Below are 71,434 nucleotides of genomic sequence, written 5' to 3'. Positions count from 1 at the left end.
AGAAGTGAAGGGTAAGCTCTAGAAACGAGGGCATCGTTGAACCTTGGACACTGGAGCCAAGCATTTGACGTCATCATTATCAGCCTTTTGTCTTTGTATCTCTCCTTGGGGCTTTTTTTTTTTTTTTTTAAAGACAGGGTCTCTCTATGTGGACCAGGCTGCCCAGAACTCACAAGGGTCCACCTGTCCCTGACTGCAGAGCGCTGGGATAACGGCTTCTCTAGGTCTTTCTTGTCCCCAGCTCTTTTGTGTCTTGGAGCCTGTGGCCTCCAAGAAAAAGTGGAACATTCCACATCAGGCTTACTTAGGAAAGGGAGGTGGGTGGCTTCAGTTTGAGTGACCCTTTCTCACTACAGTGGACACGACTGCTAGGGAGGCAGGGAACTCTAAATGGACAGCTCTGGAGTTTAGATATTGGGGACAAGTGGTTTTCTCAAAGGGAAGATACGGGGTGTTGTTTTTTTTAAGACTTAGGTATTTATTTTATTTGTATACATACATGCCATGTGTATGTACATGCACCATGTGTGTGCAGTTGTCCCTAGAAGACAGAAAAAAAGTATCAGGTCCCCTAGAACAGGACTCACAGGCAGGTGTGAGTGTGACTCAGGTCCTCTAAAAGAACAAGAAAAGTGCCATCAGCCACTGAAGCCATCACTCCAGATCTGAAAGGAGACATTTGTTTCTCAAAAGCATGGAAGCAGTTGTTGGGTGTACAGACACGGTGGATACCCACTGTCATTTCGTATACACTCTGACGAAGTTATCTAAATGCCTAGCAGGAATAAATAGCATTCAATAGATCCGGGCACTCAGGGAGGCAGAGGCTGATGGATCTCTGTGAGTTGAAGGCCAGCCTGGTCTACAAAGAGAGTCCAGGACAGCCAAGGCTACACAGAGAAACCCTGTCTCGGAAAAAACAAATCAAAAACAAACAAACAAACAAAAGAAAAAAGGCACACACACACACACACACACACACACACACACACACACACACACACACACACACCAAAAAACATTCAATAGGCTTTCTGAAGTACTCATTGGTACCACATAAGTGGGTTTTCCTGAAAAAAAAAAACTAACAATATTTTTGGCCATACAGCGTATCGTACACCATGTAAGGGATGTTACTTTTTTTTTTTCCAGTTTTGGTTATATAATGATTGCTGATGTTGTTTAAATATTATGCAATGGCCCACCTTCACTAATATTTTTCCTTGGTTTCTACTTTAGGATACTGGGGATGAAAACAAGAACCACCTCTTGGCTCCTGATGGCCTTTTCTGTATACTGACACAAGTTACGATGGCGTCCGAAGTTGAAAAGATCCATGCTTTACCACAGTGCTGCAGCACAGAATCTCTCATTTCCAGCCTGGGCCTGGGCATCTTTTGCCTAGTGGCTGACAGACTTCTTCAGTTTTCTGTAATTCAGCAACATGACTGGCTTCGTGCCCTGTCGGATAACACAGTGCATGGCGTGATTGGCATGTGGTCATGGGCAGTCGCCATTGGCATCAAGAAGAAGACCGACTTTGGGGAAGTTCTTTTAGCTGGATTTTTAGCCTCTGTAATTGATATCGACCATTTTTTCCTAGCCAGATCCCTATCTTTAAAGGTAAGGCATGGATGTGGTTAACACTTCTGGCTTTACTGTAGTTAGTTCTGCCATGCTGATCTTTTTAGCTACCATGTTCTAGAGAGAATGCCGAACTTTAAAATACGAGTCCCAATACAGTATTGAGAAGGTCGGCGCTGGCTCATAGAGCAACCTGGCGAAAATGAACAGGTTTCGTTCCTCGTCTTCCTGGGTCAGTGCTCTTCCTGGCCACACTTAATGTTTCTCTTCTCACCCTCTGTTTTCCGGGCAGTGTGTATCTCCTATATGCGCCATTAATTGAACATTTTTATGATTTTTCTCATTCCTGGGGAACGACTTAAGCAGTTTAATTCCTCCAATCTCACTTGAGGTCGAAAATATGCATTTCAATAGACGGGCTACAGTGGTCTCTGGTGGAGAAACCGAAAATCAGATTGAGGCATTCAGGCGTTCAGTTTTGGGGTGCCAAGCCTTGCGAATTTAAATCAAACATAAAATACTACTTCAGTTAATAGTTCCTAAATATTATATTCTCTAAGGTATCAAAAGATTTGCTTGCCTTTTATTTGTATATGATTTACAGACATTTCAGAGAAGGAGGCTCTTGCCTTGTTAGCCACTGGCTGGGACATTACCTGGTCCAGCTGGCCCGTGTTCCGTAAATCCCTGCTGATTGGTGGAGAAAGTGTTACTTCTTCCTTTTGTCAGATACAAAAGCTATATCAGGGTTTTTTGAGAAATAATTGATGATTCAAGACAAACTTTAGGGGTTTTTTTTCCCTCTTTAAGTGAAGGTTAAGATCCTATCCCCTCAGCTTTGGCAAGGGCAATAAAAATTTAAATAACAACAAACTAATCTTTCAAATTCTGAAATAGTAAATGCTGAAACGTTTCGTGGCCGTTATGAAACGATATTGTTTTGTTTGGGTTTTGTTTTTTTCAAGACAGCGTCTCTCTGTGTAGCCCTGGCTGTCCTGGACTCACTTTGTAGACCAGACTGGCCTCGAACTCACAGCGATCCACCTGCCTGTGCCTCCCGAGTGCTGGGATTATAGGCGTGCGCCACCACGCCCGGCATGAAATGGTTTTAATAAAAAAAAATTCTCCTTTTCCCCTTGCATTAATGAAAGAATATTTTATTGTATGCATGTGTATATACTCTTAGATGTCTCAATAAGTTCTTTTACAAAACACAAGTTATAGCATAGGAAGGGATGGAGCGAGGATGCAGGGGTGAGGCCAAGGATGCAGGGGTGAGGCCGGACAGAAAGAAACACTTTGTACGTCTGTAGCACTGCAGTCGACAACGTCTGTCTCGGAGCAGCTGGTGAAGAGGAGTTGTATTTTCAACACACGAAGAATGTTAACTGTTCAGTGAGGAGCATGCCACTTACTGTAATAAATACGACCATCGCACATTACACACACATAGGGAATGTCACACTGTACTTCTTAGACACGTACAGACACTGTTTGTCAACTAGAAACTTTAAAATAGGGCTGGAGAGATGGCTCAGTGGTTAAGAGCGCTGGCTGCTCCTCCTAGGATGTGGTCCAGTTCCCAGCACCCATGTGGCAGCTCACAACTGCCTGCAACTTTAGCTACAGGCTCAAGGCCAACTGCACACTTGTACACATACCCACACACAAGCACACAGAAAGGAACTTTAAAAGAATCTCAGGAAAAAAAAAAAAAAAAAAAAAAAAGAATCTCAGGAGAAAAATAACTTTAAAACAGGGCTGTTTAAGGTGGCTCAGCAAGTAAAGGTATATAAACATAAATAAATAGAATTTTTAAAAAATTTTAAATATTATTTAAATCTCAATTATACAAATCCCATGCTTAGGGTATAAATTATGTTTGTGGCTTTTAAGGTCCCTAGACCTTCATTTTATTGTTAATGCAAAGGACATGCTGGTCATACTTTCATCATCTTCACTTATTTTTAGAAGTTAAAAACTCATTCTTTTTTTTTTTTTTTTTTTTTTTTTTTTTTTGGTTTTTTTTCCGAGACAGGGTTTCTCTGTGTAGCCTTAACTGTCCTGGACTCACCTTGTAGACCAGGCTGGCCTCGAACCCACAGCGATCCGCCTGCCTCTGCCTCCCAAGTGCTGGGATTAAAGGCGTGCACCACCACGCCCGGCTTAAAAACTCATTCTTACTATAGAGTAGGGAGTGAAAAGAGAAACCACTGGCTTGGAAAACCATGCGTTCAGTGCATCCGCAGTGTTGTGTTTCCTGGCATTTCCAGTCGACACTGGATGTGTTAAAATAAGAGGAAGCAGCTTATGTGATCTCACAAAGAAGGAAATGATGCTAGCTGCTGCTTCTCCCCTCAGGCTGCTCTGACTCTTCCGAGAAGGCCTTTCCTCCACTGTTCCACGGTGGTACCCATCACAGTTCTGTGCGTGAAGCTCATGACACACCTGCTCAAGCTCAGGGACTCCTGGAGCTTTCTTCCGTGGATGTTATTTATTTCCTGGACCTCACACCACATTCGAGATGGGATTCGCCATGGCCTGTGGATATGCCCATTTGGGAAAACGCCACCTTTGCCCCACTGGCTTTACGTAATAAGCACATTATTCTTACCACACGTGTGTTCACTCCTTATGTACTTAACAGGGACCCGACAAATGATGTCTCCAAAATATGGAATGCGTATTGATGTCTGAGATGACTATATATATACATTTGTTGTTGTTGTTTTGGCTTTTTGTTTGTTTGTTTGTGACCCTAGAGTTGTGTGCCTTGTTTTCTGAGGAAATTAGATGACTCAGAACACGATGTTATATCCAGACCAAGCCTCTGGCTGTGTGTAACAGTTCTGGGCACTGTCGGAAAGGTCCGTGATCTTTGGAGAGTGTCTTTCTTATTGTTAAATTAAATAAGCTGCTATCTGCTACGTTACACAGCCTGATCTTGTAGCCTATTGTCTCCCATAGGCCATTGTCAGTTTGGTTGGTGAGATAGTACATAGTGTATAAGGAATAAGTTTACTTAGATTTATTTCTAAACGGCTGATTCAGCCAGGCGAAGGTGATGCACACCTGCCTTTAGTTCTACCGCTCAAGAGGCGGAGGGGGGCGGATCTCCAAGTTCAAGGCCAGGCTGGTGTACAGAGCAAGTTCCAGGACCACCCAAAAACCCTCTCTTGACGGGAGTGGGGAAGTGGGGGAGGGTGGGGTGAAGGTGGGGTGAATCTGGCTTAAATCCATGGAAATAAAGTCTATATCTTACATGACTTTTTAAAGTTGTAAAACCCTTTGTATTTTTTTTCCCTCTGTCTTCATATGAACCATAAGAACATCATTAAAATAGAAGCCTTTTTGGTTTACATAGCAAGCTCTAGGTCAGCCAGGACTATTATAAAGAGACCTTGTCTCAAAACAACAGCAAAAAAAAAAAAAAAAAAGAGAGAGAGAGAGAGAGAGAGAGAGAGAGAGAGAGAGAGAGAGAGAGAGAGAGAGAGAGAGACTTTGTTTAAGAATGTCACCTTGGCACTTTGGGGGTCACCTAACTTTCTTTAGCTAGAATGAAAATGCATGTAGACCATCCCTTCCTTAAATAAAAACCGAAGTTTTGGGCTGGTTTATCATAGTTGTACCCTTTTAACGTCCCTTTAAGTGAGTGTTGTGGCTGTGACCTCTAGTTTGTCATCAACAACCAGCAGCCACCTGCCCTCCAACAGAAGAAGAGTATCAGCGCCACCTTGCATTTGGAGGTTGAGTTGTATCTTGTTGGCCTGTGTGTCTTCTCCATCCTGGTCACATCTTCGCCTTTGCTAGTGTTTCTCTCTTCACTGAGCCATCCTCCCAAGCTGCTCTTAACTGTGCTGGCCACACAGCTTATCCCCACTGGCTTCAGGGGAGCGCAGCCAGTGCACTAGCCACTCAGCCCCTGGTTTCAGAGAAGACCCGGCGCAGACTCTGACCCACAGTACAACTAGAGAAGCGAGCAGGCCATACAGGACACAGAGATGCCCAACTTCAGTGGTCTGTGTTCTCCAAGTCCAAAAGCCTAGGGTGTCTTTATCCAGGCCCACGTACATTTGTGAGAGGATATACTGAACACTCACGCATGGGCACACACACACATCGCAGAGACACGACCCCTATGTAGCCCAGCCCAGACTGGACTAGAATAGCAATTAATCCTACGTTGGCCTCTGAGTGCTGGAATAACAAGCTTGCGAAGTCATGCCTGGCTTGGATATATATTTTTTTTTATAGTGGGAGTTTCAGTTGATGAACTTTGCTCCCTAAAACTATAAAATGATGACTATGGTCATTCAGTCCTGTGCCCTCCCTTCAAATCAGACAAGCCCAGTGCAAGATCACACTTTTACACAAATGTAAAGAACAACATTAGTGCCTTACGCCTTTTATATCCTATTATAAATGAAATGACTTTATTTCCTGTTGTTCACATGTGTATAACCTGAATATACAAGGTCTGGCACCTTGCACAGTTTTATGGCGACTAAGCAAGCACTGTGATGATAGAGTGGGTGACACACAAACCTCTAGGTATGAAGTTCTGTAAAAGCCTTTAGCTATGACTCTGCCCTGCCTTAGTGTGATGGCTTTTAAGTGTGAATGGTGGTATACGTCATGGTGCATAGTACATTCTCTCTCAAAGGCGAATTTGCCAGCCTACCCATATTTAATGTAATTACAGCTATCACAAGGTGATAAGATGCAAAAATTGCTATAAGCGTCTGCCCGAAAATTAGAAATCAACAATGTCTTTCAACTTAGTGGTTGGTGCTGGGGTCTGTGTCACTGATGCCTTAGTGGTTGGTGCTGGGGTCTGTGTCACTGGTGCCTTAGTGGTTGGTGCTGGGGTCTGTGTCACTGATGCCTTAGTGGTTGGTGCTGGGGTCTGTGTCACTGATGCCTTAGTGGTTGGTGCTGGGGTCTGTGTCACTGGTGCCTTAGTGGTTGGTGCTGGGGTCTGTGTCACTGGTGCCTTAGTGGTTGGTGCTGGGGTCTGTGTCACTGGTGCCTTAGTGGTTGGTGCTGGGGTCTGTGTCACTGGTGCCTTAGTGGTTGGTGCTGGGGTCTGTGTCACTGGTGACTTAGTGGTTGGTGCTGGGGTCTGTGTCACTGATGCCTTAGTGGTTGGTGCTGGGGTCTGTGTCACTGGTGCCTTAGTGGTTGGTGCTGGGGTCTGTGTCACTGGTGCCTTAGTGGTTGGTGCTGGGGTCTGTGTCACTGGTGCCTTAGTGGTTGGTGCTGGGGTCTGTGTCACTGGTGCCTTAGTGGTTGGTGCTGGGGTCTGTGTCACTGGTGACTTAGTGGTTGGTGCTGGGGTCTGTGTCACTGATGCCTTAGTGGTTGGTGCTGGGGTCTGTGTCACTGGTGCCTTAGTGGTTGGTGCTGGGGTCTGTGTCACTGGTGACTGGTTTAAAGACCTGGCTGTGGGGTTCAGGTAGCAAACAGTGGAGAACTGTGTGGGGGTTTCTCCCCTGTGGGGGACAGCTCAGTCTCTCAGGAAATGCACAGAACGGAAAGCCACTGTGTGTGCTCCACTGGCAGGTGTGTCCTTTGCTTTGTGTATGTCGTGCCTTTCCTAGAGGTCTGTACATGAATGTAGGGCAGGCAGAAGTTATTAACTCCCCTGTGTGTGATATGTCCCATAATGGAGCACACACTGATCTTAATTCTGATGGAGTCTGCAAACACAGGAAGAGGTAGACGTGAATGTAGCTTTGAATAAATGTAGAAACACTGTGTAGCTGGGATACTTTTTACCTCTCAATTACGCCAAGAAGGGTATTATGTCACGGAAATAATCATTAGAAGGGAAAACCCAAGATGTTCCATATAATTAGTTAAAAATAGAAAAAGTAGGCCAGGCATGGTGGCACACGCCTTTAATCTCATCACTCGGGAGGCAGAGGCAGGAGGATCTCTGTGAGTTTGAGACCAGCCTGGTCTACAAAGTGAGTCCAGGACAGCAAAGGCTACCCAGAGAGACCCTGTCTTGGAAAAACAAGCAAACAAAAAAACAAAAACAAAACAAAATTAAAAGGTAGTTTTTTAATCTTTCCTAGCAGTCTTCTAAGAGATTAGTAATTCTTGCTAAATATGGGAGCTGTAGAAGCCTCCCTTCCATTACCAGAGGGAGCCTGCTACTGTGTTTAAAAGTACAAGCCACTTTACCCAGAAATTCCAATTCTAGGAAGTTATTCTAAGAGCTAAACATGTAAGCACAGAGGAAAAGGGTGGGTGGCAGTTGGTGACCCGAGAAGGCAAAAGCCAAACAGGAACCTACCTACCAGTCTTTGACTAAAGGATCACTGACCTAAATTAGCGGGCAGACCTTGAAATAAAATGCCTAGCTATCTAAATCCAAAAACATCTGTCTTACACATTTAAAAATTAGGACAATCAGCGGGCATGGGACGGACGCCTTTAGTCTCAGCACTCGGGAGGCAGGTGGATCTCTGTGAATTTGAGGCCAACCTGGTCTACAAAGTGAGTCCAGGACAACCAAGGCTAACACAGAGAGACCCTGTCTTGAAAAACAAAAACAAAAAAAACAGTGTGACATCATTTTTGCAGAGCTGGCGCGCATGTGAGTATATGTGTAGGAAGTTATGATTAAACAAATGAAGTGATTGGCAGCGGTGGTCATCTCTGGGTTGGCAGGCCTTGAGGGTCATGAGGAGTGTCTACCTGTATCATGCCTTACAATAAGCAAGTGTGCTTTTACATTCAGTACGGGCATTTCCTTCTCCGCTGCTCCCGCAGACCAACTCCGGGAACAGCGAAGAGGAGAGATGGATCCATCTGCGGTGGGGAGAGTTGAGCAGGCGGTGAACAGCTGGCTAGGGGAACCAGCCTTTGGCTGAACAGCTAGCTAGAGGATGTAGTTGATGAGGAGAGGCTGAAGAACAGAGGAAAAGGAAATACTCAGAGACTCAGGCATATGCGGTACAAGCTGAAGGGTTGTTTGTTTGTTTGTTTGTTTGTTTGTTTGTTTTTCAAGCTGAAGGTCTTAAAGCCCAGGATAGTTTTATTTTCTGTCTGTCTCTGTCTTTCTTGCTGTCTGTCTGACTCCTTGTTCATTGTCACCCATCTATCTTTCTATCTCTCTTCTTGTTCGCTGTTCTCCGTTTCACTCTGGCTCACTCTCTCATGTCTGTTACTTGTTTGCTGGTCTCCTTGGGCCAACCCCAGTATTTTATTCAAATTCAACTTTTTCATTGCATCATTCTTTTTTCTCATCTTTTACCATCAATAGGGCATTCAAGAATCAACAAAGCAAGGAACAGTCTAACAAGGAAATACAAAAAGTTCTGTATAACCTACAATAAAGGATACAGCAAAAATCAAATCAATTTCTAAGCAGTGATCAGCATAACCTGATTATTATTTCTTAAACAATACTCAGGAAAGTTTAGTCATAAATTTCCCTGGGCCAAAGCCATTGTGTTTACATGATTATCATAGGGACATAGCTTGAGCTAAATGTTCTCTAATTTAAAACCAAAACAACAACAGCAGCAATAACAACAACAACAACAACAAAAAACCTTGACCCCAGTCCCAAACCAACAGGTGTGCTATCCAAGCCTAGGCTAACTACCAACGGGTCCTTTATTGTAAAATATCTGTAAAGCATGACATTCCAAGACCACCTTCTAGTGCTTTCAAAGCAGATTCTAAAGAAAAGTTTCTAGCCAGGTACTGTTATGTCAAGGTCTTAACTTTCTTTCATGCAATTTCTTCTTGGGTGCTCACAGTCACAGCAAAAAACTCTCTCACTGTCTCAAGCCTTTGGCCAGATGCCTTGTTTCAACATTCCCTGTGGGAAAAAAGTTTCCCCTGTATGAATTTCCTTAGGGCCGAGAAATAAAGAGAAAAAGACAGTTTTAGGAGAAAAGGCAGATTTATAGACAAAATTACACCTGGACCCCACATAATATTTAAGATCTTTGGCATTTTGTCAAGAAGAGCCTCAACAGCTGTTCTGGATGTCTGGAGATCATGCTGGACAGTCGGAGGTCTCTGGACCTTTGTCAAGCAAAGCCTCTATCACTTAATCTCATGTCTGTGACACATCTCCTACCGTAAGAGCAGATTTGAGACTGTGGATGTTTGGCCTGACACCATCACCTGACTCCGCAAACTCAGACACTAGTGCTGTTTGTCCTGGTGGGCAGATAGCTTTGATCTTGTTGCTCCCCCATCGGGCTCAGTGCCTCAGTTGTACACACACAGCTCTCTCTCCTATTGACATACTATTTAGCCATGGCATGGGCCTTTAATCCCAGAGCTTAGGAGGCAGATGGATCTCTGTGAGTTCAAGGCCAGCGTCATCACATAGTTCAGGGCCAAATTTCAAGATAAAACTTGAAAGACTTTAACCTCTTTCTGTTGGAGGTATTGCTGTTTCTTCACACAAAAGGGAAAACTATGCATGAACTTATTTGAGGCCCTAGCACAGAGTTTAGGCAACAGAACCCTGGCTTGGCAGTTCTAATTGCAAACTTGACACTTGTTTCTAAAATCACCATGGAAACCACTGCAAATCAATAATGAATTATGACAGCGTTCATCCAAAAGAGAGATTCCTTTTGATAACTAACCTTGAATAATTCTAAGGCATTGTCATCAGTATCCCTGATCTCTGCTCCTTCCTTCCTTCCTTCCTTTCGAACTCTTTTCTTTTCTTGGTTTTCATTTTCCTGTTTTGTTTTGGGTTTTTCAAGACAAAGCTTCCCTGTGTAGCCCTGGCTGTCTTGGAACTCCCTCTGTAAACCAGGCTGACCTCGAACTCACAGAGATGCTCCTGCCTCTGCCCAGCCAAGTGCTGGGATTAAAGGTTGTGCCACCACCGTTCACCTTCCCTGGATTGCCTTGACTCTTCGGGAATAATGATAATGATGGAAAGACCGATAAAACATTTTATACTTCACTTCGCAAGACCCTGAGTTATATGCCTCGCAGCACTGTTACGTAACAGGAGGAGGCTGGCAGATGGATCTCAGTGCAGATGTCCAAAAAAAGCCCTCCTCTGAGTCACAAACTTTTATTCATGTTCATTTGACCTGGTCTGAGCCCTGCTTGTGTTCCCAAGTCAGAGTGGGGGGGCAGGGGGGAAGGGGAGGAGAGTTTCAAGCACAAACAGCAGACTTCACTTGGTTAATGTTAAATGAAGCCTAAAGAGCAGGATAGTTGCTGTATAACAAAACGCGCGCACGTGTGTGTGTGTGTGTGTGTGTGTGTGTGTGTGTGTGTGTGTGTGTGTGTTTTGTGTGTGTGTGTGTGTGTGTGTGTGTGTGAGAAGCATACCTCCATGACGTTGGGAGAGTACTTACTCATGAGAGACCGTAAAAGCCCCTTGTGTGTACAGAGGCTCCATTTGTACTGAGTCCTGTGTAAACACTATGGTTCACTCTGCCTGGATTTCACAGCTAATTGCCTGGTTTTTGTGGTTGGGTTTGTTTGTTTGTTTTTTGGGTTTTTTTTCCCCCTACCCACAATAGTCTCAGTGTTGAGCCTGGTTCATCTACAAACAGGGAACTCTGATGTTTCCTTAACTCCTAACCTGACAGGCACAGGCTACTTTTGTGCAATCCAAGCTTCCATAGAAGCTTGGGCTGCAGGCCAACTGTTCAGGAAAGCGTCCTGCCCTGCCTAGGTTGTGACATTCAAAGTGTGTCACTGGGCGAGCTCTCTGCTTCCTTCTTATTGTGGCAGGTCAAGTGAACTCGAGGAGAATTAACCCTGAGATCCTGAAAGGGTAAAAATGGCAGCAGGGCTGAGAAGAAAGCATGTTGAGTTGGCCTGGAGGTTAGAGGCTGTGAGTGTGAATATTACTGCCTATGCTACTTTTCCTCAGCTTCTGTAACAACCACACACAAAGCCATGTATGGGGCATGCCTGTGGTTCCCGTATTCGAGAAACTGAGGCAAGAAGATTTCTACTCTACATAGTGAGTCCAGGACAGCCAAGGCTACACAGAGAAACCCTGTCTTGAAAAAACAAAAACAAAAATGAAGACTTATACAGGTGTGAGGCCAGCATGCACTATATAGACTTTGTCTCATTAATTATTGGCTTGAATGGTGGTTCTCAGGAAGACAATTGTATTATTTTATAGTTCTTTGTTTTGTTGTTGTTGTTTTTGAGACAAGGTTTCTCTGTATAATAGGCTTGGCTGTCCTGGAACTTTCTTTGTAGACCAGGCTGGCCACAACACAGAGATTCTCCTGCCTCTGCCTTCCCAAGTGCTGGGATTATATTTTATAGTTCTGTGTTATAAAAATCCATCCCTAGTCTCACTGGACTAAAATCATCAGGAATAGCCCAGGGGGGAGAGAGAGAGAGAAAGAGAGAGAGAGAGAGAGAGAGAGAGAGAGAGAGAGAGAGAGAGAGAGAGAGAGAGAGCATGAGTGCGTGCTCAAGGGATTACAAGTACCACTATGCTTGACTCAAAAATATTCACAAGCCAAAGCAAGTTGAGGAGAAAAGGCTTTATTTGGCTTACACTTAACTTAAACAGGGCAGGAACCTGGAGGCAGGAGCTGAGGCAGAGGCTGTGCAAGAGCACTGCTTACTGGCTTACTCCCCTGGCTTGCTCAGCCTGATTTCTTTTAGATCCCAGGGCCAACAGCCTAGGCATGGCACCACTCTCAATGGGCTGGGCCTCCCTCATGGATTGCTAACCGAGAAAATGCCTCGCAGGTCCTTTGCAAGAGCAGCAATCACTCTTAACCACTGACCCCATCTTCCCACACCCTTGAGTGGCAAAATGTTTTGTCTCCTCCATATCTTCTGAATCCTGTTCCATGTGAAAAGAATTTCCCTGTTCTACGACTTTTTTCTTTTTAAATCCATACTTTTTAAAATATGTCATACATTAGAATTTAATGCTTCTGCCAGGCACAGTGGCGCACGCCTGTGATCCCAGCACCTGGGAGGCAGAGGCAGGCGGATCACTGTGAGTTTGAGACCAGGCTGGTCTACAAAGCGAGTCCAGGACAGCCAAGGCTACACAGAGAAACCCTGTCTTGAAAAACAAACAAACAAAAAAAGAGAATGTAATGCTTCTACTTTGTCCTTGTGTACACAGGCACCTGCTGTTTCAAAGCCAGTCACTGAAGGGCCAGCCTCCTTCCCTGATGGCAAACACTAATTGCCGTGGATACCAGGCTAGCTGTGTTAAGTTCATACCAGCACTGCCCGTTCCAGACTGTGCATCAGTCCTTTCCTGATTTTAGTTAGAGTCTGCAAGGTATTTTAACAACCGCTCACTCCTCATTTGCTTTTCTTTCTACTAGCTGTTAGTATCCTTGTGCCCTCTGCTTCCAGGCTTGTTGACTGACTCGATGCAAGTCGCTTGACTCCAGTACCCCGGCGTTGTAATAAAATAGAGCATGGTGACATTGGGATGAATTCAGATTATCTGGGGATCTGGAGAACATGAGTGCTAAAAACAGCAACGACATAAAGTATTCCTGCCGGTCAGGCAACCCTAGTGTTAACCAGGAATTCCGGCTCGAGGGAAATTCCCTTCTTACTGCTCTAGGTTCTCAAACTTCGTCCCTGCGATTAGCCCTGAACAGTTCCCTGTTTGCTTTGGCATTTTATAATGCCCGTCCCCTTCACAGACTTTATTGGAGCGTAAACCATGAAACTCAGCTCGAAAGCTGCTCTAGCTGGGGAAGGCCAGGCGCTGTATCTAGACAACACCGTTTTCTGAAATACTGCATGCAGCACCTCACCTTTGCCCCCTGCCCCTGATGACTCAATCTATAAACCCATAATCTCCTTATAATACACACTTTCTCCCTGAGGAGAAATGAATTCTAAAACACTATTACCAGCAAAATGGCAAATGTTCAGAAGAGGCCAAAAGGTAGCGACTGAAACACCATTCAGACCCACTGCTGTGGTTTTCCTCACGCACCCAAGACCTGCTCACTTCAACTACCCAGATTATTATCCGCTCAACAAATGTTATGCACCCATTATTTGCTGAGCACTGACCTAGGCACTGGGTACAGCAAGGGACATGTTAACACACTGCCCTCCCTGAGCTCAGCCTATCAGAGGAGAGAGGTTGCATGTATGTGCGTATGTTCACGTGCACAGTACAGACGTGAATGGAGTCAGAAGACTACCTTGGGTGTTAGCCCTCCACACCTCCCTAGCCCTAGAGAATTCCCCTTTCAAGGAATTTATTTAAGGAAATGTTGAAATGAGCGGACACCTCACTGCTATAACCATAACAAGCTTTACTGGAGCGAAGAGTAGGGTTCAGTGAGTGATAAAGCACTTACCTGGCATGCTCAGTTCTGTGAGTTTAATTTCTAGCAACTATTTGTTTGTTTGTTTTGTTTTTCAAGACAAGGTTTCTCTGTGCAGCTCTGGCTGTTCTGGAACTCTCCCTGCGTAGACCAGGCTGGCCTTGAACTCACAAAGATCTGCATGCCTCTGCCTCTCGAATAATGGCATTAAAGGCATGTGCCATCATGCCCTGCTAAAAATTATTTCAACAATAATACACGCTAGAGAGAGAACACAACCAAGCTATTTGGATATTTAACAGTTAAAATAATAAAAAAATAACACAAAAGTGTGCCTTTTGGTGCAGTATGCTGGTGTCAATCTGTAATCTCAGTACTTTCGAAATGAGCCTGGATGATCAGGAGTTCAAGGACACCCTCAGCTACTTAGCCAGTTCAAGACCAGCCTGGTTTACATGAGAGATGGCTTGGTGATTAAGAGCATGTACTGCTTTTGAAGAAATCTGGAGTTCCATTTCCAGGCACCTGCTACACATGCATACAACACACACACACACACACACACACACAGACACACACACACACACACACACACACAGACATACACACACACACAGACACACACACACAGACACACACACACACACAGACACACACACACACACACACATACACACTAAATAAATCTCTTTTCCATTAATTTATTTAATTACTTTAGAGCTTGATCCCAGACCCCTCCCTTCTCTCCTCCCAGTCCCATCCTCACATCCTCCTTCCCCCATTCCCCTTGTCCTCAGAGAAAAGGAGGCTTGGGTACCAACCCATCCTGGCACATCAAGTCACATCAGGACTAAGTGATATCCTATCCCACTGAGGCCAGACAAAGCAGCCCAGCTAGGGAAAAAGGATCCAAAGGCAGTCAACAGAATCACTGACAACCTCTACTCCCAATTTTAGGGGACCCACATGAAGACCAAGCTGCACATCTGTTACATATGTGTATGGGGCCTAGGTAAATAAGCAAATCTTTAAAGAATGACAACAACAAAAACCTCAAAAAACAACAATCAACAGAGCTATGACAATATTCTAAAACCATTGAAAGGTAAAAATGCTACAAAAAAGGCCTTAGAGAGTTATTCCTGACCTGTTAACAGAAAATAATGATCACAAAACAAAAGGTTCTCTCTTTCTGTATAAACACGCATGCTAATTAAAATGATATATAACCAGACATTGAAGAGGAATTACAACTGATTGGTTTTTGTTTAAATGCAATGGTATTATATAAGTAGTTGTAAGTTGGGTATCTGGTTAGCAAATTCTTGCATATCTTTCTAAAATACAAATGTTGTTGTAAACACATATTTATATGTTACAAAGAATGCGTCTACAAAGTGACTCCAGGACAGCCAAGGCTACACAGAGAGACCCTGCCTCAAAAAAAACAAACGAGCAAACAACAACAACAAGACAAAAAACAAAAAACCCTCCAAGTTTAGTGTTCAGCATTAAGAGCAGGTGGCTCTAAAACACAATAGCTCTGTTTTATTAAATGCTAACACTAGGCAAGCCTTAAGAATCATGCCTCAGAGCCAGCTGGCTCCTGGGCCAGGAGAAATGCCTCTGTCAGGCGTGTCCGAAGCTTCCGGTGGCATCACCACCCAGCTGTGGCTTGTGGAGCTGTCTTCCTTCCTGCTGACAGTGGCCATGCCTCCTTTGCTCCCCATTTCTCTCTGGCCTCCATTGACTCACATAAAGCAGACTCTTCTTTAATATTCATTCCACGAAGACATGGCTAGAATGATTATAAGGATATATGTGCCAACAAGTTGAGGAGGCTTATTTCTAGATATTAGGGTTTTTTGTTTGTTTGTTTTTGTTTTGTCATTGTTGTTTTTTGAGACAGGGTTTCTCTGTGTAGCCTTGGCTGTCCTGGACTTGCTTTGTAGATCAGGCTGGTCTCAAACTCACAGAGATCCACCTGCCTCTGCCTCCGAAGTGCTGGGATTAAAAGTGTGTGCCACCACGCCCAGCTAGATATTTGTTTTTACTGTGTACCTTCTTACATGCTCCAAGCTTTCTACAGTGGGTACAACATAACATAATATGAATATAATAACAAACTTATATTCTGCTAAGTAACTCAGTAGCCTGTCATAAATATTTGAAGCCTAGTTTTTAATGGGGCCCTGCTGTGTTTAAACACATCCATTTCATTGTGTCGGGAACATTCAAATCTTCTCTGCTGGCGTTCTTGAAATGCACAGTTAATTTTTGTCAGTCATAGTTACTGTTTGTGCTACAGCTCATCAATCGTTATTCCTCCCGCCTGCCAGCCCTCCCCCTCCTCCCTCCTGCTCCTGCCAGCCCTCCCCCTCCTCCCTCCTGCTCCTGCCAGTCCTCCTCCTCCCTCCTGCTCCTGCCAGCCCTCCCCCTCCTCCCTCCTGCTCCTGCCAGCCCTCTCCCTCCTCCCTCCTGCTCCTGCCAGCCCTCCCCCTCCCTCCTGCTCCTGCCAGCCCTCCCCCTCCTCCATCCTGCTCCTGCCAGCCCTCCCCTCCTCCCCTCCTGCTCCTGCCAGCCCTCCCCCTCCCCCTCTGCTCCTGCCAGCCCTCCCCCTCCCCCTCCCAGCCTCCCCCCTCCTCCCTCCTGCTCCTGCGCCCTAGCCCTCCCCCTCCTCCCCCTCCTGCTCCTGCCAGCCCTCCCCCCCTCCTGCCCCCAGCCCTCCTCCTGCTCCCAAGCCTCCCTGAAGACTATTTCCCTACTGTGGGTTTCTACGGCCGGCCGACTTTCAAACACAAGGAGAGCTCTTGGCATTTGCCTTCCTGTCCCTGACTTTCTTCCAGTGCTTTATAAAATCTTAGTGGTTTTATGGTGCTGTTGCTTCGTTATCTCATGTTAATAAATTGTGAAACTGAGTTAATGTGGTACATGTGACTCTGCTAACTGCAATGCAAATGTTTATTTTTTAAGTTTAATAAAATGTCATTAAATGTTTAAATAAAGACTCAATAGCTTACTATTTCAACTTCGTTAGACTCAAACTTTTAAAAAAAAAAAGAATCTAATCCCGCTTCCCATCCATCCCTGTCACCTCATTTCCCTTTACACTATTTGGATTTTCCTGGTAAAAGAAATAAAGTCTCTGAAAGTTTACAGGTGAAGCTTTTTAGCCTAAAGGAAGCTTCACAGTGGGAAGCACAAAGCCACACATAATTTTAGGTTTCTATCTCTCTGCCCTCCGGCTGCATCCTAGGCCCTAAAGGCACTCAATTAATTCCCAGTCTTCTCGGTTGCAGTAATGAAAACTGCTTCTGGAGCCACTTGCTATGGGTCTGGCTGGAATCTGAGCATCCTCCCAAGGGCTGTGATTAAAGCCTTGGTCCCCAGGGTGGTGATGTTGGGATGTGATGGAACCTTAGAATGGTACTCTATTGAGGGTGTGCCCTCCCAGAGGATTGTGGGATGCCAGCCTCTTCCTGCCTGGTCTCCTGTTTGGTGCTGCAAGCTCTTAGACACACACAGAGACGGAGGCATCTCTGTTGTGTTTTTGGCACAGCTAAGCTCTAAGATGAGGATAGTGTGCTCTTGAACCTCCCAAAGCTGTGAGCTAAATAAAGAAACCCTTCGTCTTTATAAGCCGACTGTGTTGGGCGTGCACTGTAGTAACACGCCCTACTGATACACGGAATTTCATCGTCTTTCTGAGTTAACACTGGTCCACGTGCAGAGGTGCCTAACCTTTTGGCATTGCAACTTGACATTGTCATCTACAAATGTATTGGGCCTCATGTATAGCTGTCGTGGGCCATACGTGGCCTCCTGGACACAGGCTGGGCTTACTGCATGAGGACTTCATCGCATATAACCCACAGCTAGGCCTTAAACCATATTTTTTCCTTGACAAAGCCCCATGATTTTTTTTCCCTTCACCTTAACACAAACCACACTCTAAACCCAGTTTTTATCTCACCTGTGTCTTGATTCAGAAGGATGTGGGCTTGTCGGTGTGTGTGTGTGTGTGTGTGTGTGTGTGTGTGTCTGTAGATTCCTGCTAATGAACGTCAGGATCGTGCTGTAACAGGAGGATGACAGTGACCTCTGCCCCAGCGTTGTAATTCTCATCACAGTCAGTTCTTCTCAGTTCTACATGCTGTGCAAAGGGTCTTCTAGTGACCCCGGCCAAGCATCATCTCACGCTAGTGCCCTGAGGAAGAAGTGTAAGGGAGAGAGAAAGTGCTACAAAACAAAACAAAACAAAACCTCACAAAACATTCCTGGACTTTGCAGTCCCCAGAACCTGCCTTGGACCTGCTTCCTGACAGAGACACAGTGGCCTTTTCTAGCAGAAGCTACACGCACAATGACAGAGCAAACAAGGTTCCATACGAAGGTCTATAACCCCCAGATCATCAAAATCAGGGTCCCATCAATCCTCTGTAATGTCCGTATAACTTTGGTCCTGTTCAACTGAAAACCACTCATACTGCCCCGTGCTGCCCTTCCCTTCATCTGAGCAGAGCCTTTCCTCACACTGGAAGGCCACCCTCAGGCGGGCATTTTAGGGACCAGGCAGCCTGGTAAACGTTAGTGTGTGCGTGAGTTTGCAAATCTGTCACACTGGAAGGCCACCCTCAGGCGGGCATTTTAGGGACCAGGCAGCCTGGTAAACATTAGTGTGTGCATGAGTTTGCAAATCCGTACACAACAGGTCCTGGCCAATTTCCCTGGCTCCCGTTCTATTATAAATCTAGCTCTTGAAGGTAAAATTACAGGTTGGCAACTGGGGACAATGTGGAGTTCTGAGCCCTCTGTAGCAGCAATATGCTCACTTGATCCATATTACGGCTATGACAGAATATCTAAGGCTGTACAACTTTAAGGAATAGAAACATATTCCATCATAGTTCTGGAGACTGAGAGGCGCCCACTAAGGGTGTTAGCAAGCTAAGTCTCTGTCTCCAAGATAGAGCTCATTTCTGCATCCTTCACACAGCAGAGAAACGGAAGAGACACGGCCCACTTCCGCAGGCCCTCTCAGTTGGGGTGTAGCTAAGCACCTGCCACCAGTCTTCATCTCGCCAACAATGCTGTGCTCAGAGACAGAGTTTCAACATTAACTTGGGAGAGAGTCCTAGGAGGACACCATTGAGGTAATCTAGAAAATAAAAAAGAGGTCAGGTGTGATGGCACACCTGTGATCCCAGCACTTGGGAGGCAGAGGCAGGGGCACTTACAAATTCCAGGGCCTGGCTTGCAGGCTGACTGGCTTGAGACAGGGACTGTCTCAAAACAAACCAAAGAGATGGATGAAAATATTTTTTTAAGACTATATTTTAAATAAGCCATGATATCTAATGAGATTTTAAAGGTTTTTTGTACAATTTGGTGTATATATCTCTATATTACACCTGAGACCACACTGCAGGCATTCAAGGGGCCACCTGGCTAGAGGGAGCAAGGCATGACATTGGATGGCATTGTTATTTTCAGAGAAGTTAGGGACAATGTCTGGTGTCACTCAGAGGGAGAAACAGTTAGAATCCAGCTATGGGGGAGCCAGCCAGGGCCAGGGATGGCACACGCCTTTAATCCCAGCACTTGGGAGGCAGAGGCAGGGGGATCACTGTGAGTCTGAGGCCAGCCTGGTCTACAAAGCGAGTCCAGGACAGCCAAGACTACATAGAGAAACCCTGTCTCAAAAAAACCAGAAGGGAAAAACAAACAAACAACAACAACAAACAAAACAGAATCCAGCCATCGGTTCCTATACAATGGATTTACTCAGGAGGCTGAAGGGCATGGCAGCAAGGTTGGCCTAGAACAGGGCTCCTTACCCTACCCTGAGCCTTCCCGCAGTCACTGCCCTCAGCCTGACTGACCTCTCTCTCAAATAAACCCAAATCTGACTGCACAGCAAGCCTTTGTGAATGTTCTATCTTTCTATGCAGATAATTTTTGTGAGTTATCGCCCTCATCCACAGAAACTCCCTGTTTCAAGCCCTTAAATTTTCTTTTCTTTTAAAGCTGGGCGTTGCGGCACACACGTTTAATCCTAGCACTGGGGAGGCAATGGCCGGCAGAGCTACATGAGTTCGAGGCCAGCCTAGTCTACAAAGAGAGTCCAGGACAGCCAGGGTTACTACACAGAAAAACAAATTAACAAACAAATTCTTTTTTTTAGTAATGACTCTCAAAAGACCTGCCCATCAAAATCATCCACAAAGCTTCTGTGAAATTCAAATGACGCTCCTGCCCTACTACTCTGGTGTACAGATAGAGGTTGGCAAATATACCCGCGTAGACTGCTATTTTGTCTTTTTTTTTTTTTTTTTTTTTTTTTTTTTTTTTTTTTCGAGACAGGATCTCTCCGTGTTAGCCTTGGCTGTCCTGGAACTCACTTTGTAGAGTAGGCTGGCCTTGAACTCACAACGGTCCGCCTGCCTCTGCCTCCCGAGTGCTGGGATTAAAGGCTTGCGCCACCAAGCCCGGGTTAGACTGCCATATTTTTAATGGTTTCCAAATGGTTCTGATGAACACTACCAACTTGTGAAGACCTCAGCAGCAGGCACATGGCCACTGGTGCTCTCCAGTCCCCGGCAATGTGAACACACAGCAGGATGAGGATTAGCTGCCAGGCTGGAACCTGGTGCTAAGAAAGGTAAGAACCTCCCTGGGCGGAGCTACCTGGCCGACTTAATGCAGTTTCTCGGCACCCAAGGACACCTTTAGATTCACTTCCTGCTCCCACAGGCTCACCCCAGTCCTTGGCAGACTCAGTGGGTCAGGCGGGAATGCAGCAAGCAGGACTTACCCTCGTGGCTGTGGCTGTGTGTATGGCTCTTCAAACCTCAGAAGGTGAGTCAGGGATCCCAGTCACCTGGGGCTCTAGTGGAAGGGTGGAGGGATGCGCCTAAGTTGTGGCTGGAAGAAGTGAGCTGGGAGAAATTTCTGTCTTTGGGTGAGACTTTTCCATCGCTCTCTGGTCATGTGGTGAACAGCACAGGTTCAAGATCAGGGGTGTTGGAAGGAACCTATTACCCCTGGAATGCTAGTCTGCTACCTGGGGACGAGCCCTTTATGAAGGTGCAACTTTCTGGTGACAGAATACTAGTTTTTCCCAACTAGAAGCTCGGTTATCTGTTCTCCATCTAAACTCCCCAAACAGCAAACTCCCTTAGTGTGTGTGAGTGTGTGTATGTGTGTGTGTGTGTGTGTGTGTGTACGAATCTGTATGCACATGTGTGTGCAAATCTGTGTCTGCATGTGTGTGTGTCAGTTTGTGTACATTTTTTCCCTAGAGGATAAAAAAGTCCAGCGTTGGCAGACAAGCTGCAGGCTTCATTAGCGGCAGCCTTGTGGTACCAAGCTTCATCCAGCCCTTAGAGAGGGAGGCCTAATCAAAGAGTTTGAGCCATACACGGTGCCAAAGAGAACTTAGCTTGTGCATCTGTAGTGACTATGTGTGCGGAGCTCATGCCTGCATTTGGACTGAAAGCAGCTTGCTCCTGTAGCACTTACTACACTGCACGTAAGAAACCATCCTCTACCGCTAAATTACACAGTCTCCCTCAGCAGCCCTGGATGGCCTAGAACATACCCCCGTCTCCTGGGCTAGCCTCGAACTCATGACAGTCCTTCTGGTTCAGGCCAAGTGCTCAGATGCTAGGCATGAGCCACCACACCCTGCTAGCACTTAACTAATGAACGGAGTATGTAAGTTAGTGAACTATGACACTACCGTTGGCTGTAGAAAGTTTAAGTAGAAAGTCCTCCTGAAGACAGATTATAGACTACTAATTCCCTAAAGGGTAAAAAAGAAAGAAGCCCTCAACATATAGTTATGAATGATACGTGTTTCCAGTCATCTTTTCTTAAGTTGTATCCTAAACGGACTTGAGTCCAAAGAAAAGGTGGAATATAAAGTTGGTCTGGTCTGCTTTTTACAAGGCCGGGCATGGTGGTGCACACCTTTAATCCTAGCACTCGGGAGGCAGAGGCAGGTGGATCGCTGTGAGTTCAAGGCCAGCCTGGTCTACAGAGTGAGTCCAGGACAGCCAAGGCTACACAGAGAAACCCTGTCTCGAAAAACCAAAAAATAAATTAAATAAATAAATACACAAGCCAACATTTCTAAACAAATTTCACAACCACACTTTGGTACACACACACACACACACACACACACACACACACACACACACACACACTGGATTCACAGCTTCTCTTTACAGTGAGAGTTGGAGGCTAAGGGCACACTTAGCTGACCTAGCATGCACGTGACCCTGGGTTCAAGTCCCTGTGCAGAAAAAAACATCAGACCTAGCAATGGTGGCTCTTTATGCTGGCTTCACACAGCTGGCTTCAACTGGTGACAGGAGACACGCTTCTGTCCTTCTCCTCCGGCTGGCTACATCTTATTGACTGTGTGCTTCCTGTCAGCATTTGCTCAAGGACTTTGATGTAGTCCATCCAGGTGCTGAGCTTAAGTGAATCAGGAAAGGAGAAATCCAGCCCCTCCTTCATTTCTACAAATCTAATCTAACAGGATAAGGAAGGTAGCTTTTCCCTTTGTTGTATAACGTCTCTTCAGAGAAATTCACCGTTGCGCCTGCCTGCAGTACTTTCAAAGCCTCTCAAATGTACTGGCTCAGGCTTGACACCCAGGGTCTACAACTCTACCAGATAACTTTTTTTTTTTCATACAGTGCTTTGAAATCCAGTGAGGCCTCCCTTCCAGCTGTCCCTCCTTCAGGAGAAGGGCAGGGTAGGGATTGGGGTGTGGGGGTGGGGAGAATGAGGAAGGCTCTGCCTTGCTGCACCAACCCTCACAGGGGCTGAGTCCTGGTAAAGAGGGGCACATCTAATGATGACAATCAGAGAGCCAAGAGCTGCAGTGTGTGGCTCAGTGTCAGGGCCTTACTGGAAGGTGTTTGGAAGAGGAAAACCCACACTGACACACCCCAACTTCTGCCATTTAAAATAAGTGATGCCGTGTGTGTGTGTGTGTGTGTGTGTGTGTGTGTGTGTGTGTGTGTGTTGGAGTAGACAGGTCAGTAGTTAAGAGCGCTGGGGGGCACACACACACAATGCAGGGAAGCACACATAAAATAATTTTTTAAATGGACGCCTTTAATCCCAGCATCCAGGAGGCAGAGGCAGGTGGATCTCTGTGAGTTCAAAGCCAGTGTAGTCTACAGGAATAGGCAGGGCTACACAAAGAATCCTTGTCTTGAGAAACCAAAATAACAGTTACCATGATCATAATAAAAATCTAAAAATAATAACAAGTGATACTGAGTAAAACTTCATGGAGGTGTGGCTGAAGAACAGTTATGGCACTGAGAGGGCCCGACGCCAATTCTTCCTCAGTAAATTTCCGTTTACTGAAGGACAAGGGTGTTCTGTGGTAGCACGAAGTGTTCTGGGTCCAATCGCTGTGTCCAGCGTGGAAAGCCAAATGGAAGACACGGAAGTGCAGCGAAGATGACTGATGGCTTTGGCAGCTGCAGCAGACCCAAGGAAGGGACAAGGAAGTGGCCTGTGCCAATTTGAGACCGAGAAACACGTTTTGTTCTCCCAGGGACAATGCTGTTCCATTATCTTAATGGTATCTTAAACTACTCTTCAATAATTGACATTCCCAAAGGGCTCCAAATTAATCAGGCAGCAGGTGACTTGCTCCATGACCAAAACCCTGGACTCTATCCAGAGGCAAAGCGCACCCTCTATCTGCCAATGTGGATGTCTGCCATCCAGTGCCCCTGAGCCAGATTAGTTAACCCACAATCTAGGATTAGACTCAATTAACTGTTTTTTTTTAATTTATTACATTTTAATTTGTGTTTAGCAGGGGGTACCATGGAACCAAGTGGAGGCCAGAAGAAAGTTTGTAAGACTCAGTTCTCTCTTTCTATCATGTGAGTCCCGGTGCTTAAACTCCAGCCAACTTTGGCAGCAAGTGCCTTTACCCACTGGGCCATCTCACGGGCCCCAGGCTGTTCTAACTGTACTTTGACTCTGTTTATATTCTGGTTGTACTCTGGTTCTGTTTATATTCAAAAGATAGAAGTTATGAGATTTTTCTCTACAGCTGCAGGTGCCAAGTTATCTGTGGGCAGCCTACTTTCTCACAGCCGTCAAGATGGCTCCTGAATCGCACAGATACTTGTTAGACACTTGATGCTAAAAAAACAAAAACAACAACAACAAAAAAACCAATCTTATCATGTAGGGGAGGAATTACCAGTATATGTTTGTGTTTGTTGTTGGGTTTTTGTTTGTGTTTTTTGTTTTGTTTTGTTTTGAGACAGTGTTTCACTGTGTAGCCTTGGCTATCCTGGACTCACTTTGTACTCGAGGCTGGCCTGGAACTCACAGCAGTCCACCTGCCTCTGCCTCCCAAGTGCTGGGATTAAAGGCGTGTGCCACCACTGCCCGGCTTATGTTTGTGTTTGTAAAGTTTCTTTTCCATTTCATCAGTGGTTCCTGACAGGACTGACATATCAGCCCAGGAACCTGTTTCCCATAAGTTTCTTTTCTTTTTAGTAATTAAAGTTTATTTATTACCTATACAGTGCCTGCAGGCTACATTATGGATTGTTGTGAGCCACCATGTGGTTGCTGGGACATGAACTCAGGACCTTTGGAAGAACAGACAGTGCTCTTAACCTCTGAGCCACCTCTCCAGCACCTCTCCTCCCCTTCAATTTCTTATAGGTCATGCCTGAAGTTAAAATACGTTTGTGCAGCTGGGGGTGGTGGCACATGCCTGTAATCCCAGCACTCTGGGAGGAAAAGGCAGGAGGATCTCTGTGTGTGAGTCCAGGACAGCCAAATCTACACAGAGAAACCCTGTCTTAAAAAACAAACAAACAAAAAAGGTTTGTGTATTCTCTCAATCCTAGATCATCAGTGAAGTGTTGTATTTTGGTTCCTAAAAGCAGTTGTATCTATACTGTAGCTACAGGTGTTTTTTAAAACATTCTTTTCTGATTAAGGAAACAGTGTGATACAATGGCAGCCCTTTTCAACAGCAATAATGTGTGGGAAACACCTCTTTATTCTCAGCATTGACTTTTTTGGTTGTTGTTGTTTGGTTTGTTTTTCCAGACAGTTTCTCTGTGTAACAGCCCTGGCTGTCCTGGAACACATTTTGTAGATCAGGCTGGCCTCGAACTCGCAGAGATCCACCTGCCTCTGCCTCCCGAGTGCTGAGAGTAATTATCATACTGTTACTTCATGTATTAACAAAACCGAGTATAACTGTGCAAATCACTTCCACTGTACAGCGGGAAAATGTTCAAAATGTAAAAGCCCAACTACAAAGCCAAGGTGATTTCAGTATGCTGGCGTTAATAAAGTTTGGCTGAAAAATAAAATCACTATTGTGAACAGAGAACTTCACCCTTGGTGGAGGTGGCTTGAGTGTGGGTCTGATGTGCGTCCTGCCAGGTAGGGTGACAAGTGCCTCCTCCTCACCTGTTTGTTTGAACCTCGATGATGTGACTTGGCCTCTCCTGAGCGTGAAGGCACTGCGATCAATGCTCAATAGGTTCTTTTCTGATTGGCCGGGGACGATGAAGGCAATACCGCACCTGCCAACCTCACTAGCATTACCATGGAGCCAGAGTCCAGTGCTCTCCTAAGATGCTCTTCTTCTGGAAAAGCAGGGCATTGTGGTTAAAAGGTCATTGAGGTGACATATTGGACCTCTGGAGAGTGCATGGATCCTGGGGAAGTACCTGTTGGGCTTTCCCAGGGGGTCTATGAAACCCAGTTTGAGAATTGCTGATGTACTGGGATGTATGACCTTTCAACTCTAAGACCAAGAATTCTAACCCCAGGAACTAGGGACAGTGCTTAGTCTCTCTAAGCTCATTTCTTTTCTATAAAACAGTATTTCTCTTGCTTAATTATTCTCAGGACTAAATGAGATCATGTATGCTGTGTTTGGCATAGAGTTGGCAATCAGCAACCTGTAGCGTTGCATGCATGTGGAGGTCAGAGGACAACTCTGTGGAGTAGGTGTTTTGGTTTGTTTTTTTGTTTTTGTTTTTTCCTTCCACCATCCTGTGGGTTTCAGGGATTGAACACGGGTTGTCAGGATTGTGCAGCAAGCTCTTCAGCCATTGAGCCACCTCAACTGTGAATAAGTGAGACTGGGATGCAATTCAGTGGTATCACACATGCTTAGCACACAGGAAGCCCTGGGTTCCAACACCCAAAATAGATAAAATAACCAATGACAAATACACTGAAACAGGAATAGGCCTGAGAGTAAACCCACCTGGAGTCAGCTGGAAAGTGACAGGCAGGATGTAAACCCAGTAACACCTCTCCAGGTGTTTAAGAACTAACTGGTTTATCTGGACACCTCTAAGGTACAAAATAACTGAAGCCCCTTGCACTCTCTAGAGTTTGTTCTGCAAGTGACACATCTTGACACCGGGTAAGGGAACCTCCCAGCCCCTCCTTATTCTTCCAAGCATTTCACGGTTCTGGAAGTACACATTTCATCTGGCACTGCAGCCTTATGCATCACAAACTGATGAGTCGATCTGCCTGCTCAGTAACAGCTGTGGGCATCCTATGAGACATGGTCCCGCTACCCTGACACTCATTAGATGGGCGTGTATGTTTCTAGCTAGCGTTCCTAGGCTGATTCTGTTGGTGTCTTAAAACACTCCGACCAAAAGCTGCTGGGAGAGGAAAGGATTTGTTTCCTCTTATGCTTCCAGGGCCACGTCCACCATTGAGGAAAGTCAGGCAGGAACTTGAGGCAGGAATTTAGAATCAGAAACTTAGAGGAGCATTGCTTCCTGGGTCATTCTTTGGCTCATGCTCAGCGAGGTTTCTTACACAGCATAGGACCCACATGTCTAGGGATGGTGTCACACAGTAAGCTGAGCCCTTTCCCATCAGCCATCATTCAAGATCAATCTCTCACAGACACAACCACGCTAGGCAACGCCTCATTTGAGATTTCCCTCTTCCCAGGGCACAGTCAGTTGATTCACTGTGACGCTAAATACCAACCACATTCTAAACACGGTTTTATTAACTGGCCCTAGCCTTGAGACACTGAAAACAACCTGGCAGGTCTTTTATATGCTTTCTTGATCGTGAGTGCTTTTTCTGACGATGGTGCACATATTTTTTTTTTTTATTTCGTTTCATTTCATTTTATTTTTACTGTTTCCTGAGATGTGCACTTCAAAACTGCATTTTGCTTTCTCTCCCCAACTCCCTGCTTTTTCAGACAGGGTCTCAAGTGCTACCGTCTAGCTTGACTCACTATGAAGTCAAGGATGATTCTGAACTCTTGGTTCTCTGCTTGCCTCCACCTCCCAAGTGCTGGGATTACGTGTGTAGAACACTTTTATTTATTGAGCTAGAGTTTTGTTGTGTACCCTAGGCTAGCCTCAAGCTCACAAAACCTCCTGTTGCAGCCTTCAGTGCTGAGATTATAGGTGTGTAGCACTCACCCAGATCATAGTGCATTTTTCTTTTATGAGAAAATACTTTTATTTATAAGTTGAAATTATATTAAATTTTAAATAATTTCATCATACAGTGTTTGGTAACCTGTTTCATCATTTAAAAAGACGAAACTCCTCAATTCTAGCTGAGTTATATTTTGTTTTGCTTTGTTTCTTGAGATCTCTTGTATCCCAAGATAGCCTCAAACTCACTACCTAGTTGAAGGTGGTTTTCTTTTCTTTATATAAAATATATTCTTATACAATATATTTTGACCATGGTTTTCCCCTCTTCCTATTCCTCCCAGATCCTCCCCACATCCCTCCACCCAACTTTGTTATTTTTGCTCTCTCATTCTTAAAACAAAACACACACACACACACACACACACACACACACACACACGAAAGCAATTGAGTTCATTTTGCGTTGGCCAACTACTCCTGGGCTGGGACCTACCCTGAAGTGTGGCTAATACACCCAGTGACACTTCATTGGAGAAAACTAACTTCCCTTTCCCAGTGGATGTCAGTTGGAGATAGCTTCTTGGTTAGGACTGGAAGCCTATGTCAGCTTTGTTGCTTCTGCCCTGGGACCCTGCCAGGTTTGGACCTGTGCAGGCCAGGTTCCCGCCGCTACAGTCTGTGATTTCATAAATGCATCAGTCTCTTTGTTTGGAAGACAATATTTCCTTGGAGTCATCCATCATCACTTGCCTCTCACAGCCTTCCTACCTCCTGAGTAGATGATGAAGATAACCCCTTCAGGACAGAGTGTTCTAAAGTCACTATGCACCTTGCCCAGCTGTGGATCTCTGTGTTAGTCCCCATCTACTGCAAGAAAATGAAGCTGGCTTTTAACTCCTGATCTCCCGTCTTTACTTCCTGTGTTGGCTAGGTTTTTGCCAACTTAATATAAGCCAGGGTCAACTAGGAAGAGGGAACTTCAATTGAGAGGAGAAAATCCACCACATTGCCTATAGGCAAGCCCACGGGCATGCTCTTCATGATTGACGCACACAGGTCCAGCCCCCTGTGTGTACCCATCCCTGTTAAGAAAGAAAGCTGGCCAGGTGTGGTGGCACACGCCTTTAATCCCACCACTCAAGGAGGCAGAGGCAGGTGGATCGCTTTGAGTTCAAAGCCAGCCTGGCCTACAAAGGGAGTCCAGGACAGTCAAGGCTACACAGAGAAACCCTGTCTTGGAAAACCAAAGCGGAGGGGGTAGGGGGGGAGAACAGAGGGAGGAAGGGAGGGATGAGGCAAGTGAGTGAAGTACTGAAAGACGAAGACTAGGTTGTTTTTACTTAAATGTGTGTTTTACTAGTCACAGTTAAACAAAAAACGAAGCAAAACTGTTTAAGAAAAAAAGCACTCAAATATGACTGTAGATTACATTGGTTAGCTGAGACACCTTAAATTTTTTGCACCGAGGCTCCCGACTCCGCACTAGGACCGCACCTGTGCATTTGGAAATATCATGCAACTCCTAGTGTTTAATTCCAGAAGTGAACAAAACTGCGCGAGAAAAACGACACGACACGACACCCCCAAACATACCCACGGGGGAGTAGGGTTAGGGCTGGCGTAGGTGACCCGGGAAATGGAGGAGTCGTGCGCACCTCCACCCGCTGGAGCTCCTGGGGTATCTGGGGCCGCCTTGCGCGGTTCCCTCTCCATAGCAGGGTGTCCCCATAACAACATGCAGAGCGACAACGTTTCCAGTTGCTGCCACCCAACCGTCCTCTGTGAAGTATGGCTACTGCCCTTGCTTTCCCGCTTAGCACTACTGGATCCAGCTCCAGGGCCGCCAGGTACGAACTTGAGCATCACGACTGAGGCGAAGCCAGCACGACAGCCGTAAAGCGTCGCCGAGTCGTGCTCTCTGGTTTCCTCCACCTTAATTTTTCCAGGTTAATGAGACCTCTAGGTTTGCTCTCTCTGCGTATATTTTAAATGAAAATACCATGACCTTAATGCATCTTTTAGTTTTTAGGCAAATTAATGTTATAAACGTTTATTATTTTTGCATAAGGAATATATAGTCATAAAACATTATTATGCCTTTTTTTTTTTTTTTTTTTTTTTTTTTGAGTTTCTCTGTGTAGACTCAGATTCGCTTTGTAGACCAGGCTGGCCTCGAACTCACAGAGATACTCCTGCCTCTGCCTCCCCTAGTGCTGGGATTACAGGCATGCACCACCACGTCCGGCTACATTATTATAATATGTACAAACACAGTAAGGTTACTATAAAACTTTGTAATAATAAATTTTAAATTGTGCATAAGCGCAATTTCTTCCCAAACTATCGGTAAGGTTTTGTTGTTGCTGCTGTTTTGGAAACAGTGCTGGAGACTGAACCTAGGGCCCTACACACATAGCCAGGCAAGGGATCTACCCCTGATCTACAGACCTCCGGTGAATAATTTAAAATAATTTTTAAAATGTAGGTACCCAATAATTATAAAATGAGTTGGAGCTAAACATCTTTCCTTCCGACACAATCCCCAATGTTTTTGGAGATTTTACCAAAAACTGAAGGAACAAGTAATCCTTATACAAACTTTTCTAAAGAATTAAAAAATGAAAAATCAGAGAAAGCTGTCCAGTGTATCAATGATAGGAATATAGGCTTAATACTCAAGTCTTCCAAGGATAATAATAGACAATAAAAGTATTAACTGATTTATTAACACAGATGCAATTTTTAAACAACAACAAAACACAAAGAGTGAATAAAATAAATCATGACCAAGTATAATTATCCCAGTTGCACAAGGGCAGGGGGAAAATAAGTTTAAATAAATAAATAAATAAATATGTGTGCCATCATGCCTGCATCTAAGCTTTTCTTTTCCTAAAACTTGCTCTATACCAGGCTGTCCTTGACCTAAGATCTGCTTGCCTCTGTCTCCTGGATTAAAGGTGTGTTTGTGATCCAAGTGGATCACACAGACCTAGAAGGCCTTTGGTTGGGGCTGCACATGTTCAGGTCTCACCTAGACTTACTACCCACAATGGGTGGTTGGGGGAGAACTGACAGAGCCTCTGGCTTAAGATAATTCCAAATGATTCTGATGCAGGTTTGAGAACTACTGGCCTAAGGGAATTCTCTGAAGAGCACACCAAGTACAGGTCTGTCTAAGCTTCTGGAAGGACTGGATCCAAAGCCTCATTTCATAATTTTCTGGTCCTTTGATTCAGGGAACATTATGTAACTTTTTTGCACATTAGCGATCCATTTGATAAATGGGAGTGAGCACAGTTGATTTATTCAAGCAGTGTCCAGTGCATGGTAGACAACCAGCGCCATCTTGTTCTCAGGCAGGTGTTCATCGCGGCCTTGCTTGCAGTAATGAAGGAATGGAAACAGGCTGCTTCAAAGCAAGGCTTGAGAGTGGACATGGAAATGGAGTATAATTGGTAGAATTTGGTTGGTGGCTATGAGAGAGAGAGAGAGAAAGAAAGAGAGAGGTGTTCTCCCTTTCCATTTTACATGTGATGGCATCAAATAGCCTAAAGGAAGATAGAAGAGCCAACCATTCACTTTATGAGCTATTCTGCCTTTAGGGTAGCCTGCTATTCTTTCTTGTTCTTTCCTAACCGTTACTCAATGTCCACTTGTTGTCAACTCCCTCTCCCAGGACTGACCTCAGTGTCTGCTTCTCTTGGCAACAGGAAAATCTCACTTTTAAAAGGACACTCTGATGTGGACTTATCTCATTCCTAAAGCAAACTGGCACCTGCCAGATCGGTTGTGGGTGAGGCTGGAGTAAATTAGCTAAAGCCAGATGGTAGCTCAAAGCCTCTGGCTAGTTTATACTTCAGTCTGCTTTAGGCTACAATTGTGTGCTACTTTGCTGTGCCAGACTTCTCCTAAACTTACTTTTTTTTTTTTTTTTTTTTTTGGTTTATTTCCTTTCAGAGGGATGCTAGCTCTGTCAGACAGATCTGTGTTTGTGTAAGCTAGGATTGGCAAGAAAGGGCCTATCCAATGATGTCCCTGGCCTCCTTCAATGGTGGCATCAGCATAGTCTTTAGGGAAAGAGGCAGCCTCCCTAATCTATTATCAACTCCCCACAAAGTAAGTAACAGAGTCACCTAAATACAAACAATGTAGCTGCAGAATAATTGACGTGGAATTTTACCTTTTATTAGCATTTGTTAATTGTACGAAATCACGGATTTTATTAATTCTCATACATGTATATAATGTGCTTCGATTGATCCAACAACCCCTCTACTACCATTTAACTTCCTCCTCTCTGTCCCATCCACATTCCCAGTAGATCCCCTTTTACCATCTTTTTAAGTCTTATCACATTTTTCTCTCTGTATCGGGGAGTGAGTGCGTGCACATGTGCCACTGCACACAAACGGAGAGGTCAGAGAACCGCTCTCAGGATTAGGTCTCTCCTTCCAGCGTGTGGCTCTCAGGGATCTGGCTCTGCTCACAGGTTTCTTAGCCCCTTTACCTGCTGAGCAATCTTGGCTTGTGTCATTTGCCTCCTAATCCACTCACGCGCTGAGGTGCACTGTATTAGTTGCCTTTTGTTGCTGCGATAAGACACCATGACCAAAAGCAATTTGCAGAAGAAAGAGTTTATTAACAATTCCAGAGAGGGAACTGTTAAGGCAAGGAAACCATGGCAGCAGGCAGTCAGAGCAGGAAGCCGAGAGATCACATCTTCAACGACGAGAGAGAGAGAGAGAGAGAGAGAGAGAGAGAGAGAGAGAGAGAGAGAGAGAGAGAGAGAGAGAGAGAGAGAGAGAGAGAGAGAGATCGCATCTCAAATCTCACCCTCAGAAACCTCCTCCTCCAGCAATGCTCTGCCTCCAGAAGGTTCTACACCCTCCTCCACAGCGCCACCCACTGGCTAGCACCTAGGCACCTAGGCAGATCCCATAACTATCTGCGTGGTGCGAATAGTCCCACAGTAAGTACGGGTGTGTGAGTGTTTCTGTGATTTGGGGGTTCGGTTCCTTTGGGCATATACCCAGCAATGGCTCACATGGAGGTTCCCTTCTTTATTTTTGAGAAACCTGCATGCCCATTTTTCACAGTGGCTGTACTAATTTGCAATCTCTAGCAGCATTCCTTGTCTTTTGTTTTGTTTTGTTTTGCTTTGCTTTGGTTATGGTTTTGTTTTGATGACTCACTGTGACTGCCATGAAACGCAACCTCATTGTACCTATAATTTATATTCCCCCAGTAGCTAAAGATGATTGTTTCCCTATATTTATAAATTAGGGTTTTTTATACGTGGAAAGCGTTTATTAAGTTTATTTGCTCATCTGTTTGTTTTGTTTTGTTTTTGAGACAGGGTTTCTCGGTGCAGCCTTGGCTATCCTGAACTCGCTTTGTAGTCCAGGCTGGCCTCGAACACACAGAGTCTCCCCTGCCTCTGTCTCCCGAGTGCTGGGATTACAGGCGTGTGCCACTGCACCCAATTCATCTGCCCATTTGTTAATGGGGTCATTTACTTATTTTTGAAGTGTTTGGTTTCTTTCAGTTCTGTTTACATTCTGGATATTTGATGAGTAGGTGGCAAAGAGTTGTTCCCAATCTGAGGTCTGTCTCTTCATTGCTTTTCTTTGGCTGTACAGAAGCTTATTAATTTGATGCAAACCAGTCTCTCAATCCTTGCCATTTTTCCTTAAGATACTGGAGCAATATTTAGAAACTCATTGTCTATACCAGTGTCTTGAGACCTTCTCCCTCCATATTTTCCACCAACAGTTTCAAACATAATTCTCTTCTTTAGTCTATTCGATACCTCTAAATCTCTCTTATATAAAATCTGGAGTCGTACTGAAATCATTTTTTTTTTAAAAGGGAAATGCTGAACAGGACTTTGCATAAGATAACCTCTAGGGGGCAGTGTCATTCAACAGAATCTTAACACTGCCCTCATGCAACCTACCCCATTCGCATTCACCGCTCAAATCTGTCCACAGCTCTTCAGAGTTGTTTCTGCTCTTTTGTATTTTGGACCATGTCAAGACATCACTGGTCATAACTGCCAACACATACTAAATGCTTGGCTGCTTATGGCCTTTTAATTAGCTGAGCTCACAGATCAAGTGGTCTCTCTGTTTATTCGTTTGTTGTTTTTCTGAGACAGGGTTTCTCTATGATAGCCTTGGTTGTCCTGAACTCGCTTTGTAGACCAGGCTGGCAGCGAATTCACATTGATCTGCCTGCCTCTGCCTCCCTAGTGCTGGGATTAAAGGCGTGCGCCACCACACCCGCCATTTTTGGCTTTGATTGTTTTTTTTGTTTGTTTGTTTTGTTTTTTTTGTTTGTTTGTTTGTTTTTGTTTTGTTTGTTTTTTTTGAGACAGGATTTCTCGGTGTAGCCTTGACTATCTTGGACTTGCTTTGTAGACCAGGCTGGCCTCGAACTCTGCCTACTCTGCCTCCCAAGTGCTAGGATTAAAAGGCATTTGCCACCATCACCTGGCTGGCTTTGAACTTTTTAAACTTACTTTATTTGAGGTTCTTTACTGCCTCTACTTCCCTTCCAACCCACCTACCCTAGATAGGAGAGAAAAGAGGTTAACTGTTTAATACATGAATGAGGGGGACTCCAGTCAAACCATACCACATATGGTGAGATAGATAAATGTGTGGATGGACACATGGACAAACCAGAGAGATAGAGAGATAGATGTGTGGATGGAGCTGGGCCTAGTGGTGCACACCTGTAATCCCAGCACCTTGGGAGGCAGCGGCAAGTGGATCTCTGGGAGTTTGAGGCCAGCCTGGTCTACAAAGTGAGTCCAGGATGTCAAGGCTACACAGAGAACCCCTGTCTCAAAAAACCAAAAAAAAAAAAAAAAAAAAAAAAAGGATCCATGGGCAAACCATAGCATAGATAGATAGATAGATAGATAGATAGATAGATAGATAGATGTGTGGGTGGGTGCATGGGCAACAATATTGTAATTGGTTTAGAATGTTAAGAGTCTGACTGGGACAGTAAGCAGTTAAAAGAATGAGTTATTATAGGAAATCAATGTATTAATAAATATAACTACAACTAGTGTTTTCACACCAAAATTCATTACTTTAAAATGCAACTCAGTGGTTTTTAATATAATCAGCATCTGTGAAGTCCTTGTCAGCTAATTATAGCCTGTCTTTATCATACCAAGAGAAAACCCTGTTCCTCCCTGCAGCCATTCCTGTTCCCTCCTCCCAGCCTCTGCGACCTACTAATGGATCCACTTTTCCTCCCTGCGGATTTGCCTGCTCTGGGAATTCCACATCAGCCGAGCCCTGCAGTGTGTGGACTCTGTGCATGGCTTCTTTCAACTATGATCCCATAGCATTTGAACACGTCTCACTGAGCACTTGTTTGGTTTGGTTTCTGTAGGGATGGAGACCAGCATTTTCTAATGCTAGGCAAGAACTCCACCAATGGCTATGCCCCCTTGCCTAGTACTTATTTTGGTAGGTTACAGGAACACACACACACACACACACACACACACACATATAATCATATTACTCCCATCACCTTCCGTGTCTGCTGATCTTCACTAGTCTTCATCCCCATCCAAATTAGAACCCTGTTCTCCTTGGTTCTTTTCTTTTCTCTTCTTTCTTTCTTTCCTTCCTTCTTTCTTTCTTTCTTTCTTTCTTTCTTTCTTTCTTTCTTTCTTTCTTTCTTTCTTTCTTTCTTTTCCGAGACAGAGTTTCTATGTGTAACAGCCCTGGTTGTCCTGGACTCGCTTTGTAGGCCAGGCTGGCCTAGAACTCAAAGAGATCTGATTGCCTCTGCCCCCGAGTGCTGGGATTAAAGGCGTGCACCACCACACCTGTGCCCCCACCACTTCTCTTCTCATGTCTCTTTCCTCCTGTTGTTCTTGGTTATGACTCGGGGTTGTTTATAGGACAATGCGCACCTTTCCAGTGCCTACTCCACTGGAAAAAAAGATGTCTCTCCTTTCCCCAGCAACTATTAACTAACTAACTGCCCATGGGTCTTATGATAAGATGTGAATGAGTGGGCTTTCTTGTGACGGTCTTCTGCCTTTCTCTAAGTTGTGGACGTTCAGGTCCATTCCTAGCATGTCCTTCACTGCACTAGAATATACTGCTAACTCAGCCTTTGGTGGGCATTTGGTGAGTTGTGAGGTCTTTCTTCTAAGCTTTCCTTGAAATGTTCTTTGGTGATATCCCACAGGTTAAGATTTGTTGTATTATTTTCTTTATCTCAAGATATTTTCTAGTCTCCATTTATTTTTATTGTATATGACTGCTTTATCTGTAGAAGAGGGCATCAGATAACATCATAGATGGTTGTGAGCCACCATATGGTTGCTAGGAATTGAAGTCAGGACCTCCGGAAGAGCAGGCGATGCCCTTAACCACTGAGCCATCTGTCCAGCCCCTCTAATCTCCATTATGACTTCTTTGTTAGCTCAAAACTTGTTCAAGTGCATGCTGTGAAATCTCCTTGTGTTTATCAGTTTTCTTGTTTTCACTTGTCGAATAATTTCAATCTCTCTAAGTGTAAGGTTTACTCTGTGAGCTAACATGTAATCTGTTTTGGAGATGACTCTGTGCAAGCAGAAGCGTGTGTATTCCACTGTGTTTGAGTAGAATAGTGCACATGCACCAGTGGGCACACGATCAAGTGATGTTCAAGTCTGCTGTTTTTTTACTGACTTCCTGTGTGGATGATCTGTGCACTTTTGAAAGTGGAATCCTGGAATCACCTGATCCTGTTGGATTGCTATTTGTTTCTCTGACTCTGACTGTCAGTATTTGAGTTATATATTTAGGTACTCTGGTATTCTGCACATATGTTTAATGTGTGTATGTGTGTGTGTGTGCTCAGTGAATTAACCTTTTGTAAATTTGCATTAAATCTTAATTGACCTGTTTTTATTTGGTTTCGGTAGACATCTAGATGAACTCAAAAGTTCATCATCCTGAGTGACTGTGTACCTGTCCTTGTCATTTTGTGACTCTTTTCAAAGGACAGAGATCCAGGAATAGGGCCAGACAGTATTCTTAACCGCTGAGCCACCTCTCCAGCCCACTCACATGTTGCTTTTCTACCACAAAGCTGTGGGTAGACCTGGCATTCTCACGTGGGTTAGATGTGGACACACAGATACTGCTTAGACAGACACTGCACGTTCCCTCTAGTTGTTGGTTTGTTCAGGAGCTCACTTCTGTCTCTTTATGACGCTGCCACCTGCAGCCTCTGTTCGTTATGATTTCTAACACTGTTTGTGTCCTCTATCCAACTGGTAAAATGAAAAACACAGAGAATGCTCTGTGTATGTGTGTGTGTCTTATAAAAATTGCAAATATTTTAGTATGGAATGTATTTCCATATTTGTGCTGCTTAATACCTCATATGCTGACACTATAAATTCAGTTCAACTTCACTTCCTGCTCCAGCCACTTGGTCCATCTTCAGTTTCACTATACGATGGATTTTCTCAATCTTTATCAGACAGCGATTCCCCTTCAGAAAAGCTATGCCTCCTTAGACTGTCATTTGAGGATTTAGTAATGTCATTTTCTAAATGCATTTCCTAAATCACATCTGCCAACACAGACCTTCTAGCTACCCAGCTCAGAAAAGGCTGTCATGTGCTTTCAACTCAGATTTTTATTTTAATGTGTTTTGTTTTGTTTTAGACAGATTCTCACTATGTAGCCCAGGCTAGACTCTAACTAATGGTATTTTTACCTCTGGCTCCAGAGTGCTAAGATTACAGGTGTGTGCCACCATGCTTCTTGTTGTTTGGATGGTGCTCAGGACTGAATGGATGACCTCGCGCAGGAGAGGCAAGCCAAGTCCTCTAACAGGACACCCCTGACTCCACTCTTTCAGTCAGTATCATTGGCTGCAGCTTTTTCTGTCTCTCGTCTCTTTTGTCACTTTGCCTAGACTTACATTTTCTCTCTCATAATACAGTCTAAGCCCTAGAAGGTAGAGACACGTCTTGTCCTTGTCTGCACTCTGAAAGCCTCAGGAAGTATTTGCTTCGTAGATTTACACTCTGCGTCTCTGGAGCCTCTAAGGTGAGGCCAAGCCGGTACTGTACGGACTGTGATGCTAAGTCTTTCCTTCCTTGTAGCCATACTTCCCATCGCCTCCAGCTGTTGCACTGAAGTGTCCCACCATGTTTCCAGAAGGCTTCTGGAAAGAGTGAACTCATGTAGCATCCAGAGAGCAGACGGGGACTGTGATTTGGCCGCTGTCATGTGAGTGCCCCTCAGCAAGGACATGGAAAACCGATTGGTTGCTGATTATCCCCGTGGCTAACAATCAATAGCCTGCAACGCTTTACTCGGCTCACAATATCATTTAAACGAGGGTTGGAAGAGTCACTCTTCTGTTGAGCACCAGGCCGCCTGGAGTAAACACGCAATCTCTCTGCACAGGAATGCCCCGAGTCCTGCGCTTCTTCACCCTTCAGCCTCCCAACAATGCTGTGTTGGGGGTTTATGTCCTCAATCACCAGAAATCATCAGTGACCTTACTAAGGAAAAACTAGGGAGGTTCTGAACAAAAAGAAGGAAGAGCAGTCAGAAATGACACTGACATATGTCACAGCATTAAACTCTAGCTTTCCCCAGGTAGGAGTTGGTTGCTGACACTTTTACTCTCTGACTTCAACAGGAATTTATAATGTGGCAGTGTCTGCACTTGTCACAGCACCGCATGCAATCCCCTTGCAAATGCTTTCAGGTGCTTTAAATTCTGCAGTGCTGGTTCACAGCGAACCTCCTGGTCCTCCTACCTCTTCTGTTACACCTCTAGTCAGTGCCAACAACAATGTGAGAGGAAGACATAAACTATTTCTCTGTCATGAAGAAGAAGTTAGTGGATAAGATTATATGGTTCAGTTGGGCAATGGTGGTGGTACTCACCTTTAACCTCATCGGGAGGCATAAGCAGGAGGTTCTCTGTGAGTTTTAGGCCAGCCTGGTCTACAGTTAGTTAGTTCTAGGACAGCCAGGGTTACACAGAGAAACCTTATCTCAAAAAAAACAAAAACAAAAAACCAAACCAAACCAAAACAAAACAAAACAAGAAAAAGAAATTACACAGTTTACCTGGTATAGAATTGCTAGCAAAGGCAGGAAGGGAGTCACACATAGCTGTCTTGCTTAAGATCACTATACACCTTCCAAGGCCACTGAATAGAAAGAGTGGCCCTCAAGCCAGGTGGCTATGGCAAATACCTTTAGTCCCAACACTCTGGAGGCAGAAGCAGGTGGATTTCTGAGTTCGAGGCCAGCCTAGACTGCAAAGAGTCCAGGACAGTCAAGGCTACACAGAGAAACCCTGTCTCAAACAAAACAAAACCAAAACAAAAAACAAGCAAAGAAAGAAAGAATGGATCTCACAATAACAAGTCCTTCCAAGATCAGGTATGGTGACATAAGTCTTCAGTCCTAGCATTCAGGAGGGAGGGTAAGGCAGATGGATCACCAGATCAAGGTCAGCCTGAGTCACATCATGATAGTCTGTATCAACAAAGAAAATGTTTATCCTCTTAAACCCTATTATATCAAATGTGAGTTATCTCCCTGGCATGCTTGGGTTAACACTACTTACGCATCTTGGTGATGCTGGTGAGCCTTTTGGCATTCTTTCCTTTGGATTATAAAAGATACCATTGCTTATGCCCAAGCTCCTGAGACAGCCAGGAACTTTTTAATTAAAATATTTGGCAAGTTTCTATTAGTCTTCTATTAGTCAGTGAGTATGTACCAAGAAACTATTCCATGAACGGAAGGTACAGCAGACTCAGTGGTCTCTGGTCTTCTGGAGTCTCTAAGAGACTTTTTAGCCAGCTGGATTCTTCTGGCCTATGGGATACATTTCCATAATTGGTAGTTTGAATCACTTCTAGGATCACACACACACTTTTTCCCCTCAAGAGAAATGGGAAATATATTGCTTAGTGTGTGCCATATGCTCCATTATTGCTATTTGATTTTTAGAAAGATGAGATAACGAATGCTGAGGATTTTTCAGCATCCTTTCAGAGTCATCCCCTCACTATGGAAGTTGAGAGATCCTGATCAAGACTAAGGATTCATAAAATGGCAGAGCACGTGTTCTTAAGCTATTCGTTGACAGACAACCTTCGGATTAGGGGGCTGTCAATTTCTTGACTTATTTATTTATTTATTTATTTATTTTGGTTTTTCAGGACAAGGTCTCTCTGTGTTATCCTTGGCTGTCCTGGACTTACTTTGTAGATCAGGCTGGTCTCGAACTCACAGCAATCTGCCTGCCTCTGCCTCCCAAGTGCTGGGATTAAAGGCATGCACCGCCATGCCCGGCTCCTTGACATTTTTATGTGTGAATCTGTAGGAATGTTCCCAAGGAGAAGGTCTCATTCACGTGCTTTATACAAGTTCCTGAAAGATTTGGAGGTCTAATTAAGTTTTAAAACTACACTTGGGGTCAGATGCTGAGGAGCAAACAGGTGACAATTATTTGTGCACTACTCTGGATCCCTCAGCTTGGATGGGCTAGTCACTGGGAGCCAGTGTAATCTCTGGCAGTCCAGGGCACATACTATAAGGCGCCTCCTTGTAAGGGGCACCTCAAGTTCTTCACATTTGGAAAATCTCTGTGCTATGGCTTGAATATAACAGGTCTCCTACAGGCTTATTGCTGAATGACTGATCCGCAGAAGGTGGCCCTGTTTCTGGGTGGTTCGATAAACTGTAGAGGGTGGGGCCTGCAGGGGATAGGGCCTGGAGGGAGGAAGTGGGTCACTAGGGGTATGACTTCATCCCCAGTCCCTTCCATCCCATCACTGTTGGATGTCCTGCTTCCTGCCCAGCACAGTGTGACGAAACCTCGTCCACCACATACTCCCACCACATACTTCCACTGTCATGATGTTCTCACCAAATGCTTAGAGCCCTTCGGTCATGGAGGGAGCTGTCTGAAACCACAACCCTCCCCTAAATCTATCCTTTTTCTTTGTTTGTTCATTTGTTTGTTTGTTTAGAGATTTATTTATTTATTATGTATACAGTCTTCTAACTGCATGTATGCTTGCAGGCCAGAAGAGGACACCAGATCTCATGATAGATGGTTGTGAGCCACCATGTGGTTGCTGGGAATTGAACTCAGGACCTCTGGAAGAGCAGCCAGTACTCTTAACCTCTGGGCCATCTCTCCAGCCCCTCCCCCCAAATCTATCCTTTAGGTAGTCCTCTTAGACTAATATGATTGAAATTCTTCCAGCATTTTATTTAATCTTAATAAATATCATTGGTAATAGTTGGAGAGCCAAAACTTCATAGATAGTTGAGGATAGCAACTTGAGTCATCTGGGTGTCTGTCTGCATTGCAGCTACACCACTGAGCTAAACTGGCCAAGCCTGCTCTGGCTGCTCTGAGAAACACTAGCCAGCCAACTGTTTGCCTCAAGTCCTTCCACACCACTGGCTTGCATACCTGTCATGTCAGCCTAAAGGAGACACAAGACCATTTACAAGGAAGTCTCAGATAGGAAAAAAGAAAAAGTTTCCCTGAGTGTTTAAGAGACAGTCTCTTGGGATTAGCGGAAAACACCACCAGTAATAGAATTTCAGTTTGGGGGAGGGGGTGCAGCTAATGGATGCCAGAGACCTAAAAGGCACAGGGGAAAAGTTATGTAAGCCTTCTGTGTTTGTTACTTTTGTATTTCCCTGATCAAAACACCTGACAGAGACAATGTGATGGAGGAAAGATTTCTTCGGCTGATGGCTTCTAAGTGTTCCTGTCCATGGTGGAGTTCACGGTGGGAGGCTGTGTGTGGTAGAGGCTCTTCACATCAATGGGGGGAGGGGATGGGGAGACCAGGAAGCAGTGAGGCCAGAACCAGTTGCTAGACTCTAACTTTCAAAGTCAGTTCCTAGTGAACACTTCCACAGGTCCCATCTCCCAAAGGTCCCACAGCACCCCCAAACAGGACCACAGTGAGGGAGCAGGCATTTGAAACACTAGCCTGTGAGGAGCAGTTCAGGTTCAAACCACAACACCCTCACTTTGGTAAGGAAAAATGTGATTAAATGATTAACCCTTTAGTTTTAAAAAGGAATCGCTTTTAATTAAAGAGAAGTTATGAAGCCAACCACTGTTTTCAAACATTTAACTTACTAACATGCAAATCTGTAAATTGAACTCTGTGCTGATAAGCAAGTTTTAAAATGCAGGGTAGTTGTGAATTGGTCTCAAAATTAGATTTTGTATCTTTCAGTGATAAATTACAGATCCTCTCTGTTATGTTTTCTAATACTCAATATATGAAGTATTATTTTCAAATGATTTTACCGTGGAGCATACCTGTATTTGTCCAAAATGTAGTCATTTAACCATGATGGTATATAAAGGCTTTAAGATTTGAGACCAGATACCAAAAACATTGTATTACAAATGTAAGCTACAATTAATTATTAATTGATCAATAGAATTTAATTTTAAATATCCATGAACTTACTAAACTGTTCCACTACACTTTCTTTATTTTTTCTTTTCTTTTTTTTTTCCCCCTTTGATTTTTTTGAGACAGAGTTTCTCTGTGTAGCCTTGGCTATCCTGGGCTCACTCTGTAGACCAGGCTGGCCTCGAACTCACAGAGATCCACCTGCCTCTTCCTCCCGAGTGCTGGGATTAAAGGCGTGTGTCACCTCACGCCGCTCTTCCCTCCATTTTCTGCCTGGGAATAAGTAAGTCCTTTGTTGCTGACCCTATAAATGACTGTTGTGCTTTTTCGATGCTCGAGGCAGCACTTGCTTGCATACACCCTCTACAGTGAGTTTATTAAGGAGCTTCGAGAAATACAATAAAAAGCCGTTATCGTGAGCAGGGGCTGAGGCTTCCTGCACTTCCCAGAGATTATCCCTTGGATAGAAAAAAAAATGTTGTTCTTTTCCCCAATGAAGTCATTCAGGAGGTAAGAATTTCTCAGAAGTAATTTTGAAGTGCTGCTTTGGGAAGAGGGAGGGATTCAACTTTAGGGAGCAAACCCAGGCATAGTCTTCACAGCAGGACAGGGAGCCGAGCTCACACCCACTGGGCTACTTTTTGGGGTTTGTGTTTTTTTCCAGACAGGGTCCTTCTACATTTCCCTGGCTGCCTGTCTTTCCTTCCAAGGGCTGGGTTTAAAGGCATGTGTCACCATGCCCTGCCCATTGCACTATTTGTAAGTACTGCCCCTAGGTAACAATCCGGAGGTCTCCCTGGCTTCTGATCTAGAAAGTCACAGTGAGATACACTGGTGCCTGTTAGAGATTATGAAACTGGGGGTGTCTGAGGGAATATGGGGGATGTAGCTCCTTTCTCAGCGTTGCCACAAATGAGCTTAGGTTCAGCATGTTCTACACCTGAGGATTCTAAGCATCATCATAGACTTGCATTCAAAGGCGCGGCCTTACCAGGCTGGCCATAAAACAGCCTTCCACATGGTCGCCTGTTCCTTTCGCTCCCACACAGTTGGCACCTCCTGTGGCTTCTTTGCTCGTGCCTGCTTCTCTCCTTCGGATATGCAAGAAGGAGTCGCAACTAGGTTTTCATTTTTTCCCAACTCAGCAGTGCTACAGTCACGTTTTCTCCCACAGGAACAAAGCAACTGGCTGCTGAGAGTCAGCGTTGACCCATGTGAGGCATCGAGAGAGCATGCTGTCTCCTTTCAGGATGTCCACTCCGGTCAGATCGATTTTGCAGCCGGGCCTAGTGGCGCACGCCTTTAAGCTTAGCACTCGGGAGGTAGAGGCAGGCGGATCGCTGTGAGTTCGAGGCCAGCCTAGCCTACAATGTGAGTCCAGGACAGCCAAGGCTACACAGAGAAACCCTGTCAAAAAAAAAAAAAAAAAAAAAAAAAAAAAAAAAAAAAAGATGAAATCAAATCAAATGGATTTTCCTCCGCAGTCTAGCTTTACCGCGCAAAAGCCCACCCGCACCTTTGCACCCTGTCGTTTCCACACATTATCTGGTAATGATTTCTCCTAAGAGAAATGGCAGCCTATGCCCTGCCCTTCCTTCATCTCACTGCCATAGCAAGCTCGAGGGCTTCAGTTTATCAGGACGCAGCTACATTGTGTATGATGTCATATACAGCAGGGCCTGCCACTCTTCATCAGATCTGCCTGGCACCCGCTGGAGAATTAAAAGTCACATGATTTTTTTTTTAAATAATAAGAAAGTCTTCTAGTTACCCCAAGTTGTGAGTGCTACCCCATAGAAAAATGAAACAAATTTAGAATTTAGAATTAAGAACTACATTTATATTAAATTTTATTGGACACCAAAATATGTTAGTTGGTTTTTCTAATGGCCAAATTTGACTTCATATCTGTAATGAGTTACTGAGTTTCTACTGTACATAAAGCTTTTCTTTTCTTTTTTTTTTTTCTTTCCTTTTTTTTTTTTTTTTTTTTTTTGGTTTTTCGAGACAGAGTTTCTCTGTGTAGCCTTAGCTGTCCTTTGTAAACCAGGCTGGCCTCAAACTCACAGCAATCCGCCTGCCTCTGCCTCCCGAGTGCTGAGATTAAAGGCGTGTGCCACCACGCCCAGCTTCAAAATTATATCTAGATTATTCCTCCATCAAGATGTAATGTTATTTCAGTAGGAGAAACAAATGAAGTACTCAAAGGACCTGGGAAATTAAGTACCAGAAGAGGCATAACCCCAGTAGGGACTCACAGAAAAGAAAGAGGATTCCAGACAAGGATGTGCCTGTGTAGGGCAGTAAGGATGACTTGGGTTTGTTGGATGAAGTTTGAACACGGAGGGGAATTATTTTACCTGGGTCTGTTATTACTGGTGTTCCCTTCCTTTCTTTCTCTTTTTCCCCTTCTCTTCTTCCTCATGCAGTTTCCCCTTTCCCTTGTCCCCAGTTTAATACTTTCTGCTGACATCTGAGGACAATGGACAGCAATGTCCTTAAAGTAAGGACTTATCTTCTTGGTGTTTGATTTGACGTCCCTGTGCATGCAGTGCTTGAAAGTGGGGGCTATCTACAAGTCACTAGTTCTTTTATGTATTTGTACTTTTTTCCCCCCCAGACAGAGTTTTTCTACATAGTCCTTGCTGTCCTGGAACTCACCGTAGACCACGGCCTCAGACTTAGAGATCCCTCTGCCTCTGCCGCCTGAGTTCTGGGGTTAAAGGCATGTGCCACCACACCTGGTTTTTATATTTGTAATTTCTATGAGGATTTTTTTTTTCTTTTCTCGGCAGCCTTCATGTTAAGCGAAGGAGAATCTGCGTCAGCCCGCACAATCGCACTTTGAAGCAGTGGATGCGAGCCTCGGAGGTGAAGAGTGGCAAAGGAAACCTCTGCCGAAAAAAGACTCAAGACAACAGGAGTCACAGAAAAGGTCACACCGCGGGAAAGCACGGGGCACACGGCCACAGAGCTCCTCGTCACAGCAGACACGTGCACCTACAGTGATAGCTCAAGAGAACTGGCCATCGTTGGTTATAAAGTTGTCAACCGAGCCTTCCTTATTGACTCCCAATGGTGCTCTATTACTGAATAACCAAAGCTAAGGGGGTAAGGCCAGTGGTAAAACACTTGGCTAGCACATGCAGGTTCAAAAACAAACAACAAACACCCAAACACGCAAAACTGTGCACAAGTAACTGATAATATACTTAGTTTAAAAACTATCTGAAAATATAAAACTCACCTTTACATATAAATATTAAAGGAACAATATGGATATAATTCCTGAAACTTTTTTTAAGTTCGCCAGTCCAACAGAGGAGCTGAAGGGACGGGTCAAGGACTGTATACATACCCACCACCCACAGTAGCTACTGTTAATATTTTCTCTTTTCTCCTTGCAAAGTCTTTTTCATCAGGTCAGTCTTTTGAACCTATCATTAGATTTTTGTCCAGAAGTAGAGCATCCCTCTGTTCAATTCTGGCATGCCTTTGAACAGCAAGCAATCCCTGTGTCACCAGGACCACCCATCATCACCAAAGTGCAGGTCTAAATGTCGAAGAAGGCAACACCAAATTTTAAATTGTAGTAAAATACAACGATATAGAATCAAAGCAACCCACAAGTTTTAAATTAGTCCTGATAGCCATACTGAAAAGTTAAAATGAAAACCAAGACATTGATCCTTGAGCCTTTCAACTAATCATTCGAATCATATACTTTTATTTTATTTCTACCAGTAACCTACATCACCCACAACTTGATACAGCTTGGAGTCACTACAATTAACAGTATTTTGTGTGACATATTTTAAAAGCTGGTTGCTGTGGTTAGGGAGAGTGTCCTCAAAGGCTTGTGTCTTGAAGGCTTGTTCTTCAGCTTGTGCGCTCAAGGGACACAGCGGGAGATCTGGAGTATAGAGTCAGTGCGACCTGTCTTTGTTTCACACCACCAAGAAGTAGGAAGCATCTCTGACACCCACCACAGTATTTGGTCTGTCTCAGGGCCAGGGGTAATGGAGCCCCAACTGACGACAGACAGAAACTGTGAGCCAAAGCCTTTCTGCTTTTGTTTTTGTTGTTGTTGTTTGATTTTTGAGACAGGGTTTCTCTGTGTAGCCTTGGCTGTCCTAGACTCACTTTGTAGACCAGGCTGACCCCATACTCATAGTGATCTGCCTGCCTCTGCCTCCTGAGTGCTGGAATTAAAGGCGTGTGCCACCATGCCCATCCCTTTCTGCTTTTTAAGTTGATTTGTCTCAAGCATTTGTTACAGAAACAGAGGGTTAAAGCAAGTATTTAATTGTAATATGAATAGTTAATGAGATCTTCAAAGTAAAAAAACAACTCTTAGAGACTACCATGTGTGCTTAGTAAAACATTCCCACTCTTACTGCACTATGTACACTCTATGTACACTCTATGTACACTCTATGTACACCCTATGTACACTCTATGTACACTCTATGTACACTCTATGTACACTCTATGTACACCCTATGTACACTATAATGTTATAAGTACCGCCACTATAGCATGAGTCCCTATGAGTAAGTCGCCCATGTTAGCCTGTAAGCCTGATTTTTTTTTAAATGTGTTCTTTTTATCCTGTATTAAAAGTTATACATTTTATTGTAAATTGTTTTCATTGTCTTTTAAAAAAACAAAGGAACAGTTCAATTCATTGCACTCTATTCTTCCTATTCTGAGACTTAATTCCTTGATTAATGTCTTTGAAGCTTTTAAAAAGTTTTGGTTCTTTTAGGGAGTTAGCACCATACTTTCAGTGCATCAGTTTGTCCTCTTCTTTTTCCAACCTTTCCTTCCATATTCTGCCAGCTATAGTTGCACACTAATTTATACACATGAGATTGGACACTACAGTTTCATAATTCTCTTCATGCTTTCTCTATGGCAGGGTTTCCCAATCGTGACAATTCTGACAACTTGGGCCAGGTAATTCTTTGCTCGGGGGCTTCTCTTATAGACCCCTTCTTTCTAGTTTTGGTGAGTCACTCACTTGAAGCCTCAGGGCTGCTCAAAAAGACTGCAGAGAGCTCTTCATTTGTACACAGGACCAAGAGTGTAGATGACTGAGCTCACATCCACTGTGTGGATGTTCTGTCCTTCCACCTGAGAAGCACCTCTGGCTCGATGACAAACCAGTTGTCATCCAAATGTCTCCAGACATTACCAGATGTCTCCTGGGCAGAGGGAGAAAATTATCCTCTCTCCAATTATAAACTACCAGCCTTAACCTAACGTGGACTTTAACATGGAAAGCCAGTTTAACTGAAGAATGTCTTAGATGACCCCACTATTTCTTACCCTGGGAGACACACACCAATACATCAAGCATTATCCAGGTCTCGCAATGAAGGTATTTTGCTGCAATAACTGAAGTCACAGATCAGCTGACCTTAAGAAAGGGAGATTGTCTAGGCAGCAATGACAAAATCACTGGAGACCTTTATAAGTCTTAAGATTAGAAACAGGGAAAGCAGGGCAACCCAAAGCACAAGGTTTTCCGAGATCTTGTGCTCATTATATTGCTTTTGAACTGGGTAAGACCAAATTCTGAGACAGCTTTAGGGACCCAGAACTCCTAGAGGGTTTCTGTCTAAATCTTTGTCAGAATGCACACAGGTAATACATACTTTCTCCACCACCCACCACTATCAGCTAGGCACGGGTGGTGTTCCAGGTGAAGATGGCTACAGTCTGATTTTTGAATGTTCAGTGGTGACCAGTGTTGGTTGGGAACAGCCAATCTATCCAGTGGAGCACATTGCTGGTATTGGCTAGAAGTCTCCTTCATGGAAGCTACTGGTCAGGGGTCATCTCCCGCTGTGATATATCTTCAGTCACGACATTTTAAAAAATATTTATTTATTATGTACAGTATTGTGCCTGTATGTTCACCTACACACCAGAAGAGGACACCAGTACTCATTATAGATGGTTGTGAGCCACCATGTGGTTGCTGGGAATTGAACTCAACTTAGGACCTTTGGAAGAGCAGCTGGTGCTCTTAACATCTGAGCCATCTCTCTAAGCCCCAGTCACGACATTTTATTATAGCTGTTTGGATGCTGCTGCGAAAAGGCAGACCAACCAGCTCCTGGGAACATCAGAGCACAGGCTGGCCCAGGAAATGCTTCACCATGGTCTGGCCTTGGTGCAGCTTCTCAATACCACTGTGCATCCAAGTCATTACCACCACAAGAGAGTATACAACCAGCCCAGTGCATCTTTCTTTTATTACCAAACCTCCCTTTTTCTATAGAGACACCAGCCATTCTGGATTAGGACTCACCAACAACTTCATTTGACAATGACCCCGGTTCCAAAAAGAGTCACACCTTGGGGAGCTGGGGATCAGATCCACCATGAGAATTCAGTTGAGTACAGAGACAATGAAGCCCACCATGTGGAGGGAAGTGAGGATGGGGAGGAATTTAACTTCCAAGTTTCTGATTACGTGGCTGGACATAGCACTACCCATCATGTGCCACCGGCTAGTAACAGTCGGCATAATTCCACTTTGGAGATAAGGGCAGCACACACCCCAGCTTGTAGCTACTGATCTTTCATTATTGGAAGAGCAAATGGATGCTCATGAAACTTATCTTTAGACACATTACAGTGTTTGGGTTTGTCTTTTTTTTTTTTTTTTTTTAAACTATCATAAACAGAAAATTAACTCCTTCCAAATGGCAGTAATTACTCTTTTGCTTTGACTGCCATAAAACAAACTAGAAATGTTACACTTGTCCTCAGCATAATTCCAAAAATAATTTTCCCCTAGATGTTGTGAAAGGGGGAAAAAAAAAAAAGGATAGAGAGATTAAACAATTTGCTCAGAGGCAAACCTACTAAGTGGTAGAGCCTGGGATCCAGCCGTGGATTTTGTTAACACTAAACCCTGACCTGTTTCTCTGTATATCATGTGTGCTGTCAAGTGGTTTCCAGCAGGTTTAGTCATTTTGGTTAGAGAGACTTGAGAAAGTATCTCTTTAGAATAGCCTGGTTCCTGCTAGGGTGGTTACAGTAATAAAAAGTGGGACCATTAGCCAGGCGGTGGTGGCGCACACCTTTAATCCCAGCACTTGGGATGCAGAGGCAGGCAGATCTCTGTGAGTTCGAGACCAGCCTGGTCTACAAAGCAAGTCTAAGACAGCCAAGATAACATAAAGAAACCCTGTGTGTCGGGGGGAAGTGGGACCTTTAAGACAAGACTAGATTAGTAAGGCTACAGAGATGGCTCACAAGGTAAGAGCACTGGCTGTTCTTCAGGGAACAGAGATTTGATTCCAACATCTACACAGTGGTGCACAGCCATCTGGAATTCCAGCTCCAGGGGAGCTGACACCCTCTTCTGTCCTCTGCACAAACCAATAAAAATTTTAAAATATTTATTTGTTTATTTATGGTTTTTCAATACAGGATTTCTCTTTCTAACCTTGGCTTTCCTAGACTCACTTTGTAGACCAGCCTGGCCTCAAACTCACACAGATCCAACTGCCTCTGCCTCCCCGATTGCTGGGGAATTTAAAAAAAATTTTAAATAACCATACATATAAAAATAAAAATAATAAAAGGTGACTAGGTTAAAGCTACTCTAGAGGGAGTAGGTCAGCTATCACAGGAGAAGTCTCCCAGTAAGAGTGACTCTGACCCAATTTTCTCTGTCTCTTACAGTTCCTTGGCTGTGTGATACCCTCTGCCGCATTCTAATAGGCAAGGATGCTCTGAGCGGATGTCAGCATTATATTTCTTGAACTTTTAAGCCACAATGACAGTGATAAGCAAATCATTCTTTGTCATAAGTTACCCAGTAAATGGTTAGTTTTGTCAACTTGACACTGTAATTTTAAGTGTGTGTGTGTGTGTGTGCGTGCGCATGAACATGCTCAGGCTTGCTTATTGCTTGCACCACAGCATATGGAGGAGGGCAGTGGACAACTCTGAAGAGCCAGATATCTCTTGTCACCTTGTGGGATCCAGTGACTGAACTCGGGTTGTTAGGCCTACGTATAAGCACCTCTGTCCACAGAGCAATCTCACGGTGCAACCTTGACACCATCTAAAGTCGCCTGGGAAAAGACCCTCAATGAGGGACTATGTAGATTACATTATCCTGTGGGTATCTATGTGGGGAATTATTTCCCCCCTTTTCTTTCTGTATAGACAGCGTCTTACTATGTTGCCTTGGCTGATCTGGAATTCTCTATGTAGATTCTCCTGCCTTTGCTTTCCAAGGCCTGGGATTAGAGATGTGAATACAAGCATGAAATTCTGAGCCAAATGAACCCTATCTTCTTTAAGTTGTTTTTGTCAGGGTATTTTTATCACAGCAAGGGGAAAGAAAACTAAAACACTCAGTCACCCAGTCTCAGATATTATGCTAGGGTAACTGAACAGAGACTAATACAATATCCTATATAATACATATGCACCCCCTCCCCATTCATTTCTCCAATCCAGGAGTATTCCTTTAATGTTACTCTAGTTGCAAAAAAAGATCTATACATACAATTTTTCTGAAATTATTTTTATTACTTTTTAAGCTTTGTCTGAGATAGGAAAAGGGTCACTTATTGTATACAAGTTACACTTGGCCACAAGTGAGAACTTGTGAGAATGAACAAGTGGGAGCTAGTCCAGAACGCCACAGGTGCAGGGCAGAGGGCCAACGGGGACTGTTTGCGTTGTATGCAAGGCAGCCTCATAGAGGTGTTCTCAGCCATCTGACGGTGGAGCTCCAGACCCACTGAGAAGCACACAGTCCCGCCAGAATCCCTTATTTCTACGTCTTTGACCTCTATACCTGCATAAGCTAACAAACTCATTTCTCTTATACACTTCCTGTGCGTGCACTTCTTCCTCCACTTCACTTTCTTGGTGCAGAAGTTTCAAGACCAAGAACTGAAATTATTATTTGTTTTTTGAGACAGGGTTTCTCTGTGTAGTCTTGGCTGTCCTAGAACTCCCTCTATAAACCAGGCTAGTCTTGCACTCACAGGGACTTGCCAGCCTCTGCCTCCAGAGTGCTGGGATTAAAGGTGTACACCACCCGGCCCTGAAATTACTTTTTAGTCTCTTTTCTTCCCAGAGACAGATAGATACTCTCTCCTGACCTGTCTGTCTCCCTTTCCCCTTCCTCCCTCTCTCCTTTCCCTGTTACCTGGGAAGCAGAAATGCTTTGCCTTGGACTCAGGCAAGAAACACAGACTTCGACATACTCTACGTCTTCTGAATAAAGGAAAATTTATTTACAACGGGGCAACTGGAAAATTTTAAATATTTATTTGTTTATTTATTTATGGTTTTTCAAGACAAGGTTTCTCTTTCTAACCTTGGCTCTCCTAGACTCACTTTATAGCCCAGCCTGGGCTCAAACTCACACAGATCCAACTGCCTCTGCCTCCCTGACTGCTGGAAAAAAATTTTTAAAATTTTAAAATGACTATTTATACCTTACACAGTTAGAGCAAGTCTTACTGGTTGCATAGATATTATTTCAGGTATCCGAGCCACATGGGTCACAGGTAACGGTTTTGAGGCTCTGGCTCTCGGTAAGGACACGCTGGAGCAAGCCGTATGCTCATTAAGTGAGCCACGTTATAGTTGCACAGCAAGCTTTAATGTTAGAAATAGCTTCTCACTCCAAAATGGGCTCAAGTCAGTTTCAGATATAAAAGGAGAAACAGCCTTTCCCTTAATTAAGGCTCAAAATGAGGCCCATGCTTCCATGTTTTTGGCTGAGAAATCAGAGGTAGTAAAGACACAGCGAATGTTTTTTTTTTTTCAGTCTCTATTTGCAGATAAACAAATCAGAGGTCACCGAGAGGTTCCAATCAAGGCATTCTTGACCACAACAATCCAGTATTTTTTCTGTCTGATCGTGCTGCACAAATAAAAAAAATCAAATATTAACATTATTTTTAAGTTTAATGTGTGATGCTGCAGAAATGGCCCAGTATAGAAAGTGCTTGCATACACCGAAGCTGAAATATTCACAATGACTTCTGTAGAAACATAAAATATCAGTGTGCTTGAGTTTAGTGGAGTTAGCAACTATTATTTAAAACATGCACAACTTAAAATATGTGGATTTGTTTTATATGTTGAAAATGTGAACTATGGGGTATACACTTTTCCAAAATGCACTCAAATTACAAGTAAAATTTCATTTACTAAGATAGGCAGAACTCAGAGTTCACTGATTTGGCTGGTCCATACAGACTCTCTTGCAGAACACAGAGCTTACTGATTTGGCTAGTCTAGCTAGCAAGTTTGCCCCAGGAATCCCCCATCTCTATCACCTAAGAACCAAGAATTCATTTGCCTGGCTTTTCCATGGGTGCTGAGTCTGAACTCTGGCCCTCATGCACACAAGCACTTTCTCTACTGGGCCGTTTCCCCAGCACTACACATTAAATTTAAAGACAAGCTGGGTGTGGTGGCACACGCTTTTAATCCCAGCACTTAGGAGGCAGAGGCAGGCAGATCGATGTGAGTTCGAGGCCAGCCTGGTCTACAAAACGAGTCTAGGACAGCCAGGGTTACACAGAGGAACTCTGTCTTGAAAAACTAAAATAAATAAATAAATTTAAAGATAATATTGATATTTGAGTTTTTATTTGTGCAGCACGGTCAGACAGAAAAAATACTGGGTTGTTGTGGCCCAACAGGCCTTGACTGGAATCCCTGCAGTGATCTTTGATTTATTTACCTGCAAATAGAAATTGGAAAAAAAAAAAAACCTAAAAAGTTTTTTTTTATAGAATACAGCAAGCAGTGTTCTATACAAGAGGTGACAGTGACCTGGATTCCCTGCCCTTAAGGACCTGTTAATATCGCAGTGTGGACTCAGAGTCAGTTTGGAAAAAATTGAGGACCCCATGTTTTGTACTTTAAAATTAGCAGCTATGGGAAGGGAGAGTTGTACACTCCCAAGGCCAGGGTAGTGACCTCAGGGGCTGTCACCAGTAGGAACAGAGGGTGCATGTACCCCTAAGGGCAGCAACATCGTTTGGGTCTTGGGTAGCTAAGATAGTAAGACACCAGAAACAAGGCATGTTTGGGGAGCACAGCTGGGATAGCGCCCTCAGGCCCTGGAGGTCAACTTTAATACAGATAACTTCTGATAACTAGATTGGGGAGGTTAAGAACACCTCAATTGAGTATCAGGATAACGCGTTCTCCTCCTGCGGGCATGGATATTCTGTCTTATAGCCTGGCACTAACTTTACTGAGGTGGATTCAACTGTAATGAGGTCTGGGGAAGAGTTAAAACTTCCTGTCCTCTCACACCAGACTATTTGAACTTTAGATGGGAGTGAAGAAGGAGAAGAGCAAAAACACGTGGACAGAAGGGAAAATACAACCAAAGCTCCTTGAGTAAGGCAGTGACTGAGAACTGATAAAGTTCTTGCTTTGTTTTTCTCCCCTTTGTCCAGTCTCCACCAAGCTACCTCCTGAATGCTGGGACTGAAGAGGAAGGAGAGGTAAGCACTTGTGGCTTTCCTGCCTAGTGTCCACATCCATAGGACGTCAAAGAGATGCCCCCTGCACTGACACGAGAGGTCCTTCTGGTTATGTGTAGTGCTCGGCATTATTGGCAGTGGTTCCTTGTGCTTTCGGCTCTTCCCATAAGAACAGTGTATATCCCCTCTTCCCCTTAACTTCTAAACTTGGCAACATGGTTGGGTGTGGTGCTGCACACCTGTAATTTAATTTCAGTGCTCAGAGAGGCAGAGGCCGGCAGATCCCTGTGAGTGTGAGGCCAGCCTGCTCTACAAAGAGAGTCCAGGACAGCCAGGGCTCTGTGTAACAGAGAAAACAAAACAACAACAACAACAAAATAATCAAACCAACCAACCAAACAAACAAACAAAAACAAAAAAGCCCCCAAAATCCTTGGCAATACAGCTTTACCTTGCTGTGTTTACACGTGTGTTACAAAGGTTTAAGGAGTATGTGTGGTGGGGCTTAGCCTCTTGCCCTCTGTCATTGTCAAAAGAATCCTCCTCCCAGAAGATCTGCTGCCTTCGTTCTGGGAGCAAATTGCTGAGCAGACCAGACCATGGCTGCAACTGCACTGCTTTTCCCAAAACACACGAGTGCACTCATTTCATGTCAGAGGAAAACTGTTACTACCTATTAGAGCAAGTCACTGTGTTGATTGACAAAGGCCACAGAACATGAGGAAAAACAGCTTCTGATGCAGGAATGTGTGGAAGACAGCACCAAGGGGGAGTAGCTACAATACATGCGCAAGTGATACTTGTTCCACAGAAGCAAAGTGCAGTGAGGAGAGAAGGGAGGCACCCACTCAAGGATGTGAAAAGGAACCCCTGGACAGGGTGACAAGTGCAGTTGGCGTCAAAGAAAGAGTTAGTGCTGGAGATCTGGCTCAGTAGTTATGAGCACTTGCTGCTCTAATAGCGCAACTAAATTCAGTCCCCAGCATCTACATGGTGGCTCACAACCACCTGTAACTCTAGTTCCAGGGGATCTGACAACCTCTTCTGGACTCCATGGGCACTGGGCATGTCAGTGGTAAATAGACATACATGCAGGCTGAAAATTCATATACATAAGTAAATAACTAAAAATTTTAAAGAAATGGTGTGATTCGTGTGAGTGGAAATGAAGTAGGGACAAAAGAACACAAGACAAATAGAAATGTGGGAATATAGATTGCACTTGAAGAACGAATCATTTGTTTTGGCAATAAAATTATACAAAAAAACCCTCCTATAGTAATAATATTTTACTTTGTGATTGTGGCTTTGGCATTCATCTGTACAATCTGAAGGATTCCTGCTTCATGTCGCCCACTAGCAGTGAAAGTGAAAGTTTGCCTGGCTTGCTTCTTGGCAGAGGAACAAGGACAAGACCCCACCCACCCTCCCTTACCCCAGACAAAGCACAGAATAAGGTGGGTTGAAACCATTGAAAGAGGTGAGAACAGACTGGAACATTCGGAGTTGTCCGTAAGAATGCGGGCTAACGTGGAATAATGCCAGCGGAGCCAGGGGGATCAGTAAACGTGTGAGGTGAGGGCACACGGTGTACCTCAGGTGACACCACAGTCATGAACCTGCAGCCAGTTTAGCAACTGAAGGGGCCAGAAGATACCCTGAGCACTCATATTACAGAGGAAGGGAAGTGGGAGGAGAGAGACCCAGGAGAGTCTACACAAGGCTCATCGGTCTCTCACAGCAAGAATCCAAGTGTTATGCATGGAAATCAAGTTGGTGTGGAGAACATGAGTTCCCAAGATGAGCCCCAGAATTAAGATGTTTTCAAAGGAAAGGACTGGGTCCAGCAATTCTAAGAATATCCAACCCCTAAGAGGGGTGAAATGGTCAGTTTTATTTGCCACCTAGACTACATGACAGTCCCCGCTCGTTCAATTAAACACTGACGTAGGTATTGTGAGATTTTTATTTGTAATTTTAGATATAACTAAGGAACACAGCTGCGCAACATTAAGGAAGATGATAAGGCAAGATGACACATAAGCCAGTTCCTTGGAGTAACCCTCTTACTATACACCGGCTGTTGGCTAGGTTTTGCTAGGTGAGCCCTGACCTGCTTGGGAGAGGAGTGCTTCAGGGATAGCTGGGCAAAGCGATTTCCTCCCGGCAGATGAGGGAGAGCTTCAATAGGTCCAGTGATGGTTGACATGCACTCCATGAGGACAGAGGCCTGGAGTCAAAGCTGACCAGCAAGTTGCCCACGACTGATGGAGATGCTGAGCAGCCAGGACAGGAAGCCTTGGCTTTAATGAGGGACCTAGATGGAACTTTGGGCAGCATCTTCCCTCATGCCTATGTCTCCGTTCCTCCTTTTCAGAGAGTCACCACCCAGTTCAAGCTGCATCTCCCATCTGGATTGAGTCCCAATACAAACTTTGCCTGACTAGTCTCATTTCTACCATCTTTGGGCATAATGACATCTGTTCCCTTGTGAAAATTAACTATAATGCTACTATCTATATTTTCTAAAAACATAAGTTTACAAGGACAAGAAACCTAAAATGGTAAAAGAATGAAAAAAATTAAAGTCGTAAAATCCTAACAGACCAGACCTACATCATCTGATGCATAACAAGCTATCTGAAAGTTTCTCGGTGTTCCTATGAGGATGGCAGAGAATGTAAAAATTTACCTCTAGGTTTTCAGAAACTTTTGTATAGAAACAAAAGTCCACTACTATAATAGTTAGCATTTTCTTTTGTATTCTCTAAGACAGTGTTTCTCTGTGTAGCCTTGTCTATTCTGGACTAGATTTGTAGGTCAGGCTGGCCTTGAACTCCCAGAGATCCGCTTGCCTCTGCCTCCCCAAGTACTAGGACTAAAGGCACATGCCACCACACCCAGCTCAATATTTAGAATTGTCAAAAGTAGTTGGTGGTGCCATAAAACACATTAAATTGATATCCCCATCTAACTCAAAGCAACATCTAGGTGTGCTGCTGATGGATTTGTTGTCTACCCTTTGGGACCCTTTTAAGGGTCCCCTGGTATAACAGTATTCACCTGTGGTAATAGTCTTGGTGCATACAGGTGCTAACGTACGCCCAGTCCTGGAAGCTTCTAGCCTCTGTACAATCTATTCTGGGCCTAGAATGTTTCCAGTCTCTGAGGCTTACTGCTGAATAGGCTTACCCTTTCTAACCCTTTCTGAACACTATCTGGCCAGCTAAACTCAGCTGTTCTGACTCAAACTCCTGTCCAAGCTGACTGGCTCAGTCTGGCTTCTGTTTTGGCCTCTAAATTGCTCTGCTTGGGCTCATACTAACTTTGGAAATACGCTCTAATCTTCTGGCTCCTTCTGTCTTTACCTGTGTCTAACTTGTTTTTGCTTCAACTTGTGTTTATAAAACTCTCCCAGGGGGCTGGAGAGATGTCTCAGAGGTTAAGAGTACTGTCTGCTCTCCCAGGGGTCCTGAGTTCAATTCCCAGCAACCACATGGTGCTCACAACCATCTATAATGGGATCTGATGCCCTCTTCTGGCCTGCAGGAGCACATGCAGATAGAGCACTGTATACATAATGATAAATAAATCTTAAAAAAAAAAAAAAACAAAAAAACCTCTCCCAGTAAAACTGCCTCTGAGTTCTACAAACTGAACTGCCACAAACAACTGCACTGCTCTGCCTCTCAACTAATTGACTCAACTGAACTGAATGAATGGCACTGATTAGAACCCAGAGATCTGCCTGCCTCTGTCTCCTGAGTGCTCAGATAAAAGCGAGTATCTCTATGCCTGGACCTAAGCTTTTCTCTACTTGGAACTTGGTCTGCACCTAGGATTAAAGGTGTGCCTGTGTCCCACCCAGATCACATAGACCTAGAAGGTCTTTGGACATGGTCTCTTGCCTGAGCAGCCATGTTCTGAATTAAATTTTTCTATACTCCCACCAGAACTGCTTATGTGAGCTGACCTTGAAAAATAAGCCAGGGGGTGGGTGGGGTGGAGGGTGGAGTGGGGTGGCACACGCCTTTACTCCCAGCACTTGGGAGGCAGAGGCAGGCAGATATCTGTAAATTCAAGGCCAGCCTGGTCTGCAGAGCGAGTTCCAGGACAGCTAGAGCTGTTACACAGAGAAACCCCATCTTGAAAAACAAAACAAAACAAACAAACAAACAAAAAGAAAGAAAAGAAAAATAAACAGAAAATTCAGCATAATTAGAATAGTTCAGCTAAGGAAGAGGATAGAGTTATAAAAAAAATGAGTGTGTGGTGTGAATGTGACATATTTCCCCATAGGCTCACGTGTTTGAACTGGTCTCGACTGGGAGTGCTGACTTAGAAGACCACCGAGCCTTTAGGACATGAAGCCTTGTTGTAAGAATTGGCTCACTAAGGGAGGTTTGAATGTTGTAGCTGGAGCTCACTTCCCATGTGTTCTCTGCTTCCTGAGCGCAGCTGCGATGTGAGGAGCCACCTTGTATGCCTGCTGGCATGCTGTCCCTGCCTCTTGAACTGAAGCTAAATAAACTCTTTCTCTGCAAAGCTAATTCTCGATAGGTATTTTGATGGTGGCAACAAGAAAGGTGGCCTGATGCTTAAAGAAAGCACCTGCTTCTTGCGGCAGCTGACCTGAGTTATGGATGTGTCAGTCACCTGCGCTCCGGGAGTTGCAGGAAGAACAGCAGACATGAGCTGGAACAAATGCAAGGGAAAGTGACTGAGCCTACGTAAAGAACCAGAGTTAGCTGGACTTTGGATTTAAACTCTGGAGTTAGCCAGACCGCAAGAAGGCTGAGATAGATGTAAAAATAACAGGTCGTAAATCCAATCTCAGGTATCAAAAAGCAAGAGTAAATCACTAGAATGGGGAACATTGGAAGTTGATATATAAAAATAAAGTCATAGGCTAGATTCTTTCTCTATTCCAGTCTGGGCAACGAACATGAGTTCAGTGGAATGCCTGCCCTCCACTGGGACCCTAACTCAGCAAATCACTTGTCAACATTTTAATAACAGCTGCCATCTATTGAACATGCACTAATTTCTAGGCATTGTAATGGGTACATTAGAGCATTCCCTAACCTCCAGACAAATACCATTCTCAATTTTTCCACTGGAGAACTGAACCTCAAAAAATTCAAGTCACTTGCCCACATAAGTGACAGTGCAGAGATTTAAACACAGCTCTTCCATGCTCTTTCCAAGATTCGGTTGCACCCTCTAAGGAGCATAGCTGGGTCCAGGGAAAGGTGTGGAGGTAGATTCTGAAAGGGATGGATGAGTGCCTTGCCTCATGAGGCCTTGCTGAGTAGACTTCGCTTAGAACCTGCTCACTGGTGAGGATTTGGTACTTGCCTGTGGGTGAGTAGGCAGCTTTTACTAAATAGGCTCAGAAGTAAATGCTCTTCAGTCAAGTTTATGATCCTCACAATGATGCAATCAGAGTATTGGTTTCCAATACGCTTGCCTGGGAAAGTACAGACTCACAGCATACAGAACTAAGGATGCGGACTGTCACAAACATCTTTCATATTTTCCTGAAGATTAAAAGATGGTTATTGTACAGAGTATTAACAAACAAAAGAAACATCAACAAGTGCTTATTGAAGATATCTTTGATATAAGCTGGTACGTTCTGTCAGGATTTAGAATGTGCTGCCCTTATGGGGGGAAAAGGCAGACCAACACACCAAATGTCACTTTAAAACTCACTTTAAAATAGCAGCTATTTGCAGGGCAGTGGTGGCACATGCCTTTAATCCCAGCACTTGGGAGGCAGAGGCAGGCAGATCTCTGTGAGTTCGAGGCCATCCTGATCTACAAAGCAAGTCCGGCATAGTCAAGCCTAGACAAAGAAACCCTGTCTCAAAAAACCAATAAAATGAAATAAAATAAAATAAAAAATAAATAAAAATTTAAAAATAGCAGCTATTTTTATATTCTAGTAGAACCTCAGTCTCAAAATGACAACCAAATACTAGCAAATGTTAAGACAAAGAATAGTTAAAGGCTAATATGCTCCAATAGTTATCCATATATAGTTAATACAGTTGAAGACATAACAAGAAAGGAAGGGGAAAATGCAAAGTTTGGTTGCCATCCTTCAATACCATCTTGAGGCTCAGTATCAGCTAAGAAAACATTCAAACCACAGCATCTATATGCCCAGTAGTTCTAGCTTTAAAAAGTAGTGAAATGTATGCTATAGTGAGTGTGAGGACCTTAATATCTTTTTTGGTTTAAGTTATTTTTTTTTACTTGATTCATGTAATTGGAGTGAAACAAAAATTGTTTTATTAACTTCTTCATTATTTAAGAACAGAAGCTTGTGCCATCTTCCTAGTGATCGTGAAGGCCCTACAAAATAAGATTTGCAGGTTTGCGCATGACCTATTTTATTCATAAGACACTGGGCTATTTGCAGGAAAGCCAGACATAGTTTGGGATTCTCCCTACTCCCTACATTTAGAGAATTCCCAAGAATGTTTTTTTTTTTAATCTGTTATTTTTTTAAAAAATCTCCCTTCCCCCATTTCTCTGTCTTTCTATCTCTCTCTCTCTCTCTCTCTCTCTCTCTCTCTCTCTCTCTGTGTGTGTGTGTGTGTGTGTGTGTGTGTGTGTGTGTGTGTGTGTGGGGGAGAGAGAGAGAGAGAGAGAGAGAGAGAGAGAGAGAGAGAGAGAGAGAGAGAGAGAGAGAGAGAGAAACACAGAGAGTGAGAGACAGAGAGACAGACAGAGAGAGAAAGACAGACAGACAGAGACAGAGAGAGACGCGGGGCGGGGGAAGAGGTGGGGGAAAGAATAATTCAGGCACACTGCATGCATACACGCGGAGGTCACAGGACAGGCTCCAGGCAGGGTCTCTTGTTGGTCAGTTATTGGATCTGCAACTTCTGGCGATTCCCGGCTTCTGCCTCCTATCTCTGTGGGAGTGCTGAGCTTACAGACCTGGCTCCTGCTTTGGGCTTTTTGGTATCTAAGGATCTGTCCTCACACTTGCAGTTTACCTCCTGAGCTTTTCCCCTAGTCCAGGATGGTTTTTGATTTCTTCTTCCCACAAGCAGATGAGAACAGCAAACACATTCTCTCTGAGATCACTCCACAGGCCGAGTGACGCGGCTGCAGTCAGTCAGACGCTCCATCAGATGCTTCTGTTGCTAAGAAGCAAGAGGGGCTGAGTGGTTTCTCACAGTGACGGATCTAGACTGTATTCAGAACTGGTGATGCAAACCACGCCCCCAGTGGCCTGCAGAGCTCTTAGGTCCCTCTGCTGGCTGACCAGAACTCTTCCTTTCTATTCCTCTCCTGTTCCCTCCAGCCTCTTCCAAATTGTCTGAGATACTTGGCATTATTTTAACAAATCCCTTTGTGTTTAAAGCAGGTAGAGTTAGAGTTGGCGACAGTGAGAGTTCTGTTACGTTTAGCATGGCCTCTGTACTTAGTTCCATGTTGACAAACCCTGACATTATTTTATTACACACATTGACACTGGGAGGCTATGAACATGGGCTTTTAAGTAATGTGTTAGAACCCAGCTGTGAGCTGGGAGTGGTGACACAGTGCTTGCAATCTCAACACTAGGGAGGCTGTGGCAGGAGAACCTTGACTTTGAGGCTGATTACAGGTCAAGAATACACAGGATATCCTGTCTTACGATGGGAGATGGCTCAGCTGCTAAGAGTGCTTGCTATGCAAGCATGGGGACCTAAGTTCAAATCCCCACCACCTGTGTAAAAATCTAGGCAGCATAGTCACTTCCTCCTGTGTCCTCAGCACTGAAGGAGTGGGAGGGAGGCAGGAGGATTGCTGGGGCTTGCAGCTCCAAGTTCAGGGAGAGACCCTGTCATCAGTAAGGTGAAGAGTAATAGTATGTTCATCTGCACATACACCACATACATACACATAGATAAGTAAAACAATAAAATACAAATTTAAAAAGGGTAGCCTTGTAGAGGAATTTTAATTCAGAACATGGCTGCTCTGGTAAGAGATCGCATCCAAAGACCTTCTAGGTCTGTGTGATCCGTCTGGAATACAGACATGCCTTTAATCCCAGGAGACAGAGGTAAGTAGATCTCTGAGTTCAAGGTCAACCTGGTGTACAGCAAGTTTCAGGTAAAAACAAAACAAAACAAAAAACTTAGGTTCAGGCATGGTGGTACAGCCTTTAATGCCAGCACTCAGGAGACAGAGGTGTGAAGATCTCTGAGCTCTAGTCAGTGCTGTTCAAGCAGTTCTATTGAGAGTGAGTTTAGAGGCAGTGTGGTGGAGTTTAGAGGCAGTGCAGTGCAGTTGAGCTCCTGGCAGTTCAGTTCATGGAATTCAGAGGCCATTTTTACTGGGAGAGTTTTAAAGAGACAGGTTGAAGAGAGAGCTATCTCAACATAGGTAAAGATGGAAGGAGCCAGAGAATAAAGAGCCAGAAGATTAGAACAGATTGCTAGAGGTAGTTAGTCAGCAATTCAGCCAGAGGCTGAGAGAGAAGTCAGATTGAATCAGTCAGCTTGGAGAGGAGTTTGGCCAGAACAGTTGAACCACCCATCCAGAATTCATAAAGAGCTAGAAAGGGTGAGCTTATTCAGCTGTAAGTCTCAGAAGCTGAAACACTCTAGGCCTAGATTGCTTGTACAGAGGCTAGAAGCTTCTAGGACTCAGCCTAGGTTAACAGATAGAGGCAGTAAGCCTTGGAGACAACAATTACATCAGGGGAATAAAAGTTACTTTTACATAGCTTATCTTTTTAAAAACAAAGTAAAATAGGCTCAGAGGGTAAAGGCATTTTCCAACAAGCTTGACAATCTAACTTTAACTCCCAGGTTCCACGTGGTGGAAGCTGTCTTCTGGCGTCCACATGGGAACACATCCACACGCATATAGATACATGACCACACTAAATGTAATTTTAAAAATTAAAACAAACAAAAAAAGTATGCCTATGCTTTGTTTTATTTGGTCTTTGTGAAATCCACAGAACTAACATGAACGTGGTGTGAGCTCTGTTGAAGGGGGCATTACTGTATGATACCCAGCCACTCCACCCCATCCCTATTCCATACCCAGAGGCTTCTCCCCCTGGGAGGAAGGACTAATTCATCTAATTGGAAGGATGGAGCCACTCTACCCCATCCCTATTCCATACCCAGAGGCTTCTCTCCCTGGGAGGAAGGACTAATTCATCTAATTGGAAGGATGGAAGAACCTGGGTAGGTAAGTGTGACCACACTGTCCTCCTGCTTGTGAGCTCCCTGACACTGAGCAGGCGGCCAGCATTGGCCTTCCCCTTCTGCAAGACGCCTGGCCTGCTTACCTGATAAGGGTGAGTCCGCCATGTTGACGCTTGGTGTCAGGAAGGACACTGTTATTGTTGTCTTAGACTGTGGGTTTTATCTTGACCCTTAGCAGCAATAGAGACAACAATTTAGTCCCATTGAGATTTGGCCTAGACCTGGCTTTTGAAACCTCAAAGCCAATTCTCATTTATAAATCTTCAACAAGGCCACACCTCCTAATCCTTCCAACACAGTCTACCACCTGGGAACCAGCACTCAAATACAAGCCAGTAAAAGCTATTCTCATTCAAATCATCACAGTTTATATGCTAAGATAGACAAAGAGGTGTCATAGCTACCCGTAGTGTACCTTTGGGATGTCTCAAAAAAAAAACCAAAAAAAAAAAAAAAAACCAATTAAAATATCAGATCTCCATTAAGAAATAGTCTAGAGGGTAGTGGGCAGTCAGCATTGAAAGGGTAGTTGATTATATGAATTGCTTTATTTATCCTATAGGATTTGGAATGAGTGTCAAGGGTCGCCAGGCCAGTAAAATGGCTTTTACGAACAAGGTAGCTATAGCCAGGTCAGCTGGATCTCTGCAGAAAGTATCTTGCCTCTTTGTTCTTTTAAGGTATTTAATGTCTTACTTCTCAGCCCTTAGTCTCAGCTTTCATGCTTGCTTGTGCTTTGTGACTAGTGCGGGACAAATTCCTATGTGCCCCGTCCACAGATCACAAGTGAGGGATGACAGTACTGTGGTGTACACACTTAGTCCCAAGCTGACTGCTGCTGAAGATGCTCCAATGACTTTAGTATTTACAGTCTCACTGGAGGAAAAGTGTCACTAGTGATAGGCTTTGAAATTGTATAGCCTGGCCTCCAGGTCTCTTCATTCTCTGCTTCCTGACCACAGACACAGGGTGTTGAGCCACCTCAGCCTCCTTTAACCCTAACCCCACCCACCATGATGAACGTCGCTCATTTAGATGTGGTCCAAACAACCCTTCCTTCTCTAACACCTGACCTGCTCTGTCAAGTGTTCTGTCACAGCAATGGGGGGGAAAAAAAAAAAAAAACTAAAACAGGAAGTAAGTGTAGTATATGGTTTTTAGAACGTAAAATCTGCAATCTCGAGGACTTGAAAACTTGGTCACCATAAAGATGAAGTTGACACATACTAGAGCATAGCCATAAGGAGTCACTTTGAAGAAGCCAAAAGTTACCCAGGCATTAAGATTACACTTTAGGCCAGGCGAGGTGGTGCATGCCTTTAATCCCAGTGCTCGGGAGGCAGAGGCAGGAGGATCTCTGTGTGTTCGAGGCCAGCCTGATCTACAAAGTGAGTCTAGGACAGCCAAGGCTACACAGAAAAACTCTGTCTCAAGAAACAAAAACAAAACAAAACAAACAACAAAAAGAGATTACACTTTAGCATGTCTGATAGTGATAATTTAAAGAATTTAAAGATTTAAAGAATTAGGGTTGATATACAGATGGCTGGTCATGAACTGACTTTTTTTTTTTTTTTTTAAAGGAAGTCATAGCTACAAATGCTAATGGTGGCCAGTTAAATGCGGTTCACAGAAGAAAAGCAGTTACAATGAACTGAGTTCATTGTAAAGCCAGCCTTAAAGCATCATTGGCAGAGTTAGTAGCAGTATGGCCCAGATATAGCTCTACTCCGTTGCATTTTATCACCTCACCCAACAGCTTAAGTGAGCTCTAACTCCCTTTTTGCTTTGACATCTAACCAGTATTTTGATAACTACTTGGCTTTCTTTGAAGATAAGCCTAGAAAGCGAGTCATGTAGGCTTTACTGGTTGAGCTTTTTTTTTTTGTACTCTAAACAGCAAACTAGCATTCTGATTTTATAAATCATTATCTTGGCTGATATAGGATGTCCCTCAGGGATGGGCATGTTCCTTTCAAGTTGGTAAATGAAGTCTTCCAGGCCCATGACATAAGCACTGCCCTTCTACATAAGATTCTCCCGGATAAGAAATGTTGTCTTCTGAGGCCTCTCACTGGAAATGCCCACTGTCCCCTATTCAGCAGCTACTATTCCCATTTACACTCCCCTATCTCTGAGCACAGTTATAATTTTGTTTTTTTCAAAAAGGGTGGAAGGGACATGGGTTTGGGTGTCATTGGGTTAAATGGGCAAACCAATTTATGTAAGGCACTTGTTATAATCTCTGGGAAATAGTAGGCACTCAGAAAACACTTACAATGCTGACAAAGTTGGGCACTGTCAGGACTACAGGACGGGAGGACATGATACTGAACTCCTTTTTCCCCTCAGTGACACAGGGGGGAAATGCATCCTGTCCTATCAACTCTGCTTTTCCACAACAAACCCAATACAACAGAGCATTCACTGTTACTCATTGCAACTTTGATTCCCTTTACTACCTTCGTTTAAATTTCAGTTCCTACATTCTGCCACACATGGGTCTCTTTCTCTGAAATGATCACCCTCCCTTCCTCTTCACCTTGTCCTCTACCCTAGCAACTGTGTGGAAAACTTGTTAGTTTTTCAAAATGGCCATAGTCAGCTGTCCTCCACACTACCTGTCTTGGGACTTCAGCCTGTGCTGAGCCCTCTCTCCTGCCATCTCCTGCCATCAGTCTGTCTCTAGGGCTTTATAGAAACTGGCAACTTCTCTTCCCTCAAGACTCAGTTTAAGTGTCACTATTTCAGAGAGATCTTTCCTAGCCATCTCCTGTGCGTTCTCACTTTACAGCCATCTTTTGTTTATCGCTGCGTCTTATTTTCTTCATGGTATTACTGGAAGACAACTCAGCTCATTTACTGTTTCTTACATACTGTTCTGTCTTCACCCACTAACCTGGATAAAATCAGATACTCCACCTTTCTTGTTTACTACACGAAACTCCTAAACTTGGCACACAACAGTCCTTGGTAAAGATTTATGAATGTGATAAGTAACGAGTACCATCTGTTCCGGAAAGCCTTAACTACCCAGCTGGGTGAAATTCTCTTCTTTTGAACTTCTGTTGTCCTCTGGGCATGTTTCTTTGTGCAGCATTTGAGCTATACAGTCATTGATAATTGCCCCCATTTAAAAAATACCCTTCATGGATGCTCCCGTGGTAGCAAGGCTTCCAAGGACAAAGAGGAAGGACAAGTTATAACAGCCTAGAGAGAAATAGTGTTAGAAACAAAACTGAGTTGTTGGTGGGCACGCTCGGGCCATGGAGTTTTTCAGATCACTCCCCATTAAGAATTCTCTAAGGGGGGCTGGCTCAGTGGTTAAGAGAAATGTCTGCTCTTCCAGAGGTCCTGAGTTCAATTCCCAGCATCCACATGGTGGCTCACAACCATCTTTAATGTGATTATAATAAATTAAAGGGGGAAAAAAAAGAATTCTCTAAGGGCCTGTGGAAGAGAGAGTTACCCCTAGGAAGCCTGAGCTTACTTTGGGACTTAGCAATAGGCCAGAACTTTTGGGTCAGGAGGTAATAAATAAGACGGTCTAGAGCTCACTCAGGTAGGGTAGTGTGGAAGGACTGACTCCAGAAGCTCTGTAGGAAACCCTGAGCTGAAATTCTAGTTGGTGAGACGGAGGGGGTTTGATGCAAAAGAAACTGAGAGACCCTGTGGGCGCAGTGGGGCTGCCAGGGGGTAGATCACTGGCTAGGGCAGCAAACGACTGATGGTGTGTGTGTGCTAGGATCCCGAGCCAATACACAAACCCGTGAGTGAGACCCGTGAGTGAGACTGAGCCCCTCTGCTGATGAAACAGCCACCAGAAAGCTTAATAGCACCAAGATGCCGTCTTACCAAGCAGGGGGCTTAAGGAGAAAAAGCCCTACTGTGGAATTCAACATTCAACTGATTGCTCTCTTAAATAAAGCTGAGTGAGCCAGACAAGACAGCACCTGAAAGTTCTTCTGGCTTTACTCTTTCCTACACATTATCTGAGGTAGAAACTATAAAGCTCAGACTTCTTACACCTTTGCCTTGGTGTTGTAGATTGAGATCCAGCCACTTGCTCTGTTTTCTCTCTTTGCTCAACTTCTACCCTTGATCACAAGGTCTCTAGGAATAGTCTATATTTTCCAGTGCTTTTTTCCTGTTGTTTAGAACACATGGGAGCCACAAATGGAAACTACATGCATAATTTTTACAGTTGTGGTAACCACTCTAAAAGGTAAAAAAGAAACCAGTGAAGTGAATAATATATTAGTTTAACCTGAGATGACCAAAATGTTATCATTACAATTATTAACCAATTTTAAATGATTGAGATATTTATCCATCATCCCACCCTTCATGTGTGTGTGTGTGTGATGTTTTCAAGAACTGCTTAGCATGTGAAATGTTATAGTACATGCCATGTACTTAGTGCTTGCTTTATTACAGCATAGATTTGTGAAATTCCTGCCACAGAAGCAATAAGGAGTAAATGTTTGCTCGATGGGTGAATTTATGGTAGTTAGCATTATCATTGTATCTTCTGTCCTTAGCAAGCTTCATCTTCCTTTCAAAGTAGCACACTACAACAGGTTATACTTTCTTTGATGAGTGGCAGCTGAAGTGTTTTGACCAACAATTGTTTACCACTGAGTCTTAAAACATCTTAGCAGAACATAAATTTTAACAAGTCTTAACCACACAGTTCTAAACCTCTGTTCTTAACCATTGGATTTTAAATTATGACAGCCTGCCAATGTCTAGAATGTAGTAAAGGACTTTTGTTAGTTTTGGGGGGGGTTAGAGCTTTTCATGTTTTATTTGTATTTGTGAAAAAAATTTAAATCTCCACAAGAAAACAAACCCCCAAATCTAATAGCAAAACCAAGTAACACCATGCCTTCAATTTATCTGTTATTCTGGGCCTGGCAATTGTTTAAAGAAAAGTAATAAAGATTCTACATTTGTTTTCAGTTTCAGAGTATGTGGGGGACTGTAGAATTCTTTGTGATCATATGTACATGTCATGTTAACATTGTTCTGCGTTATCCTAAAATCATACCTCAGACTGGCATGCTTTCTAGGAAGGTGCTACTTCGAGGTCTCTGACCGTAGTAGCTCTCTCTGCTGTCTATCTGTCACTCTGTTGTCTATCTGGGTTCCTGATGGGGTCTGTAAGGAGGATTTGGCTGATGCACTCCAAGGTCTGCATTTTTTTCTTTAAATCATGGCCATATGGTAAACTGTTTATTTTGTTATGGTTCTCTCTCTCTCTCTCTCTCTCTCTCTCTCTCTCTCTCTCTCTCTCTCCCTCTCTCTCCTTCTCTCTCTCTTTCTCTTTCTCTTTTAAGATTCACTTATTCACTTTGTATACAGTGCTCTGTCTGCATGTACACCTGCAGGTCAGGTGAGGGCATCAGATAACAGTATAGATGGCTGTGGTTGCTGGGAATTGAACTCAGGACCTCTGGAAGAGCAGGCAGTGGTCTTGACCTCTGAACCATCTCTCCAGGCCCTTGCTCTCTTTTACTGATGGACATGCAGTGGATGTTTTTTGAAAAAAGCCAACTTTTATTAAAATATTTCTGGAAGAAAACTTAAAAAAATAACTTAAAGTTTTTGCATAATAATAATGTATACCTTGCCATCATTTGTACGGCAGTAGTTGTTATTTTTTAGTCTAGCATAAGGTACTATAATATTTCATAAAATCTTAGGCTGTTTGTTTGTTTGTTTGTTTGTTTGTTTTAAATTCAGCCAGGCAATAGTGGCACACACTTTAAATTCCAGCACTCGAGAGGCAGAGGCAGGCAGACCTCTGAGTTCGAGGCAGCCTGGTCTACAAAGTGAGTTCCAGGACAGCCAGGACTACAAGAGAAACCATGTCTCGAAAAACAAACAAACAAAACAAAACAAGCTACTTATCTAATTACCAATCTATTGTGTTGTCCATTGCTCAACTTTGTAATAATCACCATGACAATTTTTCTAAACTGAAAATTACTTAGATTAAAAAGGCAGTGTGTCCCTGGTGGGAATTTCAGCTTGTGTAAGACTTGTATCCTCATGACTATCTGGCTAATCATTTCTGACTGTACAACTCCTAGACCTGGAATTATATGCAATCCCTTATCAAGGACAAAGCTTTTCTTTCTTGTGTTTATCCTTACTGCTTTTCAAAACATTCCAGTATCCCAGGAAATTTAGCTCCTTACCCCCATCCAAAATGCTGTTTACCACAACCAAGCAATGTGTTTCTCATTCTGTTTACTATCTAGTTAACTTTTTTCTTTTTCTTTTTTCGGTTTTTTGAGACAGTGTTTCTCTATGTAGCCTTGGCTGTCCTGGACAAGTTTTGTAGACCAGGCTGGTCTCAAACTCACAGCAATCTTCCTGCTTCTGTTTCCCTGAGTGCTGGGATAACAGGCATGTGCCACCACACCTGGCTTCATCTAGTAACTTTAAGAAGGGTTTATTCTAGGATAAAATGGATATCAAGAGCAATATGGTGAGTGGAGTCATAGTAGTTACTGAGTGGTCCTTGCTCTCCAAGCAACTTATGCCATTCCTTCACAGTGTGTTTCATAGCCACGTATTTGGTACTTTACTGTTGAGAGTGTGTTACTGGACTATGTGAATCAAAGTAAAGCAGGTAACTACTGTAGCCAACTCAGAGGAAGAATGTCATCACATAGCACATGAAGCCTGTAGCAGATTTTTCCCGAGTGGTGCTGCAACCTAGCTATTGGCCATCCCCACCATGTAATTGGTAAATGCACTCACTGTTATCAATGGCCGTTATCACCAGTTCTTGGGTGGGTAATGGAATTGAGACAGAAGGAGCCTCCCTTATTTGCTCTCACCAAAGCTAAGTATTAAGGCTTCTCCATTGGAGCAGGAGACTAGAATTTACTGTTATTTTGCTTTTTAAAAATATTTTAATGGTGTGTACTCTTTGTACAAAGTATTGCACTTCATATAGACAATTTACATCAAATATGTCCTGTCCATTCGAAGACAATAATTGTCATCCTTCCGATTCAAGGAGCAGTCTTTAGTGATATGGTCCTTACCCTGCGTTCACTATGCTGAGAATTATGGTACTTCTTTCGTCTTTGAAAGAAGTAGCTTTCACAGTTAGCTCAGAAGGTGAGCAGTGAGCCACGTGCCTATTCACCCCCTGTCTCCCTCTTGCCCCCCATCACTGAACTAGATCAACTTCCCTTCTCGTACAAGACCTGCATCATCCTCCATGACGCCTAATCCCTAAAATACCGTAGGTTAGGTTTACTTATTACTCAATAGCAATATCTATAATAGCCAAGGTAGTTTTAATTTGGGCATTTAGAATACTTTTATAATAATTTTAGAGATTCTGGGTGAAGTACTGTGCTATAATTCGTGATTGCAGGCTCACTTTGCTGCTTCAGAAACTAGAAAGCGTCACGACTGAATTCAAATTGTGTATTTCAAATATTTCACGGGCGAAGCCCAGCTGCGGTTGCTAGGCAACCTGACAGCCTCCCAAGCAGGGACCAGCTCGCCTCCTACACTTGACCATCTCTCCCGAGTAGTGGGACGCGGAGTCACCATTGGTCCCCATCTCCTCTCACTGACCTTCAATTGGTCAGAGAACCTCTCACTCCGCTCTCGTTGGCTCTCGCCGTCTCTCGCCGTCACGTCATTGGCAGGCATGCTCTCGGGCCACCCTACGTCACCGTCTCACCCCACTTCCCAGGTCCTCCGACTTTGTCCCCGCCCCCTTCCCCCGCCTCTCCAGCCGCGAGGGAAAAACCCCTTAGCGAGGTCACCGCCTCTCATCTCCTTCCTATTGGCAGAAAGTGGACTGAGGGGCGGGCGCTGCCGGGCGACTTTGAGGCCCCTGATTGGTTGAGGCGGCAGCTGCCCCGCCCCCTGCCGCCCCCCGGCGGTGAGGGAGTCGGGTGGGTCGGTGGCTATAAAGCTGCTGAGGGCGGGGAGGCACTGTCCGCTGTTGTCCGTGGTTTGCTCCTTCCTCCGCTTAGGGTCCGCGTCGCGTTTAGGTGAGTGTCCCGCGCGGGCCGGGACAGCCGGCGGCCGAGGCGCCGCAGGCGGCGAGTGCGGGGAGGAGGCAGTGTCCTTGACTAGGCCGGAAGCCACTGCGCTCCGGTCCCGGGCTAAGGCTTGGACCCCGGACCCGGAGGATGGGACGCCGGGAGCCCGCTTGTGCGGGAGTTCGAGGCCTGGGGCGGCGGGGTACCTGGGGCCGCTGCCAGGCGGCGGAGGGGCGCGCGGAGGAAGGCAAAGGGCGTTGAGGTCCCGGTGTTCTGATGACATAGTCAGAAGTCGGAGTGGCCTCAGAGGTGGCTGTGACCACCGAAGTGGGGGCGGCAGCTGGAGATGAGAAGGGAGCTGGGCTGTCTGGGAGTTCCTCGGGTTTATGGTGGACCCCAAAGGGATGGGGAAGCCCAGGCTCATGTGGAAGCTTGTAGGTTGGCAGGGGGTGTGTCCTGCCTCCGCGAACCGCGTTGAGATGAGAGGAAGTGGACACTGTTACTTTTCCCCAGGTCTGGTGCAAGAAATCACAATTGTGGTTCAGACCTAGGCAAGAACTGATGCTCTGGACACCTTTGACGCGTGGCTTGCTTAAAAATCTTAAGATGAGTGAGCTCGCCCCGCCTCCCTTCCCTGCACCCACCGTCCTTTCTTTCCCTCTCCTTCCCTGCCCCCTCCTGTTAATATGATCACGACCTACTGTTAAAAGCAACCAGCCCTAAGTGTTACAAAGATGTGATGGCCCTAGAACTGGCGCACAGATAGACTTTGGATTAAGTCAAGGAAGTTTCAAAGTGTATGGAAATCTCTGAAAAACGTGACCTTCTTTGATCAGTGGAAGAGAAAGAGTTTCCTTGCAACATTCTGGAGGACGGAATTGGGGAGTAGGTGGCCGGAGGTTGTCCTC

General features: G+C 44.3%; 3 protein-coding genes across 4 annotated transcripts in view; all 3 read left to right on the top strand.

Moving 5' to 3' along the window:
• Window positions 1-1,233: 1,233 nt before the first annotated feature.
• On the top strand, window positions 1,234-4,296 carry Tmem267 (transmembrane protein 267). Its single transcript, XM_051172342.1, has 2 exons — window positions 1,234-1,623; window positions 3,946-4,296. The coding sequence occupies exons 1-2, from the start codon at window positions 1,312-1,314 to the stop codon at window positions 4,279-4,281; spliced, it is 648 nt and encodes a 215-aa protein (XP_051028299.1). The 5' UTR covers window positions 1,234-1,311; the 3' UTR covers window positions 4,282-4,296.
• A 16,278-nt stretch (window positions 4,297-20,574) lies between these two features.
• Ccl28 (C-C motif chemokine ligand 28) lies at window positions 20,575-44,792 on the top strand. The gene is made up of 3 exons (XM_051172256.1): window positions 20,575-20,729; window positions 37,461-37,587; window positions 44,579-44,792. Exons 1-3 carry the CDS (start codon window positions 20,666-20,668, stop codon window positions 44,790-44,792), a joined length of 405 nt encoding a protein of 134 aa, XP_051028213.1. The 5' UTR covers window positions 20,575-20,665.
• Window positions 44,793-70,377: 25,585 nt separating this feature from the next.
• Hmgcs1 (3-hydroxy-3-methylglutaryl-CoA synthase 1) overlaps window positions 70,378-71,434 on the top strand; it is an 18,259-nt gene continuing 17,202 nt past the window's right edge. The window contains exon 1 of one of the 2 annotated variants that reach the window (XM_051172241.1): window positions 70,378-70,535. The gene's annotated coding sequence lies outside the window, so the exon portion shown is untranslated. The remainder of the gene's footprint in view (window positions 70,536-71,434) is intronic. The other variant, XM_051172242.1, reaches the window with a different exon arrangement.

The sequence above is a fragment of the Acomys russatus genome, chromosome 30 (genome assembly GCF_903995435.1).
Source record: "Acomys russatus chromosome 30, mAcoRus1.1, whole genome shotgun sequence".
NCBI lineage: Eukaryota > Metazoa > Chordata > Mammalia > Rodentia > Muridae > Acomys > Acomys russatus.
The sequence above is the reverse complement of the archived record's forward strand: the minus strand, read 5'-3'. Positions and strand labels throughout refer to the sequence as shown.

Bases quoted from the DNA above. Each gene is read 5' to 3' on its own strand.
- Tmem267 (XM_051172342.1), top strand. From the start codon at position 1,312: ATGGCGTCCGAAGTTGAAAAGATCCATGCTTTACCACAGTGCTGCAGC. The intron at 1,624-3,945 runs GTAAGGCATGGA...TTCTCCCCTCAG, and splicing joins CCAGATCCCTATCTTTAAAG to GCTGCTCTGACTCTTCCGAG.
- Ccl28 (XM_051172256.1), top strand. From the start codon at position 20,666: ATGCAGCAAGCAGGACTTACCCTCGTGGCTGTGGCTGTGTGTATGGCT. The intron at 20,730-37,460 runs GTGAGTCAGGGA...CCTTCCTTGTAG, and splicing joins GGCTCTTCAAACCTCAGAAG to CCATACTTCCCATCGCCTCC. The intron at 37,588-44,578 runs GTGAGTGCCCCT...TTTTCTCGGCAG, and splicing joins TGTGATTTGGCCGCTGTCAT to CCTTCATGTTAAGCGAAGGA.